This window comes from Suncus etruscus, chromosome 11 (assembly GCF_024139225.1).
Source record: "Suncus etruscus isolate mSunEtr1 chromosome 11, mSunEtr1.pri.cur, whole genome shotgun sequence".
Classification (NCBI taxonomy): domain Eukaryota; kingdom Metazoa; phylum Chordata; class Mammalia; order Eulipotyphla; family Soricidae; genus Suncus; species Suncus etruscus.
In genome coordinates, this window is record NC_064858.1 from 4,484,897 (window position 1) to 4,556,132 (window position 71,236).

The 71,236-nt window shown below is 47.7% G+C and overlaps 1 protein-coding gene and 1 non-coding gene across 2 annotated transcripts; both read right to left on the reverse strand.

The window, feature by feature from the left end:
• Positions 1–11,466: 11,466 nt before the first annotated feature.
• Positions 11,467–44,919, reverse strand: TUBGCP5 (tubulin gamma complex associated protein 5). The gene is made up of 23 exons (XM_049782667.1): positions 44,774–44,919; positions 41,844–41,897; positions 41,618–41,726; positions 40,260–40,356; positions 39,477–39,556; positions 37,986–38,121; positions 35,927–36,041; positions 34,274–34,363; positions 32,146–32,239; positions 30,586–30,832; positions 28,347–28,549; positions 27,377–27,492; positions 25,172–25,440; positions 24,110–24,308; positions 22,712–22,900; positions 21,177–21,359; positions 19,886–19,970; positions 19,648–19,768; positions 18,782–18,960; positions 17,166–17,291; positions 15,415–15,503; positions 13,765–13,865; positions 11,467–11,870 (listed from the first exon to the last, which is right to left on the reverse strand). Exons 1-23 carry the CDS (start codon positions 44,905–44,907, stop codon positions 11,824–11,826), a joined length of 3,063 nt encoding a protein of 1,020 aa, XP_049638624.1. The 5' UTR covers positions 44,908–44,919; the 3' UTR covers positions 11,467–11,823.
• Positions 39,180–39,313, reverse strand: LOC126023088 (small nucleolar RNA SNORA5). Its single transcript, XR_007500300.1, has one exon. It is a non-coding gene; the product is annotated as a small nucleolar RNA SNORA5 (small nucleolar RNA).
• Positions 44,920–71,236: the final 26,317 nt, after the last annotated feature.

Consider the following 71,236-nt stretch of genomic DNA (forward strand, 5'->3'; position numbering starts at 1 on the left):
AAGACACAGAGATAGAAGGACACAGACACAGAAACACAGAAAGACAGACAGACACAGAAAGACACACAGACACAGAGACAGAAAGACACACAGACACAGAGACACAGACAGATAGAGAAACAGAAAGACACACCGACACAGAGATTAACTGCACTCCTAGAATTCAAGGTCCATCGTGATCATTTTTGAATAGTAGCGAAAAAAAAATTTTTTTTGTTTGTTTTGTTTTTGGCTCATACCTGGCAGCGCTCAGGGGTTCCTCCTGGCTCTATGCTCAGAAATTGCTCCTGGCAGGCTCGGGAAACCATATGGGATACCGGGATTTGAACCACCGTCCTTCTGAATGTAAGGCAAACGCCCTACCTCCACGCTATCTCTCCGGCCCCAACTTAATTTTTTTTTAAGACACAGCTAAAACATCCAAGAGGAAATCAGATGAAATGCTAACATAAAACCTGATGAATCCCTAGAAGGATCAGATTACATTTTGGACAGGAATAGTGAGTGAGGTGCCAGTTAAGACAAAAGTTGGATCATTTTCCTAGGTACAGGAAAAATTGAATGGGCTAGCCGCTAAAGGAACCGATTAAAAGGCAGGAATAAAGCACCAAGGAGATATAACAGTGGGGAAGGCGCTTGTCTTGCAGGCAGACTACCAGGATTCGATCCCTGATGTCCCAGATGGTCCCAGGAGTGATTCCTGAGTGCAGAGTCAGGAGGAACCCCTGAGTACCTGCATATGTGACCCCAAAACCAAACAACAAAAAGCTTTGATAGCATTTCTTGTCTCCTCCTAGACTTCTTTTCAGGAAGGGAAGGCGATAGTCCTGGAAAGCTTGGGTAAGGTTTCAGAATGATTTTTCTTACTTGCAGAGAGCAATCCTGGCTCCCCAAGAAATCAGGGCTGAACTAAAAGGAACCCAGGTGTGCTTTGATGGCCACATAGGAGGGACTGATGAGATAGGGATAGGCAGTCTGGGCCCGAAATGAGTGCGGGCTCATGGCAGGCCTTCCTCTATCCTAAATTTCCACTACACCTTCCTTTTACTTGCTCTATTTTCTCTTTGTTTGGGGGGGACATACCTGGTGGTGCTCAGGGCTGACTCCTGATTCTGCACTCAGGGATACTCCTAGCAGTGATTGAGGGGACCCTAGAGTGCTGGGTTTCAGACCTGAGTTGGCCATATGCAAAGCAAAAGCTCTTCTCACTGTCCTATCGCTCTATTCCTCTGTTTTTATATTTATGTCTGCTTATAAAAGGAATCTATGTTTCTGGAGAAATATTATATGGAAAACACGCTCCTTTTTTAAGTTGATATCTTTATTTAAGCACCATGATTACAGACATGTTAGTATCTTCTGCAAAATTTCTATGACAACTGTTTCCTGATATTTCTCTTGGCTTGATTGGCATCACAGTACCTCCTAGAGATTAATTTTTTTCATCCAACTTACACAATTCTGCAAAAAATTTCACAGAGCTCACATGGAATATATTGGTTGCTTTGTATGAAATCATGTCTTTCTATTGAATTTTTTTTGGGGTGGGTCACACCTGGTGGTGCTCAGGGGTTACTCCTGGTGGCTGTCTGCTCAGAAATAACTCCTGGCAGGCACGGGGGACCATAAGGGACGTCGGGATTCGAACCAACCACCTTAGGTCCTGGGTTGGCTGCTTGCAAGGCAAACGCCGCTGTGCTATCTCTCCGGGCCCTCTATTGAATTTTTGAGCTCTTCTCTTCCACCTCCTCTTCCTTCTCTTCCTCCTCCTCCTCTTCTTTCTTCTGTCTCCACCTTCTCCTCCTCCTACTCTTTTCTCCTCCTCCTCCTTCTCCTTTTCCTCTTCCTCCTCTTCTTTCTCCTCCTCTTCCTTCTCCTCCTCCTTCTTCTCCTGCTCCTCCTCCTTCTCCCTTTTCTCCTCCTCCTTTTCCTGCTGCTGCTCCTCCTTCTCTTCCCTCCTCCTTCTAACTTCTCCTGTTTTTGGGCCACACCTGGCTCTCTACTCAGACGGTGCCAAGGGGACAACACATGGAGCTGGGGATTTGAGTGAGTTTCATGCCAGGCAAAGTGTGTTAACACTTGTTTTGTCTCTCCAGCCTCTGCTTTCATTTCGCTAAACAGGTTGTGCCGTTTTCAGTGTGCAAGCCTTTCACCTCTTTGCTTACAGTTTTTATTCATTTCCTCTTGAGATTGTTCATTTTTGGTACATAGAAATACAACTGACATTCACATGTGGATCCTATACCCTGACGGTTTGCTAACTTTTTGTTTGTTTGTTTGTTTGTTTATTTTTGGATCACGCCAGGCAGCGCTCAGGGGTTCCTCCTGGCTCTATGCTCAGAAATGGCTCCTGGCAGGCTCAGGGGGACTATGGGATGCCGGGATTTGAACCACCATCCTTCTGGATGCAAGGCAAATGCCCTACCTCCATTCTATCTCTCCAGCCCCCAGTTTGCAATTTTTTGTGCTATGTGTCTCTGTGCATACGTGTGTGTGTGTTTGTGTTGTGTGTGTGTGTGTGTGTGTGTGTGTGCGCGCGTGCTTTGTGATTTTCTGTGTAGGAGACCCCATCATCTGTTACCAGAGGCAGTTTTATTGCTCCCTTCCAATCTGGCTGCCTTTTCTATTTCTTGACTCAGTGCTCTGGAGGGAACATCCAGTACAGTGCGACAGCAGCGATGAAAGTGGGTGTCCCTGCCTTGTTCCTGAATATGGGGACATTTTCTCCCTTTCCTGATTCAAGGATGTTAGATGCAGGGTTTTTCATAGAGTTGCTGAGACTGAGAGCTATGTCTCTGCTCTTAGTTTGATGTTTTTCTCTTCTTAATTTTTTTTTTCAGATTTTAGACATGAAGCTTTATTATAAGGCCCTAGCCACCATGTGTGGCTTCTAAGCTAAACAGGCTCTCTGTACCCAAACTGTATCTCTCTTCTCCATGCTGCTTCTCTCTCTCTCTTTTTTTTTTCTTTTCTGGTTTTTGGGTCACACCTGGCATCGCTTAGGGGTTACTCCTGGCTCTATGGTCAGAAATTGCTCCTGGTAGGCTCAGGGGATCATATGGGATGCCAGGATTCAAACCACCATCCTTCTGCATGCAAGGTAAACACCCTACCTCCATGTCATCTCTCTGGCCCACCTTTATTTTTTTTTAACTTGATTGATTGATTGATTTTGGGGTCACATCCGGCTGCGCTCAGGGGTTACTCCTGAGTCTACCCTCAGAAATTGCTCCTGGCAGGCTCAGGGTATCACATAGGATGCCGGGATGCCAGGATTCAAACCACTGTCCTTCTGCATGCAAATCAAATACCCCACCTCCATGCTATCTCTTCGGCCCCTCCTCTTCATAATTTTTAATATTTTACTGAAACCACTGTGATTTACAAAGTCCTTCATAGTTGGGGTTCAGACATATGATGTTTCAGGGCCAATCCCACCAGTGTCCACTCCTTCCACCAATATTCCTAGAGTACATCCCACTCCACTGTGACCTCCTGAGCCTCAATCATCCATTTTAAGTTGTGATTATTAAAGTTTGAATCTTGGGGCTGGAAAGATAGCACATAGCAGTAGGGCATTTGCTTTACATGCAGCCGACCTGTGACAGACTTGAGTTTGATCCCCAGCATCCCATATGGTCCCCTGAACCTGCCAGGAGTGATTTCAGTGTGCAGAGCCAGGAGGAACCCCTGAGCACCACCGACTGTGGCCCCCCAAAAAGCTTGAATCTCATGATTTTGTTGTTGTTAACTCCAGTTTGAACAATTAGTTGTTTTTTCTTCTTTATTATTTTAAATAGAGACCAACATGGATTTTAAGTCTAAGACAGTTGTATTTAAGGTACGTAGTGGCAGTGAGTTAGGGCCATTCCCACAACCTATGTTGATCTCCCTCTGCCCAGTTCTGTCCTTTCTTTTCACCACCAAAGCACCTGAGTTCCCTTGGCCCCTGTCCCCCATTATTTCACCTCCGTCTTTCCCCACCTCCATTCAATTTCTTTCCTTCTCTTCACTAGATTCTGGAACCAAAATGTTGTTTTCTTCTCAAATCAGGAAAATGTGTTGAATTTTGTTACACTTTTCTTTGGAATTAATGAGACACCTCCCATTTGATCCTTCATTTTATTAAGATGCTTCTTCAGGGCTGCAGAGATGGCATGGAGGTAGGGCGTTTGCCATGCATACAGAAAGACGGTGGTTCGAATCCCGGCATCCCATATGGTCCCCTGAGCCTGCTAGGAGCGAGAACCAAGAGTAACCCCTGAATGCTGCCAGGTGTGGCCCAGAAACAAAAAACAAACAAACAAAAATATGCTTCTTTATCACTTGGTTTTTTTTTTTCTTTTCTTTTCTTTGGGGGGTCACACCCACCAGTGCTCAGGGGTTACTCCTGGTTCTACACTCAGAAATTGCCCTGGCAGGCTCGGTGGGACTATATGGGACGCTGGGATTCAAACCACCGTCCTTCTGCATGCAAGACAAGCACCCTACCGCTGTGCTATCTCTTTGGCCCCACTCACTTGGTTTTCTTATTTAAGCCACTAGACTCCCTCCTGAGAATGGAACAAAATCCCTTTATTCCCTTTTCGTTGTTGTTTTGGGACCACACTCGGGGTGCTCAGAGGTTAACTTCTGGCTCTGCACTCAGGAATCCCTCCTGGCAGACTCAAGGGACCCCATGGGATTCTGGGGATCGAACCTGGGTGGCCACGTGTAAGGCAAACACCCTAGCTATCTGTGCTAATTGTTCTGGCCCCAATAATGCTTCTTTAAAAATTGGTAAAAATTGGGGCAAAGAGATAGCCTGGAGGTAGGGCATTTGCCTTGCATGCAGGGCGGTGGTTCGAATCCCGGCATCCCATATGGGACCCCAACTCTACCAGGAGTAGACCCTGAGTGCTGCCGGGTGTGATCCAAAAACAAAAACAAACACAAAAAATTGGTAAAAATCACTAGTGAAGTTGACTGGTTTTAGACTATTTTTTTTAGTAGGAGGTATATATTTTTCGGGGAGCCCATAAACTTAAATGAAATTTCCCCTATGGGTTGCAACCACAGACTGAGAAACCCAGGCTTAAGAGCCTGGCCCTAGCCCTTGAGACTTGGCAGAATGCGTCACATACTGCCCTGTTCTCAGCGGAAGGCAGAGACTCGAGAACTTGCTGGAACATGCTGGAACGAGTGCAGGCAGGCAGCACATTCCTCAGCCTACCAGCCTCTGCTCTTGGGGCTCAGCTGCCCCCCTCAGTCCCATCTGGTCTCCATCTGCAGCGGGAACAGGCAAGCCCATGCCAAGCTCTGCTCCAAGGCACCCCAGTTTTATGGCCCATGCATAACCTGCTCCCTCAGAGCGGTGTTCTACTGACTTCCTCCCTCCTTTCTTCCTTCTATCTTTCCTTCCTCCCTTCTTTCTCTCCCTCCTTTCCTCCTTCCTCTCCCCCTCCTTCTTTCCCTCCATTTTTCCTCCTCTCCCTCCCTTCTTCCTCTTTTCCCTCCATCATTCCTTTCGCGCTCTTTTTCTTTTTGGGTGGGGGGCACACTCAATAGTACTCAGTGCTTTTTTTATTTGTTTTGTTTTGTTTTTGGGTCATATCTAGGGGTTACTCCTGGCTCTGCACTCAGAAGTCGCTCCAGACAGGCTCAAGGGACCATATGGGATGCTGGGATTTGAACCTGGGTCCGTCCATCCTGTGTTGGCTGCATGCAAGGCAAGTGCCTTACCACTGTGCTATCTCTCTGGCCCCAGTACTCAGTGCTTACACTGGGTTCTGCACTCAGGCATCACTCCTGGGGGGCTCAGGGGACCCTATGGAGATGCTGATGATGGAATCCAGGCTGGTTGCATGCAAGGCACACGCCCTGCCCACTGTCCTCTCTCTTAGGGTCTCTGGGACATCTTAACTCTTAAAGTCTTAACATCTTAAAGTCAGATCAAGGTTTCTGTGCAGTCAATGCCATTGTTCTCTCTCTCTCTCTCTCTCTCTCTCTCTCTCTCTCTCTCTCTCTCTCTCTCTCTCTTTCTCTCTCTCTCTCTCTCTCTCTCTCTCTCTCTCTCTCGTCAGGGGACCATGAGGTCTGAGAATCAAACTTGGTCTTCTCACACGTGCTTCTTGGAGCTCTCTCTGGCCTTGTCTCTCAACCACAACAGTAAGCTTGGCTGGACCGACCCACAAAGGTTAAGGTATTTGTCTCTCCCACACACAGCTGACCCAAGTTCAATCCCCGGTACCTCATGTGGTCCCCTGGGCCTGCCAGGATTGATCCCTGAGCACTTCTGGGTGTGGTCTGGAAAACACAGAGACCTTTTTTTTTTTTTTTTTTTTTGGTTTTTGGGCCACACCCGGTGACGCTCAGGGGTTACTCCTGGCTATGCGCTCAGAAGTCGCTCCTGGCTTGGGGGACCATATGGGACGCCAGGGGATCGAACCTCGGTCCATCCAAGGCTAGCGCAGGCAAGGCAGGCACCTTACCTCTAGGGCCACCACCCAGCTCCAAACACAGAGATCTTATTGCTTCACAATTACTTCTGCAAGCAGAAGTATGACAGAACTTTTGGAGACAGTTTAATCCAGTTTCCATTTTTGATAAAGCAAATAAGCAGAGTCAGTCATTATCTAAGTAGCTGGAAAGGCAAAGCCAAGAGGCAGCGGCACTTCATCTCGACCTCAAAGGCCAAAGCGAGAGGGCTTTTATCTTGCACACAGGTTTTATCCTGGCACAGTTATTCCCCTGAGCACCACCAGAGTGACCTCTGAGTGCCAAGCCAGGAGTCAGCCCTGCTGGGTATGACTCAGAAAGAAAATTTTCATCTCAGCCTCCTCAGAGGTGTTGGGGCATCCCTGAAGACAGGTGGTCTCCGCCTCTCTCCCAGTGCTTGGGCTGGCTAGCCAGCTTTGATCCTGTCCCCAGGACCACCCATGTGCAATGCAGGATTAGAAGTGACTGTCCCTTCCGTGCACACCCCTCATCCACCTCTGACCTGTGACCTCTGTTCCCCACAGAAGGAGCTTCTGTTTCTTCAGGAAATGTGTGGGGTCCCTCTCTGTGCTGAGCCTACCTTAGGGCTTCAGGCACTTTAGTCCCCAAGCTCAAACTTTTAGCTCCCATAAGACGTTTTATTTATTTATATTGGGTTTTTGGGTCACAGGACGGTGCTTGTGGGTTACTCCTGGCTCTGCTCACAGAAATCACTCCTGGCAGGCTCAGGGACCATATGGGATGCCGGGGATCGAATCGACGTCTGTCCCAGGTCAGCTGCGTGCAAGGCAAATACCCTACCAGCTGTGCTACCATTCCATCCCCCCATAAGACATTTTTTTTTTTTTTTTTTTTTTGGTTTTTGGGCCACACCCTGTGACGCTCAGGGGTTACTCCTGGCTATGCGCTCAGAAGTTGCTCCTGGCTTCTTGGGGGACCATATGGGACGCCGGGGGATCGAACCGCGGTCCGTCCTAGGCTAGCGCAGGCAAGGCAGGCACCTTACCTCCAGCGCCACCGCCCGGCCCCCCATAATACATTTTAAAGGCTGGAGCTATAAAGATAGTGGAGAGGATGTTTGCCTTGCATGAAGTTGACCTGGGTTCAATTCCGGGGTCCCTTAGGGTCCCTCCCTTGAGCACCAGCAGGAATGATTCCTGAGTGCAGAGCCAGAAGTGACCCCTGAGCACTGCCAGGTATGGTTCCAAAACAAAACAAAAGACCTCTAAAAGTTGACATTGCTTTTGTTTTCCTTGTTGTAGAAGTTAGCAAAGTTAGCTTTATACTTGGTGAAAGTATCACAAATACTTTATTTTTTATTTATTTATTTGGTTTTTGGGCCACACCTGCTGATGCTCAGGGTTACCCTGGCTCTGTGCTCAGAAATAGCTCCTGGTTTGGGGGACCATATGGGACACTGGACGATAGAGCTGCGGTCTGTCCTGGGTTAGCCACATGCAAGGCAAATGCCCTACTGCTGCACCATCGCTTCGGCCCCTCACAAATACTTTAAATATGTCTTCATTAAGTGGATGGAGCAATTGCATAGCAGTAGGGTGTTTGCCTTGCACCCTGAAACCTGGGTTTTATCCCCAGCATTGCATATGGTCCCCCTGCCAGGAGCAATTTCTGAGCGCAGAGCCAGGAGTAACCCCTGACCGCCACTGGGTGTGGCCCCAAAACAAGAGCAAAAACACAGAAATAGTCTTCATTAAATTTTCAAAGTTGCACATTACTTTTGTAATTTATGGTAAATGCCCCTTTGTTTAATGGAATCAATAAAACTTCTCATTGTCAGAACTATCTGCCAAGCTGGACCATGGCATTAAAAATGTCTGAATTTGCTTTTCAGCCTTTAAAAGCTACTTACTCTGGCCAACCTTGTCTCTAGGTTTTCACTTTTGGTTTTCATTTCCTTGTTTTTGGACTCCACCCAGTAGCCCTCAGGGCTTACTCCTAGTGTTTTGCTTCAGGGACCTTAAGAGATGCTGGGGGTCGAACCCCTGTGGACTTTTTGTAAGGCAAATGCCTTCCCAGCTGTGCCATCACTCTGGCTGCTCACTTTTTTGGGGTTTGTTTGGCACTGCTGGGGGTTGAACTTGAAACCCCAAGTCCACACCTGCCAGAGCTAAATTCCTAGTTCTGGGATAGAGACAGAGAATACAGAAAAGAGGGCACTTGTTTTGAATGTAGCAGACCCAGGTTTGATCCCCAGAACTCCCTAGGGTTGGTCCTGCCAGGGGTGGTCCCTGAAATCAGAGCCAGGAATAAGCCCTGAGCACTGCTGGGTGTGACTGAATCCCCTACCCCAAACAAAAATCCAACAACTTGAAGACAATATTGAAAGACACTTTATGTTACAGATGGAAAATTAAAAATTGCAAAAAGAGGGCCGGCATGATGGCGCTAGAGGTAAGGTCTGCCTTGCCAGCGCTAGCCTAGGACAGACCCATATGGTCCCCCAAGCCAGGAGTGATTTCAGGAGTAACTCCTGAGCATCACTGGGTGTGGCCCCAAAACAAAACAAAACAAAATTGCAGATTCCTGGGGTTGGAGCAATAGGACAGTCAGGGAGGGTGCTGGCCGGGCACATGTCTGATCTGGGTTCAATCTCTGGCATCCCTGTATGGCTTCTCGAGCACCACCGCGAGTGATTCCTGGGTGCAGAGCCAGAAGTCATTACCCCTGAGCATTGCTGGGTGTTAACTCCTCTCCCGCCCAAAACACCAAAACCCAAAGCCAAAGCCAACAGATTTCAAGCTACTAGCAATTAAGTCAGTGTGGAAGTGGCCTAAGCTGAGTGACATCCAGTGAGTGAGACACATCCAGTGAGTGAGACTATAGGAGCTGGGGCAGGCTGCACTCACCCCATTATTGGTGGGGGGCCACGCCAGACCAGGCAGGAAGGCAGATCTCCAGCAAGCCGGCAGCACCAACCAACAGGCTCCCATTCAGAAAAATCAACTCCAGGGCTTCCCACCACCTACCTTGGGAAACCCAGATGATACACCTGCCAAAAGGCTGCATGGTGGCCCCCCCTTTCACCAAGCATCCCCGCCCACCTGCTCAACAGCCCCACAATTACCCGAATCCAACCACTTTCCAGAAGGGACAGCGATGTTACGCAAGGCTCACAATCTGTCCTCACGGCCTAGGGAGGGTCCTGGCTGGCCACAACATGGTCTGAGGGCACTTGGTCAGAGCCCCAGGCTGGGGAATTGGCCAGGGGTGTTTTTCTTTCCCAGAGTGTTGGTCTATCACACATGAAGGGTTTGAGGCTGTTGTTATGAAAATATACAATGTGGGGGCTGGAGAAATAGTTCAGGGGCTGGGGCTGGAGCAGAAGTACAGTGGGGAGGGTGTTTGCCTTGCACACAAATGCCCGGGTTCAATCTCTGGCATCTCTGAGCCCCGAGCAGAGCCCTGAGCTTGGTGTGTGGCCCCAAGACAAACCAGACAGCAACAGAAAAGAACCAGGTCCTTGCTGCGTCACACACACCCCTCAATACTTGTTCTTTCCTTTGGGTTCCGCGGTGACTCCCCCATTCCTGTGAGCACATTTTTCTCAGAGCCGCTGAGTCCCGCCTGCCACTTCCCGGGTCTCTGCCAAGCTGACTGTGTTTCTTTGAGACTATTTTTGAGCCTTCTGGAGGATTTTATTGTTCCAAGTTGGACACGACGTACTGGCTAAAAGGAGCTGAGGCTGGTACTGAGGCTCAGAGCCCAATGTTCTGGGTCTGCAAGGGGAGGTTTGTTCTCCACACAGTCCTGCTGCGGGTGCTGGAGGCTGTTCCCACTCCTGCCCCAGACCTTTCTTTGTCCTCTATTGTTGGCTGCCCCCTCAGGCCCAGTTTCTGAGATAACAACCCAACCCTCCCCACTGCAGTTCTTCCATCGGGATCTATACGGTATAATTCCCCATGGAGGGAAGGGTTTTTGGGGGAAGGGGGTACCTTCTGCAGCTCTGGTCCGGTCTTCTAGCAATGCTGCGATGGGCTGGCTTCAGAGTAGCCCAGAGGATGGAGCCTGTGTGTGGGTCTGTCATTTCTGTGATCCCTGAGCAGAGCCAGGAGGAAGCCCTGAGCACTGCTGGGTGCAGCCCTAAAAGACAAAACTCCTGGCCCATGACCTTAAGACTGGAGCTGCTGAAGAAGAGCCAAGAGATGGTGAAACAAGTGAAGGATGTTCACTGATGTTTACTGTGCTCTTTTTTTTTTTTTTTTTTGGGGGGGGTTTTGGGCCACACCGGGTAGCGCTCAGGGGTTACTCCTGGCTATGCGCTCAGAAGTTGCTCCTGGCTTGGGGGACCATATGGGACGCCGGGGGATCGAACCGCGGTCCGTCCAAGGCTAGCGCAGGCAAGGCAGGCACCTTACCTCTAGCGCCACCACCCGGCCCCTACTGTGCTCTTCTTTTGTTTCTTTTGGATTTTGGGCCACATCTGGTGACAGTCAGGTTCCTCCTGTCTGTGCACTCAGAAATCGTTCCTGGCGTAGGGGACCATATGGGCGCCAGGGATGGAACCCAGGTCTGTCCTGGGTCGGCTGTGTGCAAGGCAAACGCCCTACTGCTGTGCTATCACTCTGGCCCCTGTGCTCTTCTCTTATTCTTTTTTTTTTTTTTTTTTTTTTGTTTTTGGGCCACACCTGGCATTGCTCAGGGGTTACTCCTGGCTGTCTGCTCAGAAATAGCTCCTGGCAGGCATGGGGGACCATATGGGATGCCAGGATTCGAACCAGCCACCTTTGGTCCTGGATCGGCTGCTTGCAAGGCAAACACCCCGCTGTGCTATCTCTCCGGGCCCTCTTCTCTTATTCTTATTTTGGAGGGCCACAAATTGCTAGTGGTGTCACAGGATCTCCTGACTACTACTTGGGGGAGCCTCTCTCCCCCCAAAAAATCATCCCAGAATATATATTTTTGCAGCATTCGAAGCTAAAACAAGACACTTTTAGGGCAGTGAGTAAAAAAGAACAGAAGGACCGAGAGTGCTCTCATTGATTTTTAATTCTGCCAGTACATTTACAAAACTATATCATTCACATTTGAGGCACTGGTGCCATAGTCTGTATGCATAAATAGCTTATATACATTTCTGTTATTGATACAGTTCTACACAGTTTCCTGTACAAAGCTCCAAGACTCCAGACTGAGGAAGCATAAACCCACAGTGCTGAGCGCAGACACGGGGTGGGTTTGGATTTTCTCGTTTGCTGGTCGCAGACTCTCTCCACCCGCTGGACCCAGCCTGGGGCCAGCACAGACATGCTCTTGAATGAACCCGGGAAAGAGAGTCCAGCCTCACCTGCCTGTGACCACACGGACACGTAAGGAGCATAGAGTGCTTCAACTCTGTTCCATGCCAGCCATGAGCGACACAGCTAGAGATTCCACTGTGGGAAGAAGAAAACCACGGGAAAAAATAAACAACAAGGTCTGAACAGGTCCAAGCATTGTTCTAATAAATTCACATGACATTCTCTATCTTCAGTCAAAAGCTATTATTTTTTTTTAAAGAAAATACAGGCTAAAAAAAAAAAAGTAATAAAGGCTATTTATTCAATGCAAGTCAAAAGGGTATCATTTTGTTCTGTTGTAGCTCTTCTAAATCCTGGAAACAAATATCTGGGCACTTCACTGCATGAGTCATAGTTGTCCCATATGCCACGAAATCTGGAGGCAGCTCTACCCAACAGCCTGTGCCAGTAGAAGGAAACAGCACAGTGAATGCGATGAGCATCTCTTTCCACTGTGTTTGCACCAACGTCCAACGTCCAGCCACTTGGGGTGAGTGAGGGAAACACTAAGGGTGAGATTCCCCTTGGTCCAAGCTTGGTCCTTGGTGTCAGCAGACCCCCCCTAGTCCAGCGTTTTTCAACCACTGTGCTGTGGCACACTAATGTGCGTGAGATATTGTCTGGTATGCCGTGGGAAAAATTCCAATTTCATCCGTAACATGAGGCTTCAGCTCACAAATAGACAAATCATTAGATTATTTCATAATAAAGCAATTATAACACATAATTTCTTTATTTTTTTGATTCTGATTCAAGAGAATTACTTTATATATAGTCAATATAGGCACAGGGTTAAATTATTTTTTTTTTTACATTTTCGAATGGTGGTGTGCCTCGTGATATTTTTGCATGAAAAAAGTGTGCCTTTGCACAAAAAGGTTGAAAAACAATGCCCTAGTCTACCCTGCCTGTGATTCACCCAGATCACTGTGTGTTTATTTTTAGTGTTTTGGAACCACAGCCAGCTTTCCTCCTGGCTCTGTGCTCAGGGATCACTCCTACTAGGCCCCCTACAGGGTGCTGAGGATTGAACCCAGTCCGTGGCATGCAAGGCCAAAGCCCCCTCTGCTGCGCTTGCTCTGGCCCATCACTGGTTCTGACCCAGCAGCCTGGCGGTTCCCTGGGGTATGGGGCAATGTGAAGAGCTTTGGAAATGCTGAGGGAAGAGATGATGAGATCCACTGATTCTCCTGAAAGGAGCCCAGATGAGGCTCCAGGAAAAATCCGACGAGGCTGCTGTGCCTTCCCTATGACCCAATGGATGCTTCAGAAACCCACACAGAAGAGGAGGCAGTGGCACAGGCCTGTCCCACTTGCACCCTGCTGATACCCCAAAGTCCAGTCAGAGTCTCAAACATCCACTGAGGGCCTCCTCTGGCTGCAAGACAGTGGAAAACTCTACCTGCTTGTAAAATCAATCCCCAAGCAAAACACACACCAAGTTTCCAAGACATTTGGCTCAGTGGTTTTGTGTGTTGTTTTTGTTTTTGTTTTGTTTTTGGGTCACACCTGGCAGCGCTCAGGGGTCACTCCTGGCTCTATGCTCAGAAATCGCCCCTGGCAGGCACGGGGCACCACATGGGATGCCGGGATCGACCACCGTCTTTCTGAATGCAAGGCAAACGGCCTACCTCCATGCTATCTCTCTGGCCCCGGTTTTGTTTTTGTTTTGGGTCACACAAGGCAATGTTCAGGGATCTGTCCAGAGGGGCTCAACGAACCATAGAGGATTATGGGGATCAAATCCAAGCCAGAAAGTGCCTTATCTGCTGCCCTCTCTGGCCCACATGGTAGGATTTTTGTTTTGTTTTATTTTTGGGTCATATCTGGTGATGCTCAGGACTTAGTCCTGGTGGGCTGGGGGGGGGGGTATATAGGATGCAGGGATCGAACCCGGGTTAGCAGCGTGCAAGGCAAATGCCATACTGCTGTACTATCACACTGGTCCCACCCTCCCAGCCCCCAGTAGTACCTTAACCCGATTACTCACAGTGGGGAAAGGACCCTCTGCAGACGGCTTTATTCAAGATGGTCACAAGAAACATGTGGCAGTTTTTAAAGTCAGACTCCATTTTCTCTATCGACTCCATCCTAGGAGAGAGCCCATAAACAGGGGTCTCAAACTCGCGTTTGCGGCCCTCCATACAACATTTTGTGGCCCTGCCCTAGAGGAATCTTTTTTTGTTTTGTTTTGCTTTAGTTGTTTGGGTCACACACCCCAATGCTCAAAGCTTACTACTGACTTTGCACTCCTGCGGCCCCCAGGTAAATTGAGTTTGAGACCCCTGCAAGAGGTGTTAGGTCGTTTAGAAAGTACTTGGGGAGCGATTGCAAGTGTACTCGAACTTTGAGGAATGAATTAAAAGTTATAAAATAAAACATAAAATGCCTTTGTTTTGTTTTCGGGTTACAGCCAACAGTACATTGGCTCTGCTCAGGAAAACGTCCTCCCTGCTGTGCTATCGCCCCAGCCCTATCCTGTCTACTTTTATTTTTAATTTTTTATATATCTCTTGAAAAATTATTATTATTATTAGTTTTTGGGCCACTCCCAGTGATGCTCAGGGGTTACTGCTGGCTTTGCACTCAGAAGTCGCTCCTGGCTTGGGGGACCATAAGGGACGCTGGGGAATCGAACCGAGGTCCGTCCAAGGCTAACGCAGACAAGGCAGGCACCTTACCTCTGGTGCCACTGCCTGGCCCCTGAAAAATTATTTTCATTAAGACCGAAAGGCACTGTGATTCACATCTCACACTACTCACAGCTGAGTGTTGGGGGAACAATGTCCCAGCCTCAGTTACACCACCAGTGCCCCCCAGCCTGCTGCCTTGATAGCCCCAACTTTTATTTTTGGTTTATGAGTCACACCCGGTAGCGCTCAGGGGTTCCTCCTGGCTCTACGCTCAGAAATAGCTCCTGGCAGACCATATAGGATGCCGGGATTTGAACCACCGACCTTCTGATTGCAAGGCAAATGCCTTACCTCCATGAGATCTCTCTGGCCCGGATAGCCCCAATTTCTAAATAACTTTTCCCACACTCTCTAAAGCAAAGACTCGAAAGGGCACCAAGCTGCTGATTCTGGATAGATCTGGGACCCAACCTCTTCCACTCCCCAGTTCTGTTTCTGCTCATCTATTCATCTGTTGCATTTTTGTGGTTGGTTTGTTTTGGGGCCATACATGGCAATTCTCAGGGGTTACCCCTGTCTGTGCCCCAGGGACCCTATGGGATGCTGGGGTTAAAGCCAGGTCTCTCTATGCCAGGCCAATGCCCGACACACTGTATGCTCTTCTCTCTCTGGCCCCAGGATGCCAGATTTTTCCACCTGCTGCCTTCTTCACATAAATCAATCACATTCTCTTTTTTTTTTTTTTTGGTGGGGGGAACAGGGTTTAGCCTTACCCAGCGGTTCTCAGGGCTGACTCTTCTTGCCTCTGTACTCAAGGCATGGGTCGAGGGCTCAGGGGACCCTCTGAGATGCCAGGGCTTGAACTCGGGTCTGATGTGTGGCAGGGAAGCACCCTCCCCACTGGGCTATGGCTCCCACTCAAAGTGGACAGGTCCAGTCTGGCACTACCGGAATGGGACCCCCACAAAGAAGGACAGACTGGGAACAGGGCAGCGGGAAGCACTTACTGCCAGGTGCCCAGGCCGGCCTGCCAGCCTTCAGCGAATATGAGTGCCAGGTTGAGCACCTTCATGATGGCCTCTTGCACAAAGCTGACCTGTGGGCGTAGCATATGCAGACGTCACCACCCAGCATGCCCACCTGCCACCCCCACTGCTCAGCTTGAGCCCATTCCAGAATGGGCCGTGAGTCTCTTTCGGGGACCCCACAGATCAGCCCTTTGCCAGGCCCATAGGTAGCACCAGCTCTCGTGGGCCCAGCAGATGAAATGGGACTGCTGACGCTGAGAGACCGTGTCGGGTCAGGATGACACAAAGTTGGCAGTGTTGGTGCTGTGTGTCCAGGTAAAGGCTGGTGTGGGTGAAGCTAAGGGATGAGGGAAACACTCGCGTGACTGGCTGAAGTGCTGCTCTTTCTCAACTTGAAAGCCCGTGTCTCAAATAGTGCCTAAAGACTATACTTTCAGGGATCATTAAATGAACAGACACTTCCTCAAAGAAGAAATACAAATGGCCAAAAGACACATGAAAAATGCTCCACATCACTAATCATCAGGGAGATGCAAATCAAAATAACAATGAGGTACCATCTCAAACCACAGAGACTGACGCACATCACAAAGAATGAGAACAATCAGTGGTGGCTAGGATGTGGAGAGAAAGAACGCTTATTCACTGCTGGTGAAAATTATGTCTAGTCCAGCCCTTATGGAAAACAACATGGAGATTCCTCAAAAGACTGGAAATTGAACTCCCATATGATCCAGTTATACCGCTCCTAGGGATATACCCTAGGAACACAAAAATACTATTCAAAAATCCCCTCCTCACACCTATATTCATTGTAGTGCTATTTACAATAGTCAGACTCTGGAAACAACCAAGATGCCCTTCAACAGAGGAATGGCTAAAGAAACTGTGGTACATATATGCAATGGAATATTATGCAGCCGTCAGGAGAGATAAGGTCACGAAATTTTCCTATATGTGGATGTACATGGAATCTATTATGCTGAGTGAAATAAGTCAGAGGGAGAGAGATAGATACAGAATAGTCTCACTCATCTATGGTTTTTAAGAAAAATAATACATTATTGTAATAATGCCCAGAGATGAGGGCTCCTGATATGAAGCTCAACTCAAGGAGGGGTGAGTGCAGTTAGAGAAAAACTACACTGACATTATGGCGATAATGTCAATGAGAGAGAGAAGTACAATATCTGTCTTGAATACATGCGGGGTGGAGGAGGAGGGAGATAGGGGACATCAGTGGTAGGAATGTTGCACTGGTGAAGGGGCTGTTCTGATGACTAAAACCCAACTACAATCATGCTTGTAATTATGGTGCTTAAATATTTGGGGGGGGGGGATGTTTGGGTTACACCCAGCAGTGGTCAGGGGTTCCTCCTGGCTCTACGCTCAGAAATCGCTCCTGGCAGGCTCGGGGGACCATATGGGATGCCGGGATTCGAAACGCCATCTTTCTGCATGCAAGGCAAATACCTTACCTCCATGCTATCTCTCTGGCCCCTTAAATAAAGATTTTATAAAAAAAAAAAACATACAAAATAAGAGTGCATAAAACCCCGACTGTGTTCCCTCCAAGGCAACTTCCAGCCAGACAGCTCACAACCTAGTGTTTACGTCGAGGATATTCTGCGACCCAGAAAGTAAAGAGCGATTCCCCAAACAGGGTCCCCCTGGCACCCCACCCTCCACCCCCACGACCCCCGTCTCCGTGGCACCACGAGCACCCCTACCTTCTCTCTCAGCAGACAGCGGTCGTGAATGGTGGACAAGTACCGGTAGTGGATTTTAATCAGCTGGTCTAAATCCTTGGCCTCCTCGACCTGATGCTGGAACTCCAGCCCGGTGCTATGGAGGATCTTGGGAGGGAAGACCGCAAGTTCATCAGCGGCGCCTTCTCTAGGGAGTCGGACACCACACAGAAAACCTGCTTGTCTGTGGTCACTCCCGGCAGTGCTCAGGGGCTACTCCTGGCTCTGCACTCTGAACTCAATCCTGGGGGGTCTCAGCGGCCGTATGGGGTGCTGGGGACTGAAACTTCGGTCAGCTGCGTGCAAGGCAAGCACCCTACTTGCTCTATTGCTCCAGCCACAAGAAAACTTTTCACTGCCATCCTCTCTTTTCTTCAAGCCCCCTTCAGCCTCACCCCTAAGGTTGACACGGACGGCATCTCTCAGGGGTGGCGAGTTCTGCTAGGAGGTGGGAGGGCCGGGTGTCTGGGCCTGTCCGGCCTCACTCTGAACTCACTGACCCTGATCCAGCCCCTCAGACCATCCAGTCAAATGTGGTCACTACCAAACACGTATCAGGTCGATTTCTTGACTAGAACGAAGAAAAAAATTTGGGGGGTTGGTTTCTGGGCCTCATCAAGCAGTGCTCAGGGTTTGCGCTGGCTCTGCATGCAGGGATCACTCCTGGTGGGGTTCAGGGGACCATTTGGGATCCTGGGGAATGGACTCAAGTCAACCACATAGAGGCCAAGCATCCTTCCCGCTATGCTATTGCTTCGTTTTAGGATGTTTCCTAGAACCACGCTGAAGACGTGTGTGAGAAGCAGTTTTGGTTTCTTTGCCACGAGTTACTTCTCATTTCTAAAGAAAAACCCTCAGGAGGCAGAGCAGTGGCCACAACTTCTTCAGCTGTGGGGCTGCAGGGCCGAGCACTGCCAGGGAGCCTGGACCGCACCGACCGCAGCACCCCGAAGCACCGGGGCCTGGAGCCCAGCAGAGAGCTGCTGGCCGGTGGGTCTCCCCTAGGCCCCTCAAAGGATGTCCCTGTCCTTACAGCAGCCTCACAGAGGCCTGTCACTGCAAGGGAGCTGATCCCTGAGGCGGGAGGAGATCCACAAACTCAGCAGGCATCTCCCCAGAGAGGGTCAGGGGGTCTGGTGAGACGGGGAGGGCTCTGGGGCTCATACGATCCAAAGTCATTTCCCCATCACCATATTTGTGACAAACCTGTTTCTTTTTTCTTTTCTTTTCTTTCCCTCCCTCCATCCCTCCCTCCCTTCCACCCTCCCTCCCTCCTTCCCTTCCTTCCTTCCTCCCTCCCTCCCTCCCTTCCTTCCTTCTTCCCTCCCTCCCTCCCTCCCTCCCTCCCTCCCTCCCTCCCTCCCTCCCTCCCTCCTCTCTCTCTCTCTCTCTCTCTTATTTTTTTTGGTTTTGGGGCTACCTAAAGGCCACCAGAGGTGGTCAGGGATATTCCACTCAGAAATCACTCCTCATGGTGCTTGGGGGACCAATGGGATGCTGGGATGGAACCCCGGGTCAATCCTGATCCTGTCCGAGGCAGTCAGCCCCTGGGCCAGTGTGTCACCAATGAGGGACCGAGGGCGACAGGAGACACGCACCCTGGTCATGATGTAGTTGTGGAGACTGTTCACGAAGTGCATGAGCTTTACTCGTAAGAGGAACAGCCGGTGGACCCGCTGCCTCACGGGCTCCTTCTGCGGCCCCAATGGGGCAGCCGTGTCTTGCTGACTCGTCGGCCCTTCTCTGGCACTCGGTCTTTCAGCAGCACCAGCTTTTTCTGGAAAAGATTTAAAACCCAAGGCCAGGATAGAGTACAGGGGCCGTGTAAATAACTTACACCCATGAAGGCCTAGTTGGGCTCTCTGTGGGGAATCCCTGCCCCCGCCCCACACCTGGGCCTCGCCAAAAAGAGAAAATGATGGGACAAGCAGGATGAGATCAGTGAGACTCTTTCATTTGGTTGGTGTTGAGGGGCTGGTGCATTTTGATGGTTTTGTTTTGTTAGGTCACACCCAGATGCTCAGGACTCTTACACCATTCCTGTTGTCCTATCTCTCTGGCTCTGAAACCTGTCTTTTGAGAGGTGTCAGGCTGTACTCTTAACACACATAAATTTGTGAGCACAAGCAAGTAAAAAATTGATTGACTCAATTCCTAATCAATGCAAATCAGTGGTCCTTAAACTACGGCCTGTGGGCTCCATATTGTATTTGTTTCCGTTTTGTCTCTTCATTTCGAAATAAGATATATGCAGTGTGCATAGGAATTTTTCATAGTTTTTGTTTTCAGTATAGTCCGGCCCTCTAATGGTCTGAGGGACAGTGAACTGGCCCCCTGTTTAAAAAGTTTGAGGACCACTGGTGCAAATCATGAGGTTTGTGAAACTGTTGCCAGAAATACACATCATTTGAATATTTCTATGTGCCCTAAAAAAATGTGTATTTATTAACTTAAAACATCTTACCACCAAACAGTAAAACATCCAGACTGTATTTTGCCCACTTGATTTGTAGTAAGAGAAGGAAGACTTGATTATAAATCTTTTGACATTCCAAACTTATAACAATGTCCACAGGCCATGGAACCTACAGGGAGGTCAAAAGAAAAAAACCCACAAAATTTAAACAGAGTAACCCAGTACTCACATGTTTGAATTTCAGCAGACCATGTATTTTTTTAGAAATAGCTTCAGTGATGCGTACCTTGTAACTCAGGGTCAAACCATCTAAGATATGCACAGGGAGCTTCTTCTTGGCTGTGTCAACGTTTTCAAAAGCTATCGAGAGACTAGAAAAAGAAACTGTATGTTAGTGTGAATCCTCCGCTCATCAACTTTACTCCTTTAAAAGAGACCCGGGTTCGATCTGAGGCACCCCATATGGTCCCTGAAGTCCAGCAGGAGTGATCCCTGAGTACAGAGCCGGGGGGGTAAGCCCAGAGACTGAAATAGGGCCAGCCACAGGCCAGTCAAACACTTTAACCCCTATATTATCTCTCCAGGCCCCTCATTTTCTTTATTTCTTCTTTTGTTTTTTGGGGGCCACACCCAGCACCACTCAGAGGTTACTCCTGGCTCTGCACTCAAAAATCACTCCTGTCAGGTTTGGGGTCCATATGGGATGCTGAAGATTGAACCCGGGTCTGCTGCATATGCAAGCAAACGCCCTGTCCACTGTGCTATTGTTCCAGCCCCAAAATCTCTTATTTTCTAAGGTACAAAGTAACAGAAAAGTTCGGAAGGTTCATATGAGAACTTAAATTAAAAAAAAAGACGAGGGGCCGGGTAGGTGGCGCTGGAGGTAAGGTGTCTGCCTTGCAAGCGCTAGCCAAGGAAGGACCGCGGTTCGATCCCCTGGCGTCCCATATGGTCCCCCCAAGCCAGGGGCGATTTCTGAGCACATAGCCAGGAGTAACCCCTGAGCGTCAAACGGGTGTGGCCCAAAAACAAAAACAAAAAACAAAAAAAAAAGAAAGCAAGGGGCGGGGCCCGGAGAGATAGCACAGCGGTGTTTGCCTTAGACGCAGAAGGATGGTGGTTTGAATCCCGGCATCCCATATGGTCCCTGAGCGTTGCTGGGTGTGACCCCAACACCAAAAAAGAAAAAAAAAAATCAACACACAAACCGATGAAATAATTTGTTGTTTTTGGGATACTGCTAGCAATTATTAGTACTGGGGGGGCCCTATGGGATGCCAGGGGTCAAACCTGGATGGTCTGTGTGCAAGGCAAACATCCTACCCACTGGACTATCTCCAGCCCCTGAAACCATAAAATGTAGGGGAGATTCAGCACACGAGTTATAAGACCTTTCGTTTGCTTCTGATTTTGGGTCATACCGGGTGATGCTCAGCATCACTCCTGGGGGGGGGGGCGGGGCTTGGGGACCATATGGGATACTGAGGATTAAACCTGAGTTGGCTGCATGCACGGCAAGCACCCTGCCGCTGTCCTGTGTTCCAGCCCGTCTTTGCTGACAGCACCTACTGATTTACCGTGAACTGTCCTCCGGGTAGCGCTGTCCCACGGCTTCCTGCAGCTGGACGTTGAGGAAAGACGCGTTCTGCCAGGTTTCCTTCTCTCTGATCTTGTCAAAGATGGACGTGTAGAAGTCATACATGGTGTCGCCGCCTTCCATCAAGAAAAAGTTCCTCATGGCCTGCAAGTATTCAATCAGCCTAAACGAAGAGGAAAGAAGTGACGGGAAGGACTGACACAAGCTTCTACATCAGTCATTTCCCACACAACCATTATAGGGACTGAGGCTTTGGGTCACACATACCAAGCTGTGCTCAGAGTTTACGCCTGGCTCTGGGCTCCGAGATTACTCCTGGCTGGGTTCAGAGGACCCTATGGGATGCTGGGGATCGAATCTCGGTTGTAAAAGGCCAACACCCTTCCCAGTGTGCTCCTGTTCTAGCAGTAGAGTGGAGGTTTATAATCTGAATTGGCAAGGATCAGATATATATTTATATATATATTTTTTTTTTGGTTTTTCGGGCCATACCCGTTTGATGCTCAGGGGTTACTCCTGGCTAAGCACTCAGAAATTGCCCCTGGCTTGGGGGGACCATATGGGATGCTGGGGGATCGAACCGTGGTTGTTCCTTAGCTAGCGCTTGCAAGGCAAACACCTTACCTCTAGCGCCACCTCGCTGGCTACTTAGGGCATTTCTTGCCAGCCTTTTTCCTATGCATAAAAGAAAAATTACGGGCTGGAGTGGTGGCACAGATGGTAGGTCATTTGCCTTGCATGTGCTAAACTAGGATGGACTGTGGTTCAATCCTCCGACATCTTTATAGTCCTCCAAGCCAGGAGCAGTTTCTGAGTGCATAGCCAGGAGTAACCCCTGAGCACCACTGGGTGTGGCCCAAAAAGAAAACAACTAAAGAAAAAAAAATAATTACTGATACTGAAGCAATAGCACAGTGGATAAGGCACCTGGCTTGCACATGGCTAACCTGGGTTTGAACTCCTTTATCCCATATGGACTTCTGAGTGCCTCCAGGAGTAATTCCTGAGCACAGTGCGGGGAGTAATACCTGAGTGCTGCTGGGTGTGACCCAAAACGAAAACCAAAAAACAACAAAAACGGGGCCGGAGAGATAGCATGGAGGTAAGGCGTTTGCCTTTCATGCAGAAGGTCATCAGTTCGAATCCGGCTTCCCATAAGGTCCCCCATGCAATTTCTGAGCATGGAGTCAGGAGTTTCCCCTGAGCACTGCCGGGTGTGACCCAAAAACCACACACACACACAAAAAGGCAAAAAATAACAAAAACTGGTCAATCAGGAACCCTCAGGCCCGGAGAGATAGCACAGCGGTGTTTGCCTTACAAGCAGCCGGTCCAGGACCAAAGGTGATTGGTTCGAATCCCGGTGTCCCACAGGGTCCCCCGTGCCTGCCAGGAGCTATTTCTGAGCACACAGCCAGGAGTAACCCCTGAGCACCGCCGGGTGTGGCCCAAAAAACAAAACAAAAAAACCAAAAAAAAAAAAACACAAAAATACCAAAAACGCTAAGGCCATACCTGTAATCCTTCTTCAGGGTGCGCATGAGGCTGCCGCAGCAATCCAAGTACTGCTTGTGGATGTGCGGGTAGAGGCAGGACCGCAGGGTCAGCTCGAAAGTCTGGCAGGTCACCGACTCCGCCGAGCGGTCCACGCAGACCTGGCCGCCAGCAAACTGCTCGTGGAAGTCACTCTGCTCCAGGTACAGCCTGAAACACAAGGGCGAAGTTTCTTTAATCTGTGACTGGCAACAGGATTCTCGAGCCCCGAAATCTAAGTCATGTTAAAAAAAAGTCAAAAAAATTGTTCTGTTTTTGTTTTTTTGGGGGAGCCACACCCAGCAGTGTACAGAGGTTTCTCCTGGCTCTGTATTTAGAAATCACTCCTGGCAGGCACGGGGGACCATATGGGATGCTGGGATTCAAACCACGGTCCATCCTGGTTCGGCTGTGTGCAAGGCAAACACCCTACTGCTGTGTAATCTTTCTGGCCCCCTTCCAGCCCACATTTGTGGGGCTGAAGAGATAGCATGGAGGTAGGGCGTTTGCCTTTCATCAAGAAGGATGGTGGTTCGAATCCCGGCATCCCACAGGGTCCCCAGAGCCTGCCAGGAACGATTTCTGAGCGTAGAGCCAGGAGGAACCCCAGAGCGCTGCCGGTGCGACCTAAAACCAAAAACAAAACAGACAAGAAAGTTATTTTTTAACCCTTAAAATAGTCTTGGAGTAAAGCAGCTGGTCAGTCACTCAGGTGTTCAGAGCTAGTCCTGAGGAGGCTTTTCTGGGCGCAGACAACGGGCACAGGCCACTCAGGCCTCACCTCCCACTCTGGAGAGGTGGCATTGGGACACTGTCCAACAGTACAACTGCTAAGTAGCTCTCAAATTACTTACAACACTCTCAGGCAGTCTTGTAAGTCACGGTAACCATAAGAAAATAAATGGGGAAAGAAAAACCTCATTAATATACTAGCTAAGCAGGGCCAAGATCCACAGACAAGTTGGTAGCTGTGACTCCCTGTGCCACACCTGCTCATGGTCTGGGGGCACCTGTGTGTGGGTGACAGCTGTCCTGTGGGCCCACCCTGGTGAGGTAGGAAGTCTGTGGCTGAGGGCCAGAAAGAGAGGACAGTGGCGAGGAGGGCACTTGCCGTGTCTCTGGCAAACGTGGGTTCAATTCCTGGCACCCACGGGTCCCCCGAGTGCAGAGGCAGGAAGAGCTGCTGTGAAGGGCTAGAGGTGACCCCCAAAGCCAAACCAAACCAAAGAAACTAACAAACACCCATGGAGGCTTGAATGATCCGTGCTGTGAGGGAATGCGGGTCAGTGGGACTTAAATGGGCCAGAAACAAGCAGCCAGAAAGCAGAGTGCAGAAGTAGCCTGCGGAACCACGGCCAGGAGGATGGGGGCAGCTGTCACCTGGCAAAGTTGAGAGCCAGCAGCGGGTCGTGGACATGCTCCAGCTCCAGGTGCCTCAGTGCGCTGGGCTGTAGCTGCATGAGGTCGGCTTGGGTGGTCTGTTGCTGGGCGAGCACCGGAGCGGGGGGCTCGTCTCCACGACGAAGGCGTGACTGTACCGACTCCAGGAAGAGGGTGTACAGACTCTTCCTCTCGGCATCTACAAGCAAGAACAGACAGGAACTGGGCTCAGGAGAGGGACAAAGGGCCATTACTCCCCACTACCTGGTTCTCTTTGGCTGCTAAGATGCCATCCCTGTGTTTCTGGCCAAGATTCCTTTTTTTTTTTTTTTTTTTTTTTAAATTTTTGGGCTACACCCCAGTGGTGCTCAGGGGTTACTCCTGGCTCTGCACTCGGAAAACATTCCTGGCAGGCACGAGGGACAATATGGGATGTCAGGGATCGCACCTGGGTCAGTCAACTGCAAGCCAAATGCCCTCCCTGCTGTGCACTCTCTCCAATCCATATAGCTTTTTTGGGGGAATCCTTAGTGTTTTCTAGACTCAAGATCTCAAGATCCTATCAGTCACACACACACACACACACACACACACACACACGAGAGAGAAAGAGAGAGAGAGAGAGACAGACAGACAGACAGACAGACAGAGACACAGAGAGACACAGAGACAGAGAGAATTGGATTTCGCTTTTCTCATCTGGATGCCCTCAGAATCTCTCTCGTGCTTCCCTTCTGAGGCCAGGACTTCAGGTTCTATATTGAATACAAGGAGTGCCTGATCTCAGAGAGAAGACTTGGGACTTTTCTGTTTGTCTTGGTTTTGGGGCCACACCAGGTGACACTCTGGGATTCCTCCTGGCTATGTGCTCAAAAATCGCTCCCGGCTTGGGGGACCATATGGGATGCTCGGGGATCGAACCACAGTCTATCCTGGGTCAGCGCGTGCAAGGCAAACACCCTACCACTCTGCCATCGCTCCAGCCCCAAGACTTGGGACTTTTCTCAACCTGGGCAGTACAACGTTTGCTGCAGGTTCGTGGTGCAGGGCCCCGTTTGCTACCTGGGGCTGTGGCCGCACACGCGGCACCCCCGAAGCACTGGAGGTTCCTCAGCAGCTGCATGGACTTGCCGGCCATGATGATCTGCTTGAGCACGGGTTTGAGGAAGGAGACCATGGTGTGCTGGCGGCTGCAGGGCCCCGGCTCGCTGCCCGAGCTGGCGCTGGCGGTGTCGCTCAGCCGCTCTTCCGCCTCGGTCTTCTCGGACACGCTGTACAGGGTATATGTCGCATACCAAAAGTCTCTGTGGTTCACTGGGACATTCTTGTTCCTACGGAGTCAAGAGATGTGACACAATGATGATTCTGCCTAAAGCACAGTTTAGGTATATTGCTCCAGGTTTTTATTTTTTATTTTTGGTTTTTGGCCACACCCGGCGGTGCTCACGGGTTACTCCTGGCTGTCTGCTCAGAAATAGCTCCTGGCAGGCACGGGGGACCATGTGGGACACCAGGATTCGAACCAACCACCTTAGGTCCTGGATCGGCTGCTTGCAAGGCAAACGCCATTGTGCTATCTCTCCAGGCCCCGTTTTTTTTTTTTGTTTTGTTTTGTTTTGTTTTTTTAAATTTTCCTGCCACACCCAGAGATGCTCAGGGGTAATCCCTGGCTGTGCACTCAGGAATCACTTCTGGTGGTGCTCGGGGAACCATATGGGATACCGGGGATCGAACCCGGATTGGCTGTGTGCAAGGCAAGTGCTCTCCCCGCTGAACCATTGGTCTGGCCTCTGTTCAGATTTTAAAAAATCAATAATAGGGGCTGGCAAGGTGGCGCTAGAGATCAGTGCCTTGCAAGCGCTAGCCAAGGAAGGACCTCGGTTCGATCCCCAGTGTCCCATATGGTCCCCCAAGCCAGGGGCAATTTCTGAGCGCTTAGCCAGGAGTAACCCCTGAGCATCAATCGGGTATGGCCTGAAAAACCAAAAAAAAAAAAATCAATAATAACAATAATTATGAAACAGCCCCTGACCTCACCCCAAAAGGGAGAGAGGTGGATTAATGTTTAAACTGCTGTGTAAATATCATACTAAGAAGGTAAAAGAGCAGCTAACGTGGAAAAACACATACCCGAGGAATATCTGGCTTATATCCCTACATTTTACATTAATGATAAATCCTTTGTTTTGGAGCAACACCTGGCAGTGCTCATGGCTTATTCTGGGCTCTGAACTCAGATATCTTCTGGTGAGGAGTGAGGGACCATATGGGATTCAGGGACTGAACCCCAGTAGGCGAGAGGGCAAGGCAAATGACTCACCCAATGTCTTCTTTCACTGGTCCCAGTAGGTAAAATTACATGTGACCGTTTTCACTGCTTCAATCTATAGAAGCCATTGTATCCCCAACGCTCTTTTTAGGGGGAAATAGGGCGTCTCTCCCCATTCTGAGTAAGTCCCAAATACAAGATCATTAAAAAAAAGGGGGGGCAAAGAGATAGCATGGAGGTAAGGTGTTTGCCTTGCATGCAGAAGGACGGCGGTACGAATCCCGGCATCCCATATGGTCCCCTGAGCCTGCTAGGAGCGATTTCTGAGCACAGAGCCAGGAGGAACCCCTGAGCGCTGCTAGGTGTGACCCAAAAGCAAAAGCAAAAGCAAAAGAAAACAATAGAGCGAAGAGGTGGCGCAGTGATAGGTCGTTTGCCTTGCACATAGCCAACACAGGTCAGACCCAGGTCCAAATCCTGGCATCCCATATGGTCCCCAAGCGTGCCAAGAGCGACTTCTTAGTGCAGAGTTTGAGCAGCAATACAACGGGGAGGGCGTTTGCCTTGCACGTAGCTGAATTGAGTTCGAGCCCCACCTGGAGAAATTCCTTAGCACCGCCAGGTGTGTCCCAAATCTCCAGTCCCTAAAAACACCCCAAAGAGGGGCCCGGAGAGATAGCACAGCGGCGTTTGCCTTGCAAGCAGCCGATCCAGGACCAAAGGTGGTTGGTTCGAATCCCGGTGTCCCATAGGGTCCCCCGTGCCTGCCAGGAGAGGAGCTATTTCTGAGCAGACAGCCAGGAGGAACCCCTGAGCACCGCCGGGTGTGGCCCCAAAACCAAAAAAAAAAACAAAAACAAAAAAACAAAAAAAAAACACCCCAAAGAAAACCTTGGGGGCAAGTTTCTGGCTGGTACCTGGAGCAAACATACAGGACTTTCACACAGAGAGACCAATGGTGCCCTGAATAGGGGGCTCCCAGGGAGAAGCGCCCTCACCTCTGGATGATGAACTCCCGGGCGCCGTCACACAGGTGCCCGTGCACGATCCACTCGTCCACCACCTGCAGGTAGGGCCGCACTGTCTCCACCCAGAGAGAGAAGAGTAGGGAGACCTGCAGAGAAAGAACTAGCTCAGCACCACAATCCAAACAGCATTTTTTTTTTTAGGTTTTGGGGTCACACCTGGCGGTGCTCAGGGGTTACTCCTGGCTCTGTGCTCAGAAAATACTCCGGGCTTGCAGATGGAAAGCTGGGGATCGAACCCAGGGTGGCCGTGTGCAAGGCAAATGCCCTCCCTGCCGTGCTATCGCTCCAGTCCCTCCAAACAGCCTCTCACAGAACTTGCTTTCTTGGCTTCTGAACAACAGAATAAATGGCGGGAGCTGACAAAGTCCAGACTCTCATGCCAACTGGAGTTGGTCACAGGGGATGGGGCCCTTGGGGGGCCCTATGGAGAGTTGATGTTTCCCAGGGAGAAGGGAAATGTGACTGTTGGGGTGACACTGCGCCACCCCACTGTCACCCCACAGTCAGCTTCTATGGGGGGAGGGAGACATGCTCTGCAGGGAGGGGGCCCCAGGATCAATCCCTGCGACCAGAGGAGACCCTGAGAACTACCAGCACCGGGAACAACCCCAAGCAGAAGAGAAGTCTCCGAACACAATTAGAGGAACCCTAAAACCAAGTAAAGTGACTTCAGGGCAGAGCAAGCAAGGAGGGCAACTACTTGCATAGAGCTGACGCTGGGTTCGATCCCTGGCATCCCACAGGGTCCCCAAACACTGCTAGGAGTGATCCCTGAATGCAGAGCCAGAAAGTCAGCCTGAGCACTGTGGGGTGTGACCCCCAAACAAAAAAGCAAAAGCAAAAAGCAATGCCCGCTCCCCATGGGTCCTCTCATGGCAAAGCAGGCTTGGGCCGGGCATTTGGGGATCGGGTATTTGGGGGCCGTGCTGGACCAACGTACGGTTTGCTCCGAGGCTTCCCCGACGGTGTCATACTCGAGAATGGCCTTGTACAGCGTGTTGAGCAGGTGTGAGGCCCGGACGACATTCCGCGTGTCAGGGGGCACTTCGGCCACGCCAGTGCTGAACACGCGCTGCAGCACCTTGAGCTGAGCCAGGCGAGGGGCCAGCTTGTCCACCACTATCGCCAGAGTCATGGTCGTGTCTGCGAGCAGAGGAGACTAAACCCATTGGCAAGACAAAGAGGGGCCTTGCAGGGGAGACCCACAAACTGCTGATGAGAGAATCCGGCTCAGGGCAGGGGGAACATTTCCCCCCAAACACAAAGAGCAACAGAAACATGAAATAATTCGGGAAGAGCTCAGGGTCGTACAAAAAACCCAAAAACAATGCTTTAAAGACAAAAGACATCTTGCCTCCCTACCATGGAAAAATGAGGTGGGGTGGGTCCAGAGCGATAGTACAGTGGGTGGGTACTTGCCTTGCACTAGTCAATCTCCTGGTATCCCAAGGGGCCCCCAGGTCTGCCCGGAATAACCCCTGAGCATCACCAGGTGTGGCCCCCAAGCCAAAAGCCAAAGGAGTCAAAAGGAAAAGACTGTAATGGGTTGTCAACTTACACTTCCGAGTTTGCTGGCAAGACTATGCATGTCTGTACAGGCAAGAGAAACAATTACTGGCCCATAAGTCCACAGAGAACAGTGTGGCAAGAGCCCACAAATCCCACAAGTCATTATGTGCTGTTTGACTTAGAAATCACATGCTGGGCCCGGAGAGATAGCACAGCAGCGTTTGCCTTGCAAACAGCCGATCCAGGACCTAAGGTGGCTGGCTCGAATCCTGGTGTCCCATAGGGTCCCCCGTGCCTGCCAGGAGCTATTTCTGAGCAGACAGCCAGGAGTAACCCCTGAGTACTGCCGGGTGTGGCCCAAAAACCAAAAAAAAAAAAAAAAAAAGAAATCACATGCTATTTATAATTGAACAGTTGCATAGTTGCAATTTATCAATTGCATCATCTCTATGCCCTCAATTTTTTCTTATATCAATTAAAGAATCTTCCTCTTCTTACTGTTTTTTGGACTATATCCAGTGGTACTCAGGGCTCTGCACTAAGGGATCACTCTCTCATCAAAGGGCATGGGGAACCATTGGGGTACCCAGGATCACCCAGATGGGCCATGTGCAAGGCAAGCACCTTACCTTTTTTTAAAATTCATTTTTGGTTTTGGGGCTATTCCCAGCGACACTTAGGGGTTACACCTGGCTCTATGCTAAAAAATTAATCCTGGAAGGGTCGGGGGACCCTATGAAATGCCGGGGATCAAACCCACGACAGGCGCGTGCAAGGTAAAAGTCCTCCCCACTGTGTTATAGCTCTGGCCTGGAGCACTTTATCTCTTATACTATTATCTCTGGCCAAAGAACAAATGTTACATGTTACTGGCTAAACACATGCGGAGTCACTTATGTGTTAGAGAGTATTACCACAAAGCTGCTGTTAATAAGATCAGGAACCATCAAAACTATGAAAAGTAGAGTGGCTAATGATGTATACTCATGAACTAAATAATTAAAAAAAATTACGTTCCTTTTTAGTTTGTTTCTTCAGGCCACTAAAGGGTAACTCCTGCTTCTGCACTTGGGCATCACACCTCGAAGTGTTCGGGGGACTGGAGAGGATAATGGTGATCAAACCTGGGCTGGTTGTGTGCAAGGCAAGAACACTCCCAGCTGTACCTTCTCCGACCCCCACAATGAGGTTCTTTATCGCTTATATGTATAATCCTCACAATTTAAGCTAAAAAACAGAGTACTTTAAGAATTTCTGGGTACCCGTATGTTACTGCTTCTATCTAAACAATTGCTGGAAAGAGTCATAAAACAGAGATCTGGTTGTCTCTAGAGAGGGTGAGAATTCTGGGCTGGGGAAAAGGAGCAAGAGGAAGAAATTTTAGCAGAAATCTGTTTTGGATTTTAGACACGTGGATGGTTCAAGTTTCAAAGGAATGCAGAGTTGAGGGGATGGGCCAAGGGGAGCACTTCGTGATCTGCAGGCTTGGGTCCTAGATGCCCTCCAGCCCTGCAGGATCCTCAAGAAGCACCCGTGGGTGCTGCCTGGAGACAGACATGCCAAAGTACACCAAGTTCCCTCCTGCAACTCCAGTCTTTCCCAACTCTGTGACCCAAGCAGCCTTCAGACAGCGCCTTTTGTGAAGCAGGAAAGAGAGAGTGCCAACCCACCATTCCCGATGATGCACTTCTCAATCTCCGCCAGTTCCTCTTTGAAGGTGATGAAGTACTTGTACAGGGCCCACATGAACGCCTGGTAGGTTCGGAACGGGGCTTCAGTCAACTTCTTAGCCACGGGCCCATTTCCTGGGGCCGTGTTCTCGGAGCTATGGCCCATGACTTCATCAATGAACTCCTGCAGCTGAAACACCACTTGGCCATAGGCCGCGATCTTTTCCAGCACCGACGACAGGCAGGTCTGCAAGACAGAGACAGAGAGATGGCGGGGGGCAGTGACCACAGGCAGCTCTACGAGACGGGCAAGACTTGGGCGCAAAGCCAGTCACCACTGAACCACCAAGACACAGTGACCGCTTGCTTTCAGACTAGATAGGACACAACTTCGTAAGCACTGATTTCTTTTCTTTTTTATTTGGTGGAGATGCCGGGGATGGAACCCAAGCACTTATTTCTTTAGCATCAGAATTGTGCTTAGGTTTTCTGCTTGTTTGGCTTTGGTTTTGGGACACACCTGGCTATCTCAGGGGTTACTCCTGGCAGGCTCAGAGGACCATATGGGATACTGGGGATTGAATCGTGGTCAACCACATGTAAAGCAAGTGCTCCACTGTGCTATTACTTTAGACCAGGGGTCTCAAACTCGCAGCCCGCGAGCCGCAAACGGCCCTCCGTACAACATTTTGTGGCCCTGCCCTAGAGGAATCTTTGTTTTGTTTTAGTTGTTTGGGTCACACCCCCCAATGTTCAAGGCTTACTACTGACTTTGCACTCAAGGATCACCCCAACTTTGCCTCCTGCAGCCCGCAGGTAAATTGAGTTTGAGACCCCTGTGTCCAGACCCTGATTTAAGTTTTAAATATACATACAAGGTAAAGATACTATTGGGGGGAAAAAAAGTAAACTTTTTTTTGGGGGGGAAACAGCATTCCCAGTATAGAATTAATAACAACAAAAAATAGAAAATACAAATCAAAATCAAGGGGCCAAAGAGAGGACAGAAGGTAAGGCACAAGACTGATCCAGGTTCCATCCCCAGCATCTCATATGGTCCTCTGAAAATTAAGAGTAACTCGAGCACTGCCAGTTATGGCACCCAACAATAATAATAACAAAAACAAAAATCAAGCCTAACAAAATAAAAAAATTTTTTTTAAAAATCAAGCCTAAACATCACAAATAACATTTTAAAAAATTCCTTGAGCATTTTAAAGTTGCAAACTTGACTTTGCTTTTTTTTTTTTTTTTTTTTTTGGTTTTTGGGCCATACCCGGCGGTGCTCAGGGGTGACTCCTGGCTGTCTGCTCAGAAATAGCTCCTGGCAGGCACGGGGGACCATATGGGACACCGGGATTCGAACCAACCACCTTTGGTCATGGATCGGCTGCTTGCAAGGCAAACGCCGCTGTGCTATCTCTCTGGGCCCTTGACTTTGTTTTTAAGATCTGTAATGATCTCATAAGTAATTTTCATAGTTCAAATGCTGTCATGTTTTATTATCATGGTATATAAATTATATTTTATGCCAAATACCAGTAATTACAAATAACTTACATGTGTCAAATGAGTTACTATTATATTGTTTCTCACGGTGACTTTCCCATCTATCAATTGAAATATGAAGAGTTTTTTCACCCCTGATAGTAACCTGAAAAGAAATACAAAAAACAAATAAATACTTAAGTCTAGAGAACATTTCAGAAATTTTAATAGGAGATTCAGATTGGCTGAGAGTGGATGGGAGAAGTAAGATAATAAGAAAATGAAAAATGTAAATTTAATCACTTTTTAAAAGTTAGAAGGGAATGTACATTTGGAATTAACTGCTGTTTGCTTCTGTAATCCTGGCTTTGCTTTAGACATAAAGGGCTGCCATCACAGGCCTCAAATATGTGGCAGAAGAGACTAGGCCAGAACAGCCAGTTCCAGGAACTTCGAGGGCACGTACCAGCACAGTTAGATAAACTAGCAACACCTGGGGTCTATGGGTGGACAAGGTCATAGACACCCAGTGGGCGCCCAAGCCCCACCTCTACTACTTCAGGTGACGCAGACCCCAAAGCCCTAAAACCCACAATAATCCACTCTAGATGTCCAAAAGGAAACACCCTGGACAACAGGCAATCAATTTAAAGATAACTGTGATGGTTTGAAGCCTTTGTAACCCTGTAAAAGGAGTCTGAGAGCTCAGGAAGGGGTTGTTGCCTCAGAGGGGCAACCCCAGCATGCTGGTAAATAAACTTCCATGCCTTATTCAATGCTGTTGGTCTCCTTGGTGGTCTTTGTGGGAAGGATCTCAAATTTGAAGCTTATAGACCTTAATGCTTAAAAACACTTCGGGGCTGGAGCTATAGTAGAGCAGGGAGGGCATTTGCCTTGCACACAGCAATCCAGGTTCGATCCCTGGCATCCCATTCGTCTCTGAGCCTGCCGGGAGTGCAGTCAGGAGTAACACCTGAGCACTGTTGGGTGTGGCCCCAAAACAAAACAGAAAAAAAGGAAATTAAAACAGAGCAAGCCTGATTCAGATGAAACTGTCCACAGGACTGAGGGAAAGAAAAAAGGCATGAATCGAGCCCTCCAGGAGTGACTCCTGAGCACTGTAGGGTAATGGCCAAAAACTCAGCAACCAATTCCAAAATAGTGCACCTCAAGTGCATCACAGCATTAGTTACACAGCCCAGAGCTGAGACCAACCTCTGTGTACACAGGCGAGTATGAAGAATGTGAAGAACAGAGAAAACTCGAGAAACCCATAAACTCTCCACTTGCAACCACAGGGGATAACAGAGCCATCAGCTTAGTAGAATGAAGCAGAGGAGTTAAAAGAAATGAGCTCGGTGAAACCAAGACCAACTCTGAGACTCTCAGGTCCAGTGAGAAGTTACTAGGAAAAAAGAGGAGTGAACTGGGTGTAAAGAGGGTCCAGTGTGCGGTGAAGGAAAGATCTGGGTGCTCAGGGATGACCTTTATTCAGGCCACCTTTAGAGATGCTAATATTTTTTTTGTTTGTTTTTGGTTTTGGGGTCACACCCAGCAGCACTCAGGGGTTACTCCTGGCTCTGCGCTCAGGAATCCCTCCTGGCAGGCTTGTGGGACCATATGGGATGCTGGGATTCGAACCACTGTTGGTCATGGATTGGGTGATTGCAAGGCAAATGCCCTACTGCAGTGCTATCTCTTTGGCTCCTATGCTGATTGTTAATGATGTGGAGCTGCAACTATGATAACATCATAACTATCATGTTCTTCAATCAAAAGTTCTCTGTCATGGGCCAGAGCCAATGCACAGCAAGGGGGGGGGGGCACTTGCCTTGTATGGGGGTCAACCAGGGTTCAAAACCCAGCATCCCATAGGGTGATTCCTGATTGCAGAGCCAGGAGAAACCCCTGAGCACCACCAGGTTGCCACCTACCCACTCCTCCAAAAATTATACAGGGGGCAATGACAGTACAACAGCTAGAGTGCTTGGCTTGTACACAACCAATTTGGGTTTATTCCCTTGTGCCACGTGCTAATGGCCCCAGCCCACATGAGTGATTCCTGAGTACAGAGCCAGGAGTGAGCCCTGGGCACCACTGGTGTTGTCAACCTCTACACCCCAAAGTTGTAGATTAAAAAGAAAAGTTAAAATCCCCAATTCTGTTTCCCGCCAAGAATCTCCTAATGACTGGATCTTACCACAGGGTCTCCCGAATAACCTGCGTCTCGGAGACCACAACTCTGTCGCTTGGGACGTATAACGGGTCACTGCTGTACAAGTGCTGGTCCCTGCCAGATTGACAACGATAAATGCAAAGATGAACAAAGAACAAACGCAAAGCAACATCAATAAAAACAGAGTGAAAGCAGTAGGTGTGTAAGTCTTAGACTATGTTCAATTTCCTCCCAAGTTAACTGGTAGTCAAGAAACAAATGTGCTTCATTTATTTATTTATTTATTTATTTATTTATTTATTTATTTTTATTTTTTTATTTATTTGGTTTTGGGGCCATACCTGGTGGTATCCAGGGTTTTACTCTGGTCCCACCAACTTAGTTGTTGAAGCACACTTTCCGCATCATTTTTACACGGAAGCTGAAATGCTCTCAGAACAACGGGGACTACAGGAGTTATTGACGCACACCCACTGCAGACCCAACCACTGTCATTTCCTGGACAGAAACACTGCAGTGACCAGAGCAATGGACAGCACAGTGTGGAGGGCGCTGGTCTTGCCTGTGGCCGACCTGGGTTAAATCCCTGGCACCCCAGATGGTCTCTTAAGCTCCACCAAGAGTGATCCCTGAGTGCAGGGTAGAAGCCAGTCCTCAATACCCACTCAAACAAAAACAACTTCTGGAGGCAGTATCCCAAAACAGAAGACAAATAAGTGAATTACTCTTACTACTTATGAAAAGACAGGTAGCAGTAACTTCATTAAAAAATAAGGAGGTAGGGGTCGGAATGGTGGCACAAGCAGTAGGGCATTTGCCTTGCACGCGCTGACCTAGGACGGACCGAGGTTCTATCCCCTGGCATCCATAAGGTCCCCAAAGCCAGGAGCAATTTCTGAGTGCAGAGCCAGGAGTAACCCCTGAGCATCTCCGGGTGGCCCCAAAAGACAAAAAAACAAAAAGAAAAAGAAAAAAAAGGTGGAGATGGGGGAGAGTTCCAAGGACTAAAGCCTAGGCTAGCATACACGAGAGGCTGAATTTGGCTCCTGGGACTTGAATACTACAGGGTATAGCTGTTCTGAGCACTTCTCTGGAGGTCCCAGTCGCTCCACATTACTAGGTCTGAGCATGGAACTGAGAGGCTGGGCTGCCTGCTGCCAAGTCAAAATTGTCCCAGCACAAGCCTCAACGAAAGGAACTGCTTGAATCTCAGCGCAATCTCAGGCAAACAAATGGCAAACACTAGAGTGTTTCCTGTTACTAAATAAAAATTATGGGGCCGGAGAGATAGCATGGAGGTAAGGCGCTTGCCTTTCATGCAGAAGGTCGTTGGTTCAAATCCCGGCATCCCATATGGTCCCCTGTGCCTGCTGGGGGTGATTTCTGAGCATAGAGCCAGGAGCAACCCCTGAGCACTACCGGGTGTGACTCAAAACCAAAATAAATAAATAAATAAATAAATAAATAAATAAATAAATAAATAAATAAAAGAAAATTATAGCTTCCTTGCCCGTCTCGAATACAGGCAGGGGAAGGGAAGGGGGGAGGGGGACATTGGGAGGGGGGAATGTTACACTGGTGAAGGGGGGTGTTCTGTTTGTGACTGTAACCCAACTATAATCATGTTACTTAAATAAAAAAATATATTAAAAAAATAAGAAAATTACAGCTTCTTACCAGACAGCTGCGAAATTGGAGTGAAGGTGTAAGCTATGGGGGAACCGTGGGGCCCTGGGGGTCCAATACTGACGGACCACATGCTGCTCCAGCCAGATCCGGGCTTCTGCCTGGTCTACAGGAAGAGATTTGGAAGATTGGTTATAAGATGAAACAAAACAGGGGTCGGAACAATAGCACAGCAGTAGGGCATTTGCCTTGCACACAGCCAACACAGGACAGACCCCAGTTCGATTCCCGGCATCCCATATGGTCCCCCAAGCCTGCCAGGATTGATTTCTGAGCACAGAGCCAGGAGGAATCCGAGTGCCACTGAATGTGGCCCCAAAACAAAAATAAACACAAACGAAAAAAAGATGAAACAAAAGGGCACCAGAGACAGCACAGCAAGGAGGGCACTTGCTTTGCATGTGGCCAACTAGGTTTGATCCCTGCCATCCCATGAGCCTTTCCAGAGTAACTCATGAGAACAAAGTCAGGAATAATCCGAGCACTGCTGGGTGTGGCCTTAAGGCAGAATAAATAGATCTGTAAATAAATTATCAATTTGAGGACCACGGAGAGGCTCAAAGAGCAAGAGCACTTTGTCTGCTGGGGCGGACCAGGCACTGTGCAGTTCCTCGAGCACTGGGCTGAGTCCCAGTACCCCAGCTGGAGTCAAAAGCAATCCCCATTGCGGGCCTTCCTTTGTCTGTCTACTAGCAAAATTTTCAGCCATTTTAAGTTGATGGCCAATGAAAAACAAAAATCAATATTTAGGACAGACAAAATTCTTTTTCTTGGAGGGGACCACACCCAGGGGTGCTCAGGGGTTACTCCTGGCTCTGCACTCAGGGGTCATTTCTAGAAGGTGGTGCTCAGGAGACCATATGGAATGCCAGAATCAAACCCAGGTCGCAGCGTGCAAGGCAAATGCACTCCCCACTGTGCTATTGCTCTGGTCTCAGAGAACCAACAAAATTCTTAGTACAAGTGGAGAACCGACTTGCCTATTGCCTCCCCCTCAACATGAATTCCAGTGCTACTTCTTCTTAGGTTCTGTGAATGCTTTTTTACCTTCTGGTGGCACTCTAGGTTACTCCTGGCAAGCTCATGGAACCTTATGAGATGGCAGGGATGGAACCTGAGTCAGCTGTAGGCAAAGTAAATGCACTACTCATTGTGCTAAAGCTCTGGCCCCCATGTGTGAATGCTTCTAAAACATCTGTTCTACAAGGAAGGTAGAATCTGCCAACCTTTTTCTTTTAATTTTGTTTTTTGTCTTTTTGGGCCATACCCAGCGAAGTGACGCTCAGGGGTTACTCCTGGCTATATGTTTAGAAATCACTCCTGGCTTGGGGAACCATCTGGGACGCTGGGGCATCGAGCCGCGGTCCGTTCTAGGTCAGCCGAATGCAAGGCAAACACCCTACCACTGTGCCACTGCTCTGGCCCCAGAATCTGCCAACTTTTAATTAATTTCTATTTGGGGTTTCCCCCTAATAGTCCTTTACTGAAGACTGTGATTTACCAAGCTGTTCATAATACAGTCATTTCAGGCATTGCATATTCCCACACCAATCCTACCACTAGTGTGACCTTCCCTTCACCAGTGTCCCCAGTTTTCTACCCACCATCCTAGCCTGCCCCCTTGCAGGAACAAACAAATTGACTTTATATTGTTTGTTCCAATGCAAAGGCACATGGAATCCCAAATTAGATCAACAAGGATCCATTCCAAGCAATCGCTCTATCCCTCCGTGATGTTCCTAACATCATTCTCTGAGGATTTACTGGGCTGTGGCTGGTGCTAGCTGAGCCTTCTGTGTTCCTGGTCAGGGTCCCTTAGCTTTGCAGACTCCCAAGGAACTTTCCCAGCAGGTTTCCTAGGATCCCGCTGGAAATAGGATCCTATGAGGAAATGATGAAGTGTAAGATCCAGGAGGGGCAGATCTAAAACAAATTGGGCCTGCCCCCATGGAACTCATTCTCAAAGACTGCCTTTGCTTCTAACAGACACTCTCTCAGAACAGATGCCAGTATCTAACACTCTGTTACACAGACACACAAACACACAAACCTTTCCAGCTGACCCAAGACCCCAGTTTTCTGCTTTGCTCTGGTTCCTCTAAAGGTGTCCTGTCCACCTGGATTCCAGAGTCTTCTCTGCTCAAGGGCTGTTGATCGTCTTCATCCTCACTCTCTTCTGACCAATTCTGAGGAACAAAGGAAATACAGCCTTTCCCTTAGGGACTCTAACTAGAACCACACTGAGCAAAAGATGATTAAATTTCACAAGAAACTTGGTGAAGAGAGCAAAAACCGTAAGTAGCCCGAAAATGCCCAATATGGGACCAAATTATTTTTTGGTGACACAAACCCCAAGATTCACGGCTTAAGGCTACGTGTGTTCTGTTAGACATTCTCTTACTCAAGATTTGGTGAGAATTTTAATGTCTCTCATAAAAACAAGTATGTCTGTTTCTGTTTTCGCCAACTTGCTCCAAGAAATAAGAATCCATGACAATGGCTTTGCAAATTCCTTTCCTTTCTTTTTCTGGGCTAGATTTAGGGGATCACTCCTGGCTCTGTGCTCAGAAATCACTCCTGGCAGGCTTGCAGGGGACTACATGGGATGCTTAGGATCCAACCTGGATATTTGCATGTAAGACGAAGGCCCTCCCCACTGTGCTATTGTACTGGGCCCTCTTTCTTTTCTTTTTCTTTCTTTTTGGGGGTTTTTGGTCACATTGGCGATGCTCAGGGGTTCCTTTGCTCTGCACTCAGAAATTGCTCCTGGCATGCTTGGGGATCATTTGGATGCTGGGAATTGAACTGGGGTCTGCCTGGGGTTGGCCGTGTACAAGGCAAATGTCTTACTGCTATGCTATCGCTCCAGCCCCTCCCCTCCCCTCCCCTCCCTTACCCTCCTCTTCCCTCCCGTCCCCTTCCCTTTTGTAGTGAAGCAGGATCATTTACAGTGAACAACACAGAAAGATGTGAGGAGGGATAAGGAAGGGAATATGCATTCAAGAGAAAATATGACTCGAAAGAGCAAGCAAAGAGACAAACAAGTGAGATATGTATTCAAAGGAGAATATGGGCTTGGAAAAAATATAACATGTTTTGGCAGAGGAGAGGGGTCACACTTCTAGTGGGCTTGGGACCATATGGGGCTCCAGGCATTAAACCCACATTGGCTGAATGCTAACAAGTGCCCTACCTGCTGTTGTACCACTCCAGTCCCCCACTTCTTTTTTTCTTTTTTAATAATTAATGTCTGTGACTGAATTTATCCCTAAGACCCAAGCAAGGGGACCAGGGCCCATGAGTCACATGTTGCTGTAGCAGCCTTTTAGGCCAGTGTCTGCCATGAGCTGGGCAGGCACTGAATTTGACACAGCTGCAAGCTCCTATTCATTTTTCTTTGACCCCTGACAAGCTCAGGGTCCACATGGGATTCAAGGATGGAACCTGAGTTGGCTGCATGCAAGGCAAACACCTTCCCTGCTGTGCTATTGTTCTGGCCCACCCTCCTATACTTTCCCTGGCCAATGGAGCTGCCACTTACCGGTGTGCTGACATCTGGCCCAAGGTCAATTTCTTCACCTTCCAACAAATATTTTCCCCAGTCAAAATCATCTTTCTTTTCTAAAACACAGAAGATTGTCATCAATGTTACAATCAAAGACGCACTAATAAAACTACAGAAAAAGGCATGACAAAAATTCAATCAAAAAGGATTCTGGAGATGGTTTGTTCAAAATCTGAAATAGTGGAACCCAAGTGACAGACAGTGGGGAGAATGTTTGCCTTGCATGCAGCCGATCTGGGTTAGATCCCTGGCATCCCAGAGCATCCCCTAAGCACTGAAAGGAATAATTTCTGAGTGCAGAGCCAGGAGTACGCCCCAAATATCGCCATATCTGAGCCCCCCAAAAGTCTGAAACTCAAAAAATTACTACCTACAATTAAAATTTTTTCTTTATCTTCTAAAAGTGGTTTATTATTCTAATTAATGTTTTAAATGAAAATTTCCAATTGCATCTAAAGCAAGAGGACTATTTTAATTTTGTAGTTTTACAACTTTTCCGTCTTTATAGTGTTTGGGCCAGCCCTGGCAGTGCTCAGAGCTTACTCCTGGCTCTGTGCTCAGTAATCACTCCTGGTGGGCTCGGGAGACCATCTGGGGTGCTGGGACTCAAACTTTGCTCAGCCTCATGCAAGGCAGGCATCCTCCCCACTTGCTGTACCACCGTGCCAGCCCTGACAGTTTACAAGTTTTTATAAAATCTCTATGCTGGGTGATTAGGCTATAAGGCAGCACTGTAGGCTAAAGCACTTGGGAACATACCCACTTCTTTCTCTCTTGGAGTTTCCACGTAACTGTTGTTTGAGGGCGAGTCAGAGAGACACAGAAGAAGGGCGAGTATGGAATAGTGGGCATCTGTCTTCAAAACAAAAGCAAAGGGCATCGATTACAAAGGTTGGCTGAAATGGCCGAGCACTTTCTGGGGGGGTGAGGAGGTTTGGGGCTCCACTCACTAAGTCGGGGCTTACTCCTGGTTCTATGCTCAGGGGTCAGTCCCAGGGTGTTGGGAGTCAAACCAGGGTCAACTGTGTTAGGGGGCAACAGATATTATAATAATTAACACCTGTGTTACGTTAGTCTCAGCACTTTCTTAGGTAATGTGAATAAAGAAAAAGATAACCCCAAGAGTGTCTACCCTAGAAGGTAGAGGGAGAGAGGGAAACTGGAGACACTGGTGGTAGGAAATATGCCCTGAAGGGTGCTGGACACTGACTGAAACTCAATCAGGAAAAAAAAAAAAACCTCAACTGTATTCTTTTTTTTTTTTTTTTTTTTTTGATTTTTGGGCCACACCCGGCATTGCTCAGGGTTTTACTCCTGGCTGTCTGCTCAAAAATAGCTCCTGGCAGGCACGGGGGACCATATGGGACACCGGGATTTGAACCAACCACCTTTGGTCCTGGATCGGCTGCTTGCAAGGCAAACGCCGCTGTGCTATCTCTCCGGGCCCTCAACTGTATTCTTGAACAACCTTGTAACCATAGTGTTAAAAATTAAAAAACTGGGCTGGAGTGATAGCAGAGTGGTAGGGCATTTGCCCTGTACACATCCAACCCTGGACTGATTCCTGGCTTCCCATATGGCCCCTCAAGCCTGTCAGAGCAATTTATGAGCAAAGAGCCAGGAGTAACCCGAGTGCCACCGCTGTGACCCAAAACCCCACAAATCCCACTCCCCAAAAAACCCAACCACCCCATGTTAGTTATGTCTCCATTTCTCCTCCGCTAAGAAAACCTGATTTCTATTTAAATAAGCCTGTTCTCTAGACTTCTGAATTCAAATGTGTACACATAATCAGTCCAAATGTGGGAGGTGAACAATAATGAGGTAGAGTCAGACAGACCTAATGTGAAGGGCAGGCTTGCACTGAGTTTCCTATGTACTTTACAAAACTGTCCAGGTCTAGGGGGCTGGAGTGATAGTCCAGTGAGGAGAGTACTTGAGGTCAACTTGGGTTCCATCCCAGCATCTCCTCTCTTGAACCTGCCAGGAGTAATTTCTGAGTACAGAGCCAAGATTAACCCCTGAGCAACGCCGAGTGAGACTCAAACCCTCCCCCCTCCCCAAATAAAAGGTAAAATAAAACAATAAAGAAGTCACACCAGACACCATAGCCGTACCTTTATTTCTTTAATGCTTGGAAGTGAGGCGTTTAGAAATTCTTCAGTTAATCTCTTCCAACTCGCAGCTTTGTTCAGATCAGAATGCACCATAAATTTCTCATAAATTCTAAGACAACATGAAATAAAATCACTGACCAGTAAAAAAGGCTCTATTGAGAAAAAGATCTCCAGGAGAAGGAGCATCTTTCTCATACTCACATACACACAGAGACAACTGGCTTACCCTTCAATTATCTTCTCTATTTTGTGGCTGTTGACATCGAGGAAGCGATGAAATCTAAAAGACAAAAATATCCTTCTGCCTCTTTTGTGCCACCATTGAATCTCTCGCCTCCTTGTCCTTTCTCACCACCCCATGGCTTGTTTCCATTTGTGGACCCTTTCTCCCACCATTCCTTTCACCAGCCAGGCCCACAGCCTCTGCACCCCCCAGACTCAGCTCAAAACTGATCCAGTAAGAGGCCGGATCCATAGTACAGCGGGTAGAGTGTTTGCCTTGCATGCGGCCAGCCCCGGTTGGATACTCAGCATCCCATATGGTCCCTGAGCCTACCAGGAATGAATGCAGAGTCCAAAGTAACTCCTAAGCACTGCCCAGTCTGGCCCCAAACCAAAAACTGATCAGTAGCTGTTTGGCCTCATGCCAGACAAGGTGCCATCTCCTCTGTACCATCTCTGTGGCCCTAATAAGAATTCCTGTGTTCCCACAATGTCCTTCCTCCCCACAGCCATTATGTCAGAGGCTCCTAATCTCTGAGTATGTCTTTTGGCTGTGGTAGGTGTAAATTCGAAGCCCATCCTTCAGGCTAGTGGTTCCAGAGGATTTGGTCTAAACCTCAAGGTCACGAAGCTGCATTGCCTTCTGGCTCCACAGCTTCCTGGTCTCTCGGTGCCCAAGTGAAGCCCAGTACCTGTTTAAGAACAATGGTCTTAACTGATGAGAGAAAAAAACAACAACCAGCAAACATGGGGCTGGGGCACGATTCACAAATATGCAAGCTGCTCCAAATGACTTTATTTCCCTCGTTATAGCTTAGGCAAACAGGGAAAAGCAAAACCAGTGCCACTTTTCTTCGGTGTGTGTGTGGGGTGGGGGCACACCCAGCAAGGTTTACTTCTGACTCTATGAGCTCAAGAATTAGTCCCAGAAGGATTAGGGGACCAGATGGGATGTGGAGGAAGAATGAACATGGGTCATCCTCCTGCAAGGCCAGTATCCTTCCCATTTTATTACTGCTCTGACTCCCTAATGTCAGTTTTAACTAGATTATCTCCAAGTTAGGAAAAATGCATGCAGCGGTCCTGCAGGACATCAATTTTCTGATGGGAACCTGTTTTCCTACAGCTCTTTGCCTGAAGCTCCTGGGGTCTTTGACAATCTGATATTTCTACATCTCCGCCTGCTGTTGTTGAAGATCTGAGTGCCCGGGGATGGAAAGAGAGGGAACTTTTCTGGGTCTAGTCAGGAACCTGAACTCATCTACCTTTTTTTCAAAAAACTAAATTAGGAGCCAGGGAGACAGCACAGCGGCAGGGCGTTTTACCTTGCATGCAGCCTACCCGAGAAGGACCTGGGTTCAATTTCTGGCATCCCATATGGTCCCCCGAGCCTGCCATGGGCGACTTCTGAGTGCAAAGCCAGAAGTAACCCCTGAGCACCGCTGGTGTGGCCCAAAACCCAAAATAAATAAATAAATAGGCAAGAGGAGAAAACGAGCCTTGACCTCCCCCATAGCATCTACACCCAGTAAATCTTCAGTGACTCTCATGGGGATCGTTCAACCTGCAAATCCAACAAGCCAATTCACTTTTGGTTCTGGTGCACAGGTGATGCTTTCAGAGGCTGGGCAATGGCAGAGACCCTGTACCCCAAGACCTGGATCCCATTCCCATCCCTGCTGGGAACCCCAGCCTGGGCCCCCAGTCCACGCCTGAGACCTCTGCCTGTCCCCCCAAACCCCCTACTGAGACCCTGGCCAGCCCCCCAAATCCACTACCGAGATCCTGGCCTGCCCCCTAAATCCCCTACCAAGACCCTGGCCTGTCCCCAAAACCCATCCAAGATCCTGGCCTGCCCCCCAAATCCCCTACCAAGATCCCAGCCAGCTCCCCATATTTCCTACCAAGACCCTAGCCTGCCCCCCAAGTCCCCTACCAAGACCCTGGCCTGTCCCCCAAATCTCCTACTAAGACCCCAGCCTGCCCCCAAAACCCCCAACCAAGACCCCAACCAGCCCCCCAAATCCCCTACCAAGACCCAGGCCATCCCCCCAAATCTCCTACTAAGACCCGGCCTGCCCCCAAAACCCCCAATCAAGACCCCAACCAACCCCCCAAATCCCCTACCAAGACCCCAACCAGCCCTCCAAATCCCCTAGCAAGACCCCAACCAGCCCCCCAAATCCCCTACCAAGACCCCAACCAGCCCCCCCAAGTCCCCTCAAGACCCAGGCCAGCCCCCCAAATCTCCTACTAAGACCCCGGCCTGCCCCCAAAACCCCCAACCAAGACCCCAACCAGCCCCCCAAATCCCCTACCAAGACCCAGGCCATCCCCCCAAATCTCCTACTAAGACCCCGGCCTGCCCCCAAAACCCCCAATCAAGACCCCAACCAGCCCCCCAAATCCCCTACCAAGACCCCAACCAGCCCCCCCAAGTCCCCTCAAGACCCAGGCCAGCCCCCCAAATCTCCTACTAAGACCCCGGCCTGCCCCCCAAACCCCCAACCAAGACCCCAACCAGCCCCCCAAATCCCCTACCAAGACCCAGGCCATCCCCCCAAATCTCCTACTAAGACCCCGGCCTGCCCCCAAAACCCCCAATCAAGACCCCAACCAGCCCCCCAAGTCCCCTCAAGACCCAGGCCAGCCCCCCAAATCTCCTACTAAGACCCCGGCCTGCCCCCCAAACCCCCAACCAAGACCCCAACCAGCCCCCCCAAATCCCCTACCAAGACCCCAACCAGCCCCCCAAGCCCCCCACCAAGACCCAGGCCAGCCCCCCAAATCCCCCACCAAGACCCCCAAAATCCCCTATTAAGACCTCGGCCAGTCCCCCAAATCCCCTCCCAAGTCCCCAACCAGCCCCCCAAAACCCAAGACCCTGGCCTGACCCCCAAATCCCTACCAAGGCCCTGCTCGCGCCCCCCACACCTGAAGTTGCTCCAGGCGAAGTGCAGGGCGAGCTGGAAGTTGGGGTCCGCCTCGTCCTGGAGCCCCGCGACCAGGCGGATCAAGGCGCGCACGTCGCGGTCCTGGCGGTTGGCGGACGGGCCGGGCAGCGCCATGTTTTCCGTCTCGCGAGATCTCGCTCTTATCGCGAGACTTGGCTCAGCTGGGCTCCGCGGCGCATGCTTCCGCGACTGCGCCAACTCTCGCGATAGTTGTCCCGTGGCTTCTGGGAGCGCGTCAATTTCACTTGTCAATTTCACTTGTCAAAGTGCTGTCACTTGGCGCCTCGGGGCCTTCACTGCGCCTGCGCGTCCACAGCTCCTGGGCCTCCCTGCTGCAGTTTCTCCTGCTGGAGCAGCTTCTGCTCCTCCTCCTCCTGCTCCAGCCCCAAAGAGCCTCTTTAGTTTTTGGGTCGCACCCGGCAGCGCTCAGGGGTTCCTCCTGGCTCTACGCTCAGAAATCGCTCCTGGCAGGCTCAGGGGACCCTATGGGATGCCGGGATTCGAACTACCGTCCTTCTGCATACAAAGCAAACGCCCTACCTCCATGCTATCTCTCCAGCCCCTAAAGAGCCTCTCTGGGATCGTGATTTAAAAATCTGCCTTTCAACCCTCTTCTCCTTTTAACCGAGGCGTATGGCTACTCCCAGACCGATTTGCTGCTGGATCTGCCTTTTTCTGCATTGAACTGAGTTTGTTTGTCTTTTACACCACCGTGGCGGGAACTTAGAATATTTTTTGGCATCACGTATGATTCCCCTCCTGGAGCCCGCCTGAGTGATCCTTGAGCGCAGAGCTGGAGTAAGTCTTCAGCACCACTTCCCTCCCCCCTTCCAGTATTATCCAAAACAAAATATCATTATCAATTTTATGTGACATGCTGCTTTTGTATGACAGGCTGTTTTTTTTTTTTTTTTTTCTGGTTCAGTACCCTGGTCAAAGTAGCTTCCTTTTGGGGATGTTTCCCTCCACCACGTTTACCTGATGTTCCGTGTTTGACTAGGAACTCAGAAGCAGTTTAATTGTGGATGTTAGGACACTCTCAGAGTGGACCTGCTGTACCTTCTCTGCCTGCACCTTGCAGGTAAAGGTGCAGGTAGAGGTAAAGGCACCTTGTCTTTAACCACTAGCGCTTCAGAAGGCAACTGGGAAAACAGATTTGACTCCTTTAACGGGGAAAAAAATCAGAGCTACCATTTAGTGTCATGGACACATTACAAGCCTTCCAACCCACGCCCAGAACTAACATTTAATATCATTAACTCATTTCAAGTCTTCCAACCTGCGAAGATATATCTTCTTGATGTTACATCAAGATTTCTCAAAGAACTAGGATCCCAGGTGGTTGTCACTAAACAGGGGGGGGGGGAGAGAGGGGGGGAGGCAGGCTCAAAGCACAGAAGCTTAAGACAGGACCTGACAGGTGAAAGCAAAGACTTATGGGAAATGTAGTCCTTGTAGCGGCCAAAGCTGTTTAGACAGGCCCTGACAGGTGAAAACAAAGACTTGTGGGAAATGTAGTCCTTGTAGCGGCCAAAGCTGTTTAGACACGCGGTGCAGTGGATTATGGGAAATGTAGTTTATGCCGCTACTTCACAAGTGCCGAGTCTAGGAAGTCCGTCGGGTTTTTTTCCTCCCTCCCTCCCTTTCTTCACCTTCCTTCACCTTCCTTCCTTCCTTTTCCTTTCTTTCTCCCTTCCTTCCTTTTTTCATTCCTTCCTCTCTCCCTCCATCCCTCCCTTCCTTTCTTCCACCATTCTTCCTTCCTTTATTCCTCCCTTCCTTCCTTTTTCCTTCCTTCCTCCCTCCCTCCCTCCCTTCCTTTCTTTTTCTTCCTTTCTTACTTCCTCCCCTCCCTCCCTTCCTTCCTTTTCCCTTCATTTCTTCCTCCCTTCTTCCTTTTCCTTCCTTTCTTCCTCCCTTCCTTCATTATTACTTCCTTCCTTCCATCTTCCTTCCTTTTGCCTTCCTTTCTTCCTTCCTTCCTCCTCCCCTCCTTCCTTTCTTCCTTCCTTCCTCTCTCCATTTCTTCCTTCCTTTTCCCTTTTCTTCCTTCCTTCCTGTATTCCTTTCTTCCACCCTTTCTCTTTTTCAACCTTCTGTTCTTCCTTTCTTCCACCTTCCTACCACTTTCCTCCCTCCCTCCTTTCCTTCCTTCCTTCCTTCCTTTCTTCCTTCCTTCCTTCCTTCCTTCCTTCCTTCCTTCCTTCCTTCCTTCCCTCCCTCCCTCCCTCCCTCCCTCCCTCCCTCCTTCCTTCCTTCCTTCCTTCCTTCCTTCCTTCCTTCCTTCCTTCCTTCTTTCCTTCCTTCTCTCCTTCCTTCCTAAAAACAACAAAGTAGCAACAACAACAACAACAACAACAACAACAACAACAGAAAAGAGCTATAAATGGGGCCAGAGAGAACAGGAGGTGGTTCGAATCCCAGTACCCCATATAGTCCCCCGAGCCAACCGGTAGTGATTTCAGAGCACAAAGCCAGGAGTTACCCCTAAATGCCACCAGGTGTGACCCAAAACCCAAAACCAACCAAACAAACAATCTCTAAAGATACAACTTAGTTTTTCATCGCACCCAGCAGTGTTCAGGGGTTATTCTGGGTCATGTAATTTAAGAATCACTCCTGATGGAGTTGGGGGGACCGTATGGGATGTTGGGGATTGAAATCGTGTTGACTGCATACAAGATAAATGCCCCAACCCTTTGTTCTAGCCCCGAGATAGAATTTTTTTTACAGTAATGATAATCTTTTGAAAGAGAATTTTGTTTGTTTGTTTCTGGACCACACCTAGCGGTGCTTAGGGATTATTCCTGGCTCTGTGCTCAGAAATTGCTCCTGGCTAGCTCCAAGGATCATATGAAATGCCAGAAATTGAACACGGTTCTGTCCCATATCAGCCATGTGCAAGGCAAATGCCCTACCGCTGTGCTATCACCTCGGCCCCTGAAAGAGAATGTTTTAACACACACTCTAAATTGTGTGCTTAGATTCTCAGCAAATGTTTGCTATATAGAATGGAAACGTACTCAAAGCACAGAAAATTGTTCAGAAGTGATTTATATGGAATTATTAAGTGTCTACTTATATAAAAATTAAATTTGAGATTATTGCTTTCTGTTTTTTATATTATAGGTATATATTCAAGGTAGTGTAGAGATTACCAATCATATTACAAATCTGAATTAGTAAGTTAACTCAAAACTAGTAGATTCACAAGCAGTTTATTAAGAATTAATTATTAATTAATTAATAAATTATTAAGAACAAGCCTGTGTATCCTGAGGAATTAGCAAATTGTTTTTTTATGGAAAGGGTTATCTGTGATGTAAAAGAAGAAATGAGGTATTGTTCCCAAAGCCATAAAAAAGGACAAATGTTTTATTTGGTCTTTTTTGTTTGTTTGTTTGGGCCACACCCAGCAGTGCTCAGGGGATACTCCTGGCTCTGCACTCAGAAATCTCCCCTGGCAGGCATGGGGGACCATATGTGATGCCATAATTTGAACCACTGTTGGTCCTGGGTTGGCTACTTGCAAAGCAAACACCTTACTGCTGTGCTATCTCTCTGGCCCCCAAATAATGAAAAATCTTCAGGAACAATGATGGAGGTGTTTGTTGCACAAAAGAATATGTTTCTACCTGATGAGATGCCTGCTGTGAAGAATTCTGAGAATCATGGGACAACTGTGAAATCTTCCATATATGTTCCAAGCATCTTTTCCTTCATGAGATTAATAATGATTTGCCATGGCCTATTGGAATTAGTGGGCAAAGGAAAGCCTTCAGTCAGGAGCAAATATATTTTATACATTTAAAGACTCTTATGGAGGATATTTTATCTAGTGTATCTTGGAATGTCTGTGATAAAACAGCTCTTATTGCTCAAGAGAAAATTCACACTATGGGGAGTCACAAACCTTTCTACAAAAGCTATAGTCATAGTGAAAGTCCAAAAAGACTTTAAAATGAGTGTAACCCCCCTGCACATGGGAAAAAAGTCTCACGAGTGTGAAATATGTAAGAAAACCACCTTGAAGTAAGTCTTTCCTGAACATGAATAAACAGGCACAGGAGAGAAACCATTTGACTATAAAGAATGTAGGAGAACTTTCTCTGATGTCAGCCCTTCTACTCATGATTGAATTCACACAGAAGAGAAATCATATAAATGTAATGAATGTAGGAAAACTCTTTCCAAGAAGTCATACCCCGCTGGTCATCAGATAATTCACACTGGGGAGAAACCTATGAATGTCAAGAATGTAGGAAGACATTTTCCTGCATGTCAGCTATCACCATTCATTGGAGGATTCACACAGATGTAAACCCTGTGAATGTCAAAATGTAGAAAATATTTCTCTTGTCTCTCAGCCCTCACCATATATCAGAGGACTCACACAGGAGAGAAACTGATTGCCAAGACTGTGGTAAATTTTTCTCTGTGAAGTCACATTTCATTTGTTCATCAAAGGACTCACATGAGGGAGAAACCCTGTGAATGTCATGAATGTAGGAGAACTTTCTACTGGAAGTCAGAGCTCATGATTCACCAGAATATCAGAAAACTTTCTACAAGAAGTCAGCCCGGCCCCTCACGCGAACTCATGGCAGAAGCGTGAGTGGGGTTCCCGCTGGCGCGGGAGGGGGGGACTGGAGGGGCGATTTTCTTTTGGCCAACGAGGGGCCCCTCTAAGCGCCCCGACATCCAGAGTCGCCTTCACTCAGCGCGGGCCTCCCCAGGGGTGTTTTGGGGTGGCGGCCTCCCACTCGTGGGACGAAGGGATCGCGCGGATCTTCTGCTGTCATTGCGTTGATTTGCGTTGAATTCAGCGGGATCGTCGTCGTCGGACGGAGGTTAGCGAGGAAGAGGCCGTGTTGCTTCTCTTTGTGAATAATCCAGGTTGGAGAAGATGGGGTCACACCGTCTGAACTCCTGTGCCCAGATAGGGATATGAGTGATCATATGGGATTCCTGGATTCAAACCACATTCTGTCCTGGATTGCGTGCATGCAAGGCCAACACCCTACCTTGGTGTTATCTCTCAGGCCCCTCAGGACTTATTCTTGGCTCTGCACAGAGGATTTACTCCTAGCAGCATCAAGGGATGTGGTGACCTTCTACGATGTAGCTGTGAGCTTCTCCCAGGAGGAGTGGCCATACCTGGATGCCTCTCAGAGGAAGCTCTACAGAGATGTGATGCTGGAGATCTACCAGCACCTGCAGGCTATAGAATGCAGACCAGCAGTTCAAGATTTGGCCTTTCAGCAATTTCCTTTTGGGACGGGATCTCCAAAGAGGGGTGAAATGGGAAGCAGCAAACCCTGTTGGGATGGGGCTATTCCTGTGTTGTGGAACACAGTCGGAAGGGCACTATCCTGCCTACACCCTGATGGAAATGAGGACTCATGGGGCATCTGTTCTGGAGGAGGCCAGAATGAAGTGAGCATTCTCGCTGAGAATCCCCAGTCCACTGGGCACAGCAACCCTAAGTCTAAACTGTCCAGTTCCTGTACAGAGATCACCACACTTAGGCCACCCTGCCCTGAGCAAACAGTGTTTGCTAGATTTCCCTCACAGCGAAACGTGAACAAGGTCATTCGCTGCGGAGTGGAGGCCCCGGAGTGTAAGAATTGTGGAGGGGCCTTCCCATGTGCTTGGCATTGTGATTTACCATCAGACACCCTCAGTGCAGAGAATCCCTCTGAAGGTCAGCAAGATAGACATGGTCTTTGCCAACTGTCACACCCAAGTGACCCTAAGGAGGTCTGTATGCAAAAGAAATGTCAGACACTTCCAGCAGGTGAGAAGGCCTCTCACCCTTCAGTCCTTACTACACCCATGAAAATTCAAATAGGGGAAAAGCCTTATACATGTCAGGAGTATGGAGAGGTCTTTGCTCAACCCTCAGGCCTTTTAGCATGTAAGAAAATTCATACAGGAGAGAAACCTTATACATGTCAGGAGTGTGGAAAAGCCTTCACTCAATCCTCAAACCTTGTAGTACACAAGAAAATTCATACAGGAGAGAAACCTTATACGTGTCAGGAGTGCGGACAAGCATTCACTCAATGCTCAAGCCTTTTAGCACACAAGAAAATTCATACAGGCGAGAAACATTATACATGTCAGGAGTGCGGGAAAGCTTTCACTCAATACTCTGTCCTTTATTCACACAAGAAAATTCATAAAGGAGAGAAACCTTATACATGTCAGGAGTGTGGGAAAGCTTTCACTCAGTACTCTGGCCTTTATTCACACAAGAAAATTCATACAGGAGAGAAACCTTATACATGTCAGGAGTGCGGGAAAGCTTTCACTCAAAACTCTGGCCTTTATTCACACAAGAAAATTCATACAGGAGGGAAACCTTATACATGTCAGGAGTGCGGGAAAGCTTTCACTCAATACTCTGGCCTTTATTTACACAAGAAAATTCATACAGGAGAGAAACCTTATACATGTCAGGAGTGCGGGAAAGCTTTCACTCAAGAATGTGGGAAAGCCTTTACTCGATCCGCATGCCTTTTATTACACAAGAAAATTCATACAGGAGAGAAATCTTATACATGTCAGGACTGCGGGAAAGCCTTTGCTCGATCCTCATGCCTTTTATTTCACAAGAAAATTCATACAGGAGAGAAGCCTTACACATGTCAGGAGTGTGGGAAAGCCTTTGCTCGATCCTCATACCTTTTATCACACAAGAAAATTCATACAGGAGAGAAACCTTATACATGTAAGGAGTGCTGAAAGCCAGTGCTCGATCCTCAAGCCTTTTATCGCACAAAAAATTCATACAGGTTAGAAACCTTATACATGTCAAGCATGCTGGAAGGACTTCATTCAACCTTCAAAACTTTTATTACACAAGAAATTTTTTTCTGGGGCCGGAGAGATAGCATGGAGGTAAGCTGTTTGCCTTTCATGCAGGAGGTCATCAGTTCGAATCCTGGCGTCCCATATGGTCCCCCGTGCCTGCCAGGAGCAATTTCTGAGCGCGAAGCCAGGAATAACCCCTGAGCACTGCCGGGTGTGAACCCAAAAACCACAAAAAAAATTTTTTTTTCTTTCTTTCTTTCTTTTTTTTTTTTTGGGCCACACCTGTGTGATGCTCAGGGGTTACTCCTGGCTAAGGGCTCAGAAATTACCCCTGGCTTGGGGGGACCATATGGGACACTGGGGGATCTAGAGCAGTCCTTCCTTGGCTAGTGCTTGCAAGGCAGACACCTTACCTCTAGCGCCGCCTAGCTGGCCCCTACACAAAAAATTTCATTCAAGAGAGAAACCTTAAAAGTGTCAAGAATGCAGAAAAGCCTTTGCTCAACCTGCAAACCTTTTAACACAAGAAAATGCATTCAGGAGAAAAACCTCATACATGTCAGGGAAGGCTTTTGGTTATTCAAGACTTTATAATCATAAGAAAATTCATTCTAGGGAGGCACACTTGTAAAGAGTATGAGAAGGCTCTTAGTCCTTTACAAGCCACTTTATTTTTTTTTGTTTTTTTGGGCGACACCCAGCGATGCTCAGGGGTTACTCCTGGCTGTCTGCTCAGAAATAGCTCCTGGCAGGCACGGGGGACCATATGGGACACCGGGATTCGAACCAACCACCTTTGGTCCTGGATCGGCTGCTTGCAAGGCAAACGCCACTGTGCTATCTCTCCGGGCCCAAGCCACTTTATTTTTATAAAAATTATATTAGTGTCTGCAAGATCAGCCAACATGTTGGCATTGTTCTTACATACAACTAGTGTGGGTTCAATCGCTTGCATCTTGGACGATCACTTTAGCATGGCAGTTGAGATACTGAGCGCACATCCAGGAATCATCTTTGAGAACCACGAGATGTGATTCCACCTGAAAATAAATATTTTAAATAGATAATTCTGACATATGGGATGTGAGATAGCATTGATTAGTTTCTAATGTGCATATTTGGGGACAGAGCAATAGCACAGCCCCTCGGGTATTTGCCTTGTCTACCACGAGTCATTTTCAGCATAGTGTCGGGTATAACCTAAGTGTTTTCAGATGTGTCTCCAAATAGAAAAAAATGGATAATATGAATAAACCTTTATTTGTGTTTTTAAAAAAATGGATAATATGAATAAACCTTTATTTGTGAAAAAAAAAAAAAAAGAAGTCAGCCCTCACTATTCATCAGAGAGTTCACACAGGAGAGAAAAAACATGAATGTCCAGAATGTAGGAAGACTTTCTCTTGCAATTCAGGTTCATCAGAGGAGCCACACAACAGAGAAAGCATATGAATATCAAGAATGTCGGAGTGGGACCAGAGAGATAGCACATCCTTGCATGCAGAAGGATGGTGTTTCGAAATCCGGTATCCCATAAGGTCCCCCGAGCCTGCTGGGGGCTATTTATGAATTTCTGAGTGTAGAGCCAGGAGTAGCCCCTGGACACTGTCGGGTGTGATCCCGCCCCCCCCCAAAAGAATGTAGGAGAGCTTTCCATAGGAAGTCAACCATGACAGTACAGCAGAGGATTCACACAGAAGAGAAACCCTTCAAGTGTCAAGAATGTCAAAGAGCTTTCCCCTGGAAATTGGCCCTCACAGATCATCAGAGAATTCACATGGGGAAGAAATCTTATGAGTGTCCAGAATGTAGAAATAAATTCTACTGGACGTCAGCCCTCACTGTCCATCAGAGAATTCACACAAGAGAGAAGTTGCATGAATGTAAAGAATGTAGAAAAAGTTGTTTTTTTTTTTTATCAAAAGTCAGTGTCCCCCCCCCAAAAAAAAAGAAAAGTCAGTCTCCGGGGCTGGAGTGATAGCACAGAGGTAGGGTGTTTGCCTTGCATGCTGCTGACCCGGGACAGTCAGGAATAATCTAAGTGCTGCTGGGTGTGATCACCAAAAAACAACACCAAAAAACCAAGAAGTCAGTCCCCACTGCACATCAGAAGGTTCATACTGGAGAGAAACTTTATGAATGTAAACTCTGTAAGAAAACATTCTGTTGGAAATCAGATCTCATCACACATTAGAGAACCCATGTAGTGATAATTTATGATTAAACAATGTAGAAAATCTTGGTATAAATGGTTATTCATTTTTTATCAGATAATTCACAGAGATGCAAGAAGCAAAAATTTTACTTGTGGAAATTTCAATTTATTATATTGCAACAGTCTAAATTAGTGAGAATGCATATAAAAAGAAAGATTGTTAGGCTAACAATAGTGAAATTTCTGTCATAACTCTACAAATAGGAAAGCTATTTTCTGTGTGCAGCATTTTCCAACACTGATTTATCACCATCATCTGGTTTTTGGCAAAAAAATAATCCTGACCTGATGTATATTCTTATTTTTTCTTTTTTTTGGTTTTTGGTCCACACCCGGCGTTGCTCAGGGGTTACTCCTGGCTGTCTGCTCAGAAATAGCTCCTGGCAGGCGAGGGGGACCATATGGGACACCGGGATTCGAACCAACCACCTTTGGTCCTGGATCGGCTGCTGGCAAGGCAAACGCCACTGTGCTATCTCTCCGGGCCCAGTATATTCTTATTTTTAATGTCATAGTATTGGTGCATTTTTGTGGGTGACCGAGCACCCCACATGATCAAAGGAACTCTGAATGAATTTTCCACCGCCTGCCTGATTCAAGCCACAAAAGTTTGCATAGCCCCGAGCCAACAGGAAACTCTGCAAATAAATTTAGTTCAGCACACAGAATCTGGCTTAACCAGATTCCTTAACCTTTTCATGAAATCTGTTTTTTGTGCCTGCTCTCGAGCGTGTAGTTATAGATATGTTTTTGTAAAGTTTAAACTGTGATCCTTATTGCTTGCACAAAAGAAAGATCTAAATGGAAAATAGGCTAAACAAAAATTTGTATTTACGTAAATATCAATTAGCTATTTGTTTAAGAATTTGCTTCCCCTCCCCCCATCCTGCCAGGTTCCTCTTTATCCTTCCCACCATCAAAATGTGTACGTGCAAAGAAATTTATGCTCCCATTGGTTAAAATTGTTGTACTTGTACAAATCTGATTGGTTTATGTTTCAATCCTATGTTACTACTCCTCCCACTGGCGCAGGGCATAAAAACCCTGCTCTCCCCTCAATAAATCTCTCGACTGGCATACGTCACCCTGAGCGTTTTACTAACTTCTACAGCTTAATTTTTTAGGTGTTCACAAAAGAGCCTAACACTCGCGAATTATTTGTAGTTGCCTTCTGCCTTCTGTCCTGGTTGAGAGAAAGCTGCTGGCCGGAATTCTCTCCCAGTAAAGGACAGGAGCAGAGGTAATTGCACATTTTTCCAAATGGTAATGCTTTCCTAAGCACTGAGCTCTTTGTATATAGTTGAAATTTTAATCTTAATATCTATTTAATCAAATTTATATTAATTTGTCTTTATGTAATTTTCCTAAAGATTTTTATATTCCTAAATTATATAATAAAATCTACACTCTTTTTTTTTGTTTTTGTTTTTGGGCCACACCCGGTGACGCTCAGGGGTTACTCCTGGCTATGTGCTCAGAAGTCGCTCCTGGCTTGGGGGACCATATGGGACGCCGGGGGAATCGAACCGCGGTCGAACCGTGGTCCGTCCTAGGCTAGCACAGGTAAGGCAGGCACCTTACCTTTAGCGCCACCGCCCGGCCCAAAATCTACACTCTTATTTCCTGTTTTACAGTATGACACTTCAAGAATGATAGTGTGATATAATTTAAACGCCTTAAACATTTAACCCATGAATTCAATGGGAGAACTTCCTTAGATTCAAAGTAAACATTTAAAATTTTTCAAAATAAAATCTCAAGTATCTTTTTGGGGCTTGGAATTTTGGAGGGGAACCACATCTAGCAGTTCTCTAGGTCTACTCTGGCTCTACTCTTAGAGGTTCAGTCCCAGCTATAGAACCAGCTTCATGACTGCTAAAATGTTTTACCCTTTGTATTATCTCACCAATCCCATTACTTTTTGTTTAAGCCAAATTTTATCAAAGTCCCATTCTTAGTTTTTGGTTCTCATTTATGTAGACCAGCTCACCAAATAAAAGGCATGGAGATAATAAATTTGGAAGGATTCTACATCCTATTAATGATCTAATACGGTTCATTATACTTAATATACAACAAATAATGTAGCACTGAAATACAAGACACACAATAGAAATAGAGTAATGTTGAGAGAAATACAGTAGTTGTAGACTATTAATTCTTTATACATTGGACAGTGGTGATGAACTAAACTGGATGGGTTTTATAGACATTCATGGAACATTCACCCTAGAAAGCTGGTTTACTTCTTTCAAGTGAGTTATTTTAGTATGTCTGTTGTGTGTTGTTTGACTTCCTCTGGACTCATTCATTGTCAGACAAGACATTTATTTCTGGTCACAGATGGTAATCAAGACCCTCTTTAAATACCAGAGTCCATTAATCCATAACTGTTAGGCAGCTAACTCTCTGTTTTTTTTTTTTTTTTTTTTGGTTTTTGGGCCACACCCAGTAACACTCAGGGGTTACTCCTGGCTATGTGCTCAGAAGTTGCTCCTGGCTCGGGGGACCATATGGGACACCGGGGGATCGAACCGCGGTCCGTCCAAGGCTAGCGCAGGCAAGGCAGGCACCTTACCTTTAGCGCCACCGCCCGGCCCCTAACTCTCTGTTAAACCAGCAAGTTTTGATGTTTTATCTAGAACAGACAGTTTAACAGAATCACTCTAAGTAACGTCAGTTTTTAGAAGTCTGTGAAAATATTTCTGAAAGTTTGTTTAGAAAGGACTTAATTCTTGGTCCTAGACTATAATAAACAACTGGACACTATTTACTGGGTCATACACTACTTAGCATTCATTCTCCACCCAGGGAGTGATTTGGTGCTGGATTACTGAGTTCCTCCCTACTCAGTGTTCGTTCTCCATCCTAGGATGTAGTCTGGTTCTTGCTAATAAAAAGTTTGGATTTTAGGAAGGAAGGACTTTCATTATCTGGTCTTCCTCCACTAAGCTGCCTTCCTTCTTAGGAACGGAAGGCTTGTATGTTGGAATTTCTGAACCTGTTCTTACCCCTGTTCACTGTGTGGATTATTTCCTGCATCAGACTTTGCTTCCAGACTCATGTCTCTCCAACTCCTGGTTTTAGGCTTCACGCACAAGGTATATAAAATTCTGTGACCGGAGCAATAGCACAGGAGTTTCTACTGTCCAGGTAGAGCATCTACCTTGTACACAGTCGACCCTGGTTTGATCCCTGGCATCCCATAGGATCCCCCAAAGCCTTCAGGAGTACTTTCTGAGTGGAAAGTCAGAAGTATCCCCTAAGTGCTGCTGTGCATGACCCAAAAATTAAAAAAGAAAAAGAAAAAGCTCACTTAGGAACTGTTCTTACTACCTGCCAAAATCTCAGATTTTGAGAAATTGTTCATTAGAAATTCCCAATAATCTTGAACCATTCATTACCCTAGTGCCCACGGATGCTCATGGACCAAGACCATTAAGTAAGGTACCTGCACCTGCCAGGAACAAAGGGATAGGAAACATAGTATTGCAGGACTCTTGCCTTGCTCACAACCCAGGTTCAATCCCAGGCATCCCATAGGGTCTCCAGAGCTAGCCAGGAGTGATTCCTGAGTGTGACCTTGACCCCAGAACAACTAATGCATACATATATATCAAAAAGAGTTCCCTTGTAGAGCATATCTGATGAGAGTGGAGTGGGAGGCACCTGCAGTCAGCTAGACAGACAGGAGAGCCTAGAAACATGAATCCCCAAACAAAGCAGGGTCTGGCCCTGAGCACATTTGGGTCACTAAGGTCCCAAAGCAGAATGCAGATCCAGAATGCACTCCATGGTTCTGTTCTGTCGCCCAGATTCAAGATACCCCCCTGGACAGGCCCTGCTCTGCTAGCCAGGTTGAAGTCAGCCTGTCTGAAGAGCCTCCAGTTTCCACCACGGCAGAGAAAGGGTTAAAAGCAAGGGCGGGGCACTGGGCGGAGTGGGCGGAGCTTCGCCTGGTCCCGGAAGCTGCCCTGCCCCGAAGCCACGCCCTCTGCGCTGTAACCCGGCAGCAGCACTGAGGCTGCGAGAACTAGTATGCTCCCAGAAGGGGCGGGCCCAGTAGTCTCAGGGCGCAAGTCCCTCTACCGGAAGGGGCGGGTCTAGTTGGTGCGTGGCGGAAGTCCCTCCCCGGAAAAGGTTTGTCCACATGACTACCGGAAGCTGAGTTCTCTCTTGAGTCCGCATGCTACGTCCAGAGGCCGCCATAGCCCTTGGGAATGCTCCGTTTTCATGACCGGCTTGCACAACCCACTGCTTGCACGAACTGCTTGCATGATCCACTGCTTGCATGATCCACTGCTTGCATGATCCACTGCTTGCACGACCCATTTGCACGACCCGCTCGCACAACCCACCACTTGCACAACCCACTTGCAGGACCCTCTTGCACGGCCTTGTTGCACAACCCACTTGCACCACCTGCTTGCACCACCTTGTTGCATGACCCCGCTTCTTCTGAAGCCTCTGGCCGAAAACCAACAGCTCCAGAGAAGCTGTGCTCACAACCCCCTGCTTCTGCTCAGCTCCCCATGTCATCCATCATGCAGGTAGCTCTGCCTTTCTTCTCCTTTGGTTAGCAAATCACTTTCAGCGGGACTAAGCCATTTAGCATAGCTGAGCGGGCTCTGTGTAATTCCTGTGTGCAGAGACAGGGAGGAGAACCCCCTCCCCGATTATGTCAGAGACAATGGATCCAATGAGCTGTATTGACTAGTTGGTGATATTTGTTGCTTATCAGGGGCCAGAGCCAAAGTGCAACAGGGATGGTGGTATTTGCCTTGCATGTGGCTGACCCTGGTTCCATTCCGCTTGGATCCCATAGAGTTACACTAAACCTCCTCGATGATATTTTGAGTGCAGAGCCAGGAGTAATCTCTGAGCACTGCTGGTGTGATCTCCCCCAAACAAACAAACAAAAAATCCAACCAAGATTTATGATTGTCTATGGGTGGTCACAACCCCTTTTTATTTCCTTTTTCTGTTCCTTCTAAAGAAATTTTCTCACTTTTTAAGAGGACATTGAGGCCCAAAGATGGTGGTGAATCACAGTCTGACAGATTGTGCAAAGGTAGGGAGAGAGTGTGGCCTCCTGAAAAATGACATCTGGGGTCAGAACAGAGGGACATTGGAGAACTTTCCCTCACACAGCCTTCCCAGGTTCCACCCTAGGCATCATATCTGTTTCCTGAGCACTGCTAGGAATTAACTCTTGAGCATTGCCTGTTGTAAACTCCCCCCCTAAGAAAAGACTCATTGTATTACTCAGATGTACATATCCAATTAGGTAACAGGAAAAAAAGGAAAAATGTGAGAAATTTGGCCATGTTAAACCTATCATGCTTGGTGATCTTGGAGCTTTGATGCTTGGCTCAGCATTGTGCTGCTGGTTGCTATAGTCATTTTGCTGCTGGAGGCTATAGGGTACCCATGAGGAAACTCAGGGGACCCCTGATCCATACCTGGTGGTACTCTGGAGACCATGTGGTCACAGGGATTGATATTCCAGAGAGCAAATCCTTGATTTGAGCCCATAAACATGCAGGATGCACTCTTTTGCTGGATCCTTGATCTCATTGTTTTTAGCCATACTACATGCCTTCTATGCAAATTTTTAAATTGCATTCTATCTTTCACTGTGGAATTGGACCTGCAACAACTTCACCAAAAAGACTTGACATTTCACATTTCAGCAGCTTGAAACACCAAGGATAGAGACCGTAATATCATTAGGTTTAGAAATAATAGTTCTGGGGCCGGGCGGTGGCGCTAGAGGTAAGGTGCCTGCCTTACCTGCGCTAGCCTTGGACGGAGCGCGGTTCGATCCCCCGGCATCCCATATGGTCCCCCCAAACCAGGAGTGATTTCTGAGCGCATAGCCAGGAGTAACCCCTGAGCATCAAATGGGTGTGGCCCAAAAACCAAAAAAAAAAAAAAAAGATGAATGGGATCAATAATCTGAAAACTGTTTGAATAATTCTCTATATTATCTAACAGCAAAGAACCCAAAATGGATGGGGCATCAGTGATTATAGCCAGTATGGAACAGGCTTCACTGAACATTCCTACCCTAATGCACACACGGATCCCCAAAACGGAGGACCTTCTTACAGATATAATCAGTACAGAAAGAGCTTCCTCCATTCGAGGAAAACATCCTCTACACAGAATCACTTTGTTGAGCCTATGAGACTTACTGAACTTGAAAAACCATATTGGAAGGGTGCTCTGTGGTAAGGAAATTGAAAATATGTTGAGAAGTTTCTCATATCTTCAGATTCACAATCAAATGTACACGGAGATAAACACATATCATTGTCAGAAATGTGAACTAGCTTTTCAGTGTCCCATTTTACTTATTGTTCACATGCACACACACACTGGGAAAGAATTCTATGAATCCAATAAAGGTAGGCAACCCAGCATTCAATTCTTCGGCCTTCTCCCCTGTGTGAATGCATCTGCTGGAGAAAACTATGAATGTCAGGGTGGTGGAATGACCTTTACCAAGTCCTTAATCCTTAGGAAAAATAGGAAAACTCAAGTAGGAGAGAAACCTTATGTGTGTATGGTATGTGGGAAGGCCTATACTAAACCTTCTGTTCTAATGAAAACACATGAAAACTCATATGAAACCCTATGAATGTAAGCAGTATGGAAAAGCCTTCACGCATTCCTCGCAACCTGACTGAGCACACCAAAATTCACAATAGGATAAAGCCTTACAAAATTCGACAAATGTGGGATGGCCTTTACTTCCTATTCACATCTTACCTATCATTTTAGGTATCATACTGGAGACAAGCCCTTTCAGTGTAATCTATGTAGCAATCTATGTTTAGCAGCTCCTCATACATGACCATTCACAAGCGAATTCACACCAGGGAGAAACCTTACGAATGTAAGAACTGTGGGAAAGCCTTCGTTACTTCTTCCCATCTCACCAAACATTGCAGGTTTCACAGAAGAGAGAAATACCAGTGTGACATATGTCGAAAAACATTTGCCAACAGTTTGTACATCATCATCCATTGTAGGGTACCTATCTGAGACCCACCCATTTCTGGGAGGGGTCTTGGGAACCGGATAATAGGTGTGACCTTACCTGCAAGACCTGGCCCATTCCTGGGAGGGGTCTTGGAATAGGTAGATAAACCTGGAAGCCAGGGGATTAAGGGTCTTTGCCTTTTGGCCCTGCTGGGCTCTCAGAGGAAGATGACTGAATTATAAGATGCAGGGCTAAGAATGGCCGAATGCTTGAAAGGTTATGAGATAGGCCACACACCTGTGGTGGTCAGGGCATAAATAAAAATAATGCTTCCTAATGCCTGCATGTGAGTGAGTAATTTCGCCGATCAACCTGGGCCTGGGACTTGCCGGCTGGATGGGGGATGAAGCCACGTGGCTGGGGCCTAAGCACAAAGGCCTCCATCCATCGCCATCCAGCCCCATCGTTAATTATTTGATGCAACAATCCATAAGTGTATTCACATGGGAGAGAAGCCCTAGGTGTGTAAGGAATATGGGAAAAACCTTTGTTAGTTCTTCATGCCTCATGAAACATTACAGATCTCACACCGGGAAGAAGTACGGTTGTGATATTTGTGGGAAGTTGTTTGCCAGCAATCCATATGTTGAAATTCACAATGCTCTCACATGGGAGAAAAGCCCTAAGCATGTAAGGAATGTGGAAAGGCCTTCACTCAATCTTTGTGACTTACAGAGCACATGAAAACTCACATTGGAGAGAAACCTTATAAGTGTGACTAGTGTGGGAAAGCCTTCGTGACTTCTTCACATCTTACTAAACATTATTGATTGAATGCACATGGGATATAAGTATGACCCGGGGTCGGAGAGATAGCACAGCGGTGTTTGTCTTGCAAGCAGCCGACCCAGGACCCAAGGTGGTTGGTTCGAATCCCGGCGTCCCATATAGTTCCCCGTGCCTGCCAGGAGCTATTTCTGAGCAGATAGCAAGGAGTGACTCCTGAGCGCTGCAGGGTATGGCCCAAAAACAAACAAACAAACAAACAAACAAAAAAGAAATATGACCATGAAATAATTGTCAAGTCTATCCATTGACTCACAAGGAAGAGAAAAACCTGTGTGTGTAAGGAAGATGTGAAATCCTTCACTAAACTTCAGGCCCTGATGAGCATATCTGAAGTCACTGGAAAGAAGAAACCTTGTTTTGAAAAAAATGTTGGGCTCCACTCAACTCCACTGAAGGTTATATTTGGGTCTGTGCTCTGGGATTGCTGTAGGTAATATTTTGGGGAATCTTATCCTTAGGGATAAAGTTGACCATGTGCAAGGCACACCATTTGCTATACAATCTCTCCGGCCCCAAAAGAAGTTTGAAGGACCCATGATAGTTGTTTCTGGATTTTCTAATCTGGCCATTGCAGATTTGTGATACATAATCATATATCAAGAAATAACTTTGAGGGGCCAGGAAGGTGGTGCTAGAGGTAAGGTGTCTGCCTTGCAAGCGCTAGTGTAGGACGGACCGCGGTTCGATCCCCCGGCATCCCATATGGTCCCCCCCAAGCCAGGGGCGATTTCTGAGCGCATAGCCAGGAGTAACCCCTGAACGTCAAATGGGTGTGGCCCAAAACCAAAACCAAAACAAAACAAAAAAAGAAATAACTTTGAGGCTGGAGAGATAGCACAATGGTAGGATATTTGCCTTGCATGCAGCTGATCCAGGACAGACGGGGGTTCAAAATTCCAGCATCCCATATGGTCCCCCCAGTCTGCCAGGAGCTATTTCTGAGCATAGAGCCAGGAGAAACCCCTGAGCGCTGCTGGGTGTGACCCCCAAAACAAAACAAAACAAAAAAACAACAAAGAAAGTGGGGGCAAAGAGATAGCATGGAGGTAAGGCATTTGCCTCACATGCAGGAGATTGGTGGTTCGAATCCCATCATCTCATATGGTACCCTGAGCCTGCCGGGAGGGATTTCTGAGCATAGAGCCAGGAGTAACTCCTGAGCGCTGCTGGGTGTGACCCCCCCCAAAAAAAAAACAAACAAAACAAAACAAAAAAAAAAAAAGGAAGAAGAAAGTGCTTCAGAAACTTATAGTGCAAGGTTATTCATCCTGTACTTCAGCAACTTTTCTTTTTTTGGGGGTTTGGACTACACCTGGTTGTGCTCAGGGGTTACTCCTAGCTCTTGTTCAGAAATTGCTCCTGGAAGTCTTGGGAACCGCTGTGCTATCACTCGGCCCTGCTTCAGTAACTTTTATTGTGAGGTTAGAAACTTCAACCTGTATCTTTTGATTCTCACGATGCATACAATATAAAAAAAAAGAACAAAACAAGGATAGACACTACTAATGCAATTTGCATGGGGAGATGCCAGGGTCCTTCAGCCAAAGCCCAACTCACTGACATCACTTTGAACCAAAGAGTCATTGGCTTAAAAACCCGGAACGGTGAAATTCACTTAAGAAGCAACTAAATTAACATCTCATCAATAACTGGCAGAGTTCCTATTTCAGACCCTGTTTCAACTTAAGGTCCAAGTTTGGGTAACAATTATAAATGGCTCCAAAACTAGTAGGATCTGGTGAGGACTCGGGTCTGGAAGCAAACATTGATGGTGGAAATAATCCACTTGGTGAAACGGTGCAAGAATGGGTTCAGGAATTCCCAATACTCAGGCCATGAATCTCATCACGCAAGCTTTCTGTTCCCAAGAAGGAAAGCAGCATAATGGAGGAAGACCAAAGAATGAGCAAGCTCCTTCCTTTATGAAACCCACACTTTTATTCACAAGAATCAGGCCACACCCTAGGGTGGAGAAGGAATACCAAGCAGTGAGGGATCCGGTAATACCATCACCAGATAACATCTACCAGATAGGGTAGAGTATGAATATTGATTAGGGTAGGACCAGCAATCCAACAAGTGACATTTGTAGGACTGGGTCGATGGTTCAGGACCTTGCATGGTCTCTGGCACCCTTAAACCTCGGACGTTCTTCAGTCCACACTGTCGAGCCTGAGTTCATATCCTCTAGCTGGTGGACCCCCGGGTCTCTCAAGAATGCTGGAGCATCCCCCCCCCACTCCAATTCTTCGTTTATGGTTTGAGAGTGACTTCTAATAAGTTCCTCACTGGTCCTGCCACTGCATCTTTGATTTTTCAGCCAAGAGTGCAGAGCTGCTGGGAACTGCATGCCTGGGATCCCTGGGTCACCCTGAGGGTGCACTGGAAATGCTGGGAGGCCCGGTCATTTTGCTGGGGATATTTTGTTCAGTTCATGATCAGCTCAGGCCCAGCCCTGAGATCTTGTGTTAGTGGGGCAGCCAGTGGTATGATGCTCCCAGCACTGTCCTCTGCTCTAGGGTACCAGTCAGCCATCAGGGGACAAAACATACTGGGCCCCAGAGCTGCCACAGGATCCACAATTCATGGCCATGATCTCAGACAGGGAGTGGTGGCTGGACTATTGGACCTTCCTTTTCGAGGTCGTGATGAGATGTGTGGCACCTGGGACTGTTTTCTGATGGGAACGATATCTTTGCTACATTTCTTACTTTTTAAGTTAAAGTTGGTATTTATTTTAATAATACTTATTTTCATTTTAATGTTTTCTTGTGTTTTTGTTTCGAGGCCACACCACTCATGCTTACTCCTGCGTCAGCACTCAGGGATCACTCCTGGCAGTGCTCTGGAACCCTATGAGATGCTGGGGATCAAGCACGGGTTGGTCATGTGCAAGGCAAATGCCTTTCCTGCTGTGCTATTGCTCTGGCCCCTTATTTTAATAATTTATTTGAAATTATATATTGTAGCAGGACAGCCCCTGAAGAGGTTGACTGATGGAGGGATGGAGAATGAGGCCCTTTTCTTCCAGCTCGGAGCACGCGTCTGCCACCCTGTCTAGCCCACGGTTCTGAGGTGAAACGGCGGGTAAACAGCTCGCAGACAGTCAGGCTCGTGGAAATATTTGCTTTATTCTGATGGACAAAACTGAAGTCCAAAGACTCAGCTTCAGTTCCAGCCAGCCAAAGCTCCCGCTTTCCACAGACCCTTGCTCTTATACTCCAAAGTCAGGTCCCACCCCATGGTGGGATCAGATACCAACCAATGGTGAAAGCAGAATCAGGTCCTACCCTAGGGTGGGGGCAGAATGCCAGGTCACACCCTAGGGTAGGGCACAATCACCAATCAGTTTAGGGTGAGTAACATAGTAATCCCCCAAAATATTTACATACTATATATAACATGTCCCATTGTTAGAATATATATGATGTAATGATATATTATTTGTTGGGCCACACCAGACTGTCCTCAGGGTTCCTACTGGTTCTGAGCTCAGTCAGGCTCAGGGGACCATATGGAATGCCAGGAATTTAACTTGGGTCGACCATGTGCAAAGCAAGCATTTTAACCTGTGTCCTATCTCTCTAGCCCCTTGCATGTTTTTCTATTCTTTTATAGCACCATTGGGGTAAGTTATAAAAGAGAAAACCCCCATGGAGTTGGTCAGTGGCATTTTACAATCTAATAAGTCACCAGCATCACATCGTGTCCACAGGGAAACTCATGTGGTTAGACTCTGTGAATGTTTTAAAGTCTGAATTTTATGGCAATAACATTTGTGAATCCGGAGTTTTACCATTTGCTCCGAGCCCGCCTGTTCTTACAGCTGATGTGATATGATGAGGCTCTAATGGCTCTGGCACTCTCTATGACACTCTTTAGGCCTGGGGAGAGGAGGAAGGAAGGAATTTGAGGGACATTTTTATTCTTTCTTCCCATACTTAACCATGTAGGAAACATTGGGATCTCCGATATTGCCACCAGTCTGAAGTTAATTTTGCTGCAGAAATAGATCTGCTGAATAATGTTCCCAGAGGGAGGAAATAATTGCACGTCACTTTAAAAGTTCATTCTTCCCTCCAATCTTTAGTTTTCTTTTGTTATTACATATAATTATATACTAACATATAATTATGATAAATATATACAATATTAATCATTATTGATTATTTATTGATATTCATTATTATTATTTTTTTATTTTTGGGCCACACCCGGCGGCGCTCAGGGGTTCCTCCTGGCTGTCTGCTCAGAAACAGCTCCTGGCAGGCATGGGGGACCATATGGGACGCTGGGAATTGAACCAACCACCTTAGGTCCTGGGTCGGCTGTTTGCAAGGCAAACGCTGCAGTGCTATATCTCTCTGGCCCCAGATATTCATTAATTATTAGGAAAATAATGTAACTATATGTTTGCTTTAATATATCTTTTTTAAGCACCTTGATTATAGTGGGGATTCAGTCATTTAAAGAACACCCCCCCATTCACCAGTGCAACATTTCCATCACCAATACCTCCAATCTCCAATTATATATTATTATAGTCTTTTTTTCTTTCTTTTTTTTTTGGGGGGGGGCATACTCAGTGGTGCTCAGGAGTTACTCCTGCTCTTCACTCACTCTGGTGGGCTCAGGGACCCAGTGGGATGCCACAGATCGAACCCAGGATGCTGTGTGCATGGCAACTTTCTTTTCTTTCTCAACTAGGTTGTTAATAGATGCTGTTGTTGTTCCTGGGGAAACTACTTTATCTGAGTGATGGTGAGATATTAGAGCTCGGAAGGCAGGCTCGGTTTCCTAAAAGTCTGCTAACTTGATTTTAGCAGTGGCAGAGTCCATGTTTGAGGGCTAGAGATAGCAATTTGTTTACAAGCTGCTCATGGCAGGGCTTCGTGCACACAACATTTCAGAACTACCCCCCTCTGTTGAATGTCTGCTTCCCCCGCTGTCCCAGAGTCCCCCCCACTTGGCCTCAGCTGCACCCTACCAGGAGGTAAAAAGCCTTCTAAGACATCCTTTTATTTTATTTATCTTTTTTTTAAAACAAACTTTATTTTTATTTTTATTTTTTTTTTGGTTTTTGGGTCACACCCGGCAGTGCTCAGGGGTTACTCCTGACTGTCTGCTCAGAAATAGCTCCTGGCAGGCACGGGGGGACCCTATGGACGCTGGATTCGAACCAACCACCTTTGGTCCTGGATCGGCTGCTTGCAAGGCAAACACCGCTGTGCTATCTCTCCCGGGCCCTATTTTATTTATCTTAATTTTTTGTTTGTTTTGGGCCATACCCGATGGCGCTCAGTGGTCCTTCCTGACTCTGTGCTCAGAAATAGCTTTGGCAGGCTCAGGGACCATATGGGATGCCGGGGATTGAACCTGGGCCCTTCTGGGTCGGTCACATGCAAGACAAACCCGTTGTACTATCGCTCCAGCCCCCCTTTTATTTTAAACACGAATATCTTGATTTAAGCACCGTGGCTACAAAAATGTTCCTAGTTGGGTTCCTTCCAGTTAAGATTGAGGTTCTGCCATCAGGCCAGCTGTGCTGTTTGAAAGGGGCTGTGCGGCACCCTCGTAGTGGCCTTCAGGGTGTGCTGCAGCCCAAATGGTCACTTCTGACCTTTGTTGTCAGAATGAAAAAGGAAAGGATAAAGGAAAGGAAAGGAAAGGAAAGGAAGAAAGGAAAGGAAAGGAAAGGAAAGGAAAAGGAAAGGTAGGAAAGGAAAGGAAAGGAAAGGAAAGGGAAAGGAAAGGAAAGGAAGGAAAGGTAAGGAGGAAAGTGAAAGGATAGGAAAAGGAAAGAGGAAAGGAAAGGAAAGGAAAGGGAAGGAAGGAAAGGAAGGGAAAGGTAAAGGAAAGGAGGAAAGGAAAGGAAGTGAAAGGAAAGGAAAGGAAAGGAAAGAAAGGAAAGGAAAAAAAAAAAAGGAAAGGAAAGGAAAAAAAGGAAAAAGGAAAAAAAAAGGAAAGGAAAAAGGAAAGGAAAGGAAAGGAAGGAAAGGAAAGGAAAGGAAAGGAAAGGAGGAAAGGAAAGGAAAGGAAAGGAAAGGAAAGGAAAGGAAAGAAAGAAGGAAAGGAAAGGAAAGGAAAGGAAAGGGGAGAGAAGGAAAAAAGGAAAAAAAAAAAAGGAAAGGAAAAAGGAAAGAAAGGAAAGGAAAGAAGGAAAGGAAAGGAAAGGAAAGGAAAGGAAAAAGGAATGGAAAGGAAAGGAACAACAGAACCAAGTTGTTCAGAACACAGCTGGTTCAGATGATTATGGTTGCTGGTTTAGCAGGGGCCAGGTACAGCCCCCTAATACTCTGGCCAGGCTGTGTGGACAGTCGTGTTGTTGAGTCATCCTGGTTGCTGCCACCAGGTCCCATTATGTGGGAGAATATCCAGCATGACCCCCCAACCCTGCACATACACAAGTGATGGGGGAGGCTTTGTGCCACTCAAGGGTCACTCCTGGCGGTGCTTAGGGGGACTGAGTACATGTGGATGCCGGGGGATCAAACTCGGTTCTGGCAGGTACAAGGCAAAGGCCCTGCCTTTGTGCTGTTCCTCCGGCCCACACTAATGCATTTTGGTCAGAGTTGTGGGACAAACCTTAATTCAGGGGACAGGGATGGCCTGATGGGTCCTAGGGTGTCTGAACCCCTGAATCCAAAAATGTGCTCTAGCATTTGCAGCTTCTGACCTTGCATCCTGAGGGGGGAACCCCAGCCCTTTGGAGGGGGGAGCAAGAAGGAACCTGGGGTCCCTCTCCATCCATTTCCTTCCCTCGACCCCCTCCCTGCCCTAGAGCCAAGGGGGGCTTGCTTTGGGGGGACCCTGGGGCACAGTGACCACCCCTCTTGATCTGCTGGACATCGGGATCCCTGATGCCCTTTCCTGACACCCCCCCTGCAGCCCCCAGGCCAGAGAGCCCTAAATATCGCTCACCGGTGGCTCCACCAGCAGCGCCCGCGTGCACAGTGGGCCCCTGCCCGGACACTCGAGCTCCGAGACACGCTTTGAGGTTAGTTGATCATCATTGAACTTTGATTAATTCATTGATGGGAGCCAGACTCGCGCGCTTCCCGAGGTGGCCGCTAGATGGCGGCGTCGCACCGTCCAGGGCACTTGGCCCTGTCCCTGCTCTCGCTCTCTCTCTCACTCTCCATCTCTCTCTCTCTCAGTCTCTCTCTCAGTCTCTCGTCTCACTCACTCTCTTCTCTCTCTCTCTCTTCATCTCTCTCTCTCCTCTCTCTCCTCTCTCTCTCTCTCCTCTCTCCTCTCTCTCTCTCTCTCTCACTCTCTCCCTCCTTCTCTCTTCTTCTCTTCTCTTCTCTCTCTCTCTCTCTCTCTCTCTCTCTCTCCTTCCCTCCTCTGCATGTGTCTCTCTGTGTCTTTCTTGTCTCTGTCTTTCTCTTATTTCTCCCTCTCGTCACTGTTCTGCTCTCTGTCTCTGTCTCTCACGTCTCACTCTGTCTCTCTTCCTCTGTCTTATTTCTGTCTCTCCTCTCTTCTTTCTCCTTCCCTCCTCTGTGTCTCTCTCTGTGTCTTTTTTGTCCTCTCTCACTCTCTCCTCTTTATCTCTCCTCTCTTCTTTCGCCCTCTCTCATCTCTCTGTGGTTCTCTCTCTGTGTCTTTCTTGTCTCTCTCGTGCTCTCTCTGTATCTCTTTTCTCTCTCTGTCTCTCCTCTCTCGCCCTCCTCTCTGGCCCTCTTCTCTCTCTTCGTTCTCACTCTCTCCTCTCTTTCTGTGTGTCTCTCTTTGTGTCTCTGTCTTTCTGCCTCTTTCAGTTTCTCTTCTCTCTGTGTGTCTCTCTCCCTGCTCTCTGTCTCTGTGTGCCTCTCTCACTCTTCCTGTCTCTCTCCTCTCTCTCTCTTTCCTCTCTCTGTATCTCTGTATTCTCTCGCTCTGTCTCTTCTCGTCTGTGGTCTCTCTCCCTATCTCTGTCTCTCTGTCTCTGTCTCTGTCTCTCTGTCTCTCTCTGTCTCTCTGTCTCTCTGTCTCTGTCTCTGTCTCTCTGTCTCTCTCTGTCTCTTGTCTCTGTCTCTGTCTCTGTCTCTGTCTCTCTCTCTCTCTTCTTCTCTCATCTCTCTCTCTCTCTCTCTCTCTCTCTCTCTCCCTTTTTCTCCCCAACATAGAAAGCTCACTCCTGGGGGCTCAGGAACTCCTGTGTGGCTTGGGCAGAGGTCAGCTTTTGTGCAAGGCAAGGCCCATTTTTGGCCCTAAAATAGATTCTTTTCATTTTGCTTCGTAAGAGGGTGATTTTTGGTTTCTCAGACTTCTTTAGTATTTACTTTTTGGGGTGTCTGCTTCTTGTCTCTGTCTTGGGGCCTTACTCAGTGATGCTCAGGCTTGCTCCTGGCTTTGCACACAGGGAGGATTCCTGGCGGTGCTCAGAGGGACTACAGGTGCTAGGGAGGGAACCCAGCCTACTTCAGTGCCTCTAGTGGTGAGTTCCGGCTGCTGTCTCCACTTTGCCCCTCTGGCTTCTTGCTTCTGGGTGAGGTTTGGGGGGCCTGGGGCTGTTCCTTGGAGCCAGTTCTGTGGTGTCCGTGTTTTCTGCAGCATCATGGGATCTGGGTCTCTGCTGCTTCCTCTAGGCTCCGCACTTGGCCTTTCTTAGAGTAGGATGTCCCCTCCTTGTTTTTATTTATTTATTTATTATTTATTTAATTATTTATTTATTTATTTATTTATTTTTGGTTTTTTGGGCCACACCCGGCGGTGCTCAGGGGTTACTCCTGGCTGTCTGCTCAGAAATAGCTCCTGGCAGGCACGGGGACCATATGGGACACTGGATTCGAACCAACCACCTTTGGTCCTGGATCGGCTGCTTGAAAGGCAAACGCCACTGTGCTATCTCTCTGGGTCCCTTATTTTTTATTTTAATTAAATTTTTTAAATAATATTTATTTAAGCACCATGATTACCAACATGTTTTAGTTGGGTTTTATTCATAAAAAGGACACCTCCCTTCACCAGTGCAACCTTCCCACCATCAATGCTCCCCATCTCCCTTCTCCACCACCCCACCTGTCTTTGAGACAGGCATTCTATTTCTTTCACTCATTACCATTGTCATGATAGTTGTCGGTATAACTGCACGAACCGCTCTTTGTGGTAAGCTTCATTTCGTGGGCAGGTCCTTCCATCCTCATCTCTATTCTTTCTGGGTATTATTACAATAATATCTTTTATTTCTCTTAATTCCCACAAATGAATGAGTGTGTGTGTCTCTCTCTCCCTCTGACTTATTTCACTCAGCATAATAGATTCCGTGTCCATCCATGTATAGGAAAATTTCATGACTTCATCTCTCCTGATGGCTGCATAATATTCCATTGTGTATATGTACCACGGTTTCATTAGCCAATTGTTTGTTGTCGGGCATTTGGGTTGCTTTCAGATTCTGGCTATTGTAAACATCTTCCTTCCTTTGTGACTATAGAGTGACTTGTATGGTTTTAAGTTGGCTGTTACCCTCCCTTTTTGGGGGGGGGCTTTCATACCGGGCAGTGCTCAGGGGTTGCTCCTGGTTCTATGCTCAGAAATCGCTCCTGCAGGCTCTGGGGACCATATGGGATGCCGGAATTCCAACCGCC

Coding starts and splice junctions, on each gene's coding strand:
- TUBGCP5 (XM_049782667.1), bottom strand. CDS start 44,907: ATGGCGCTGCCCGGCCCGTCCGCCAACCGCCAGGACCGCGACGTGCGC. Junction 21,360..22,711: donor ACCCTGAAGAAGGATTACAG/GTATGGCCTTAG, acceptor CTCTTCGTTTAG/GCTGATTGAATACTTGCAGG. Junction 18,961..19,647: donor GGATGTTTTACTGTTTGGTG/GTAAGATGTTTT, acceptor AATCTTTTCCAG/AAAAAGCTGGTGCTGCTGAA.